Source organism: Gossypium raimondii, chromosome 8 (genome assembly GCF_025698545.1).
Source record: "Gossypium raimondii isolate GPD5lz chromosome 8, ASM2569854v1, whole genome shotgun sequence".
Taxonomy (NCBI): Eukaryota; Viridiplantae; Streptophyta; class Magnoliopsida; order Malvales; family Malvaceae; genus Gossypium; species Gossypium raimondii.
In genome coordinates this window covers 4,170,916-4,241,553 of record NC_068572.1, presented here as the reverse complement: position 1 = coordinate 4,241,553, position 70,638 = coordinate 4,170,916, and the positions used below count along the sequence as shown (strand labels likewise).

General features: G+C 31.7%; 8 protein-coding genes and 1 long non-coding RNA gene across 12 annotated transcripts; 5 read left to right on the top strand and 4 right to left on the bottom strand.

Moving 5' to 3' along the window:
* The first annotated feature begins 8,163 nt into the window (after positions 1-8,163).
* On the top strand, positions 8,164-8,867 carry LOC105790395 (uncharacterized). Its single transcript, XM_012617970.2, has one exon. It carries the CDS (start codon positions 8,229-8,231, stop codon positions 8,685-8,687), a length of 459 nt encoding a protein of 152 aa, XP_012473424.1. The 5' UTR covers positions 8,164-8,228; the 3' UTR covers positions 8,688-8,867.
* Positions 8,868-14,781: 5,914 nt separating this feature from the next.
* Positions 14,782-20,591, top strand: LOC105790392 (probable polyamine oxidase 4). The gene is made up of 10 exons (XM_052635108.1): positions 14,782-15,206; positions 15,313-15,417; positions 15,503-15,591; positions 15,983-16,095; positions 17,009-17,096; positions 17,194-17,279; positions 17,366-17,468; positions 18,348-18,445; positions 19,397-19,826; positions 20,073-20,591. The coding sequence occupies exons 1-10, from the start codon at positions 15,185-15,187 to the stop codon at positions 20,388-20,390; spliced, it is 1,452 nt and encodes a 483-aa protein (XP_052491068.1). The 5' UTR covers positions 14,782-15,184; the 3' UTR covers positions 20,391-20,591.
* Positions 20,592-20,953: 362 nt separating this feature from the next.
* Positions 20,954-22,891, bottom strand: LOC105790394 (uncharacterized). Of its 2 annotated transcripts, none has more exons than XM_012617968.2 (3): positions 22,388-22,873; positions 22,132-22,304; positions 20,954-21,173 (listed from the first exon to the last, which is right to left on the bottom strand). In XM_012617968.2, the coding sequence occupies exons 1-3, from the start codon at positions 22,565-22,567 to the stop codon at positions 21,098-21,100; spliced, it is 429 nt and encodes a 142-aa protein (XP_012473422.1). In that variant the 5' UTR covers positions 22,568-22,873; the 3' UTR covers positions 20,954-21,097. The 2 variants fall into 2 exon arrangements, with proteins under 2 accessions (XP_012473422.1, XP_052491069.1); XM_052635109.1 differs by lacking the exon at positions 20,954-21,173 and adding an exon at positions 21,208-21,401 and having other exon boundaries at positions 22,388-22,891.
* A 6,136-nt stretch (positions 22,892-29,027) lies between these two features.
* On the bottom strand, positions 29,028-30,902 carry LOC105790393 (uncharacterized oxidoreductase At4g09670). The gene is made up of 2 exons (XM_012617967.2): positions 30,330-30,902; positions 29,028-29,735 (listed from the first exon to the last, which is right to left on the bottom strand). Exons 1-2 carry the CDS (start codon positions 30,798-30,800, stop codon positions 29,097-29,099), a joined length of 1,110 nt encoding a protein of 369 aa, XP_012473421.1. The 5' UTR covers positions 30,801-30,902; the 3' UTR covers positions 29,028-29,096.
* Positions 30,903-32,698: 1,796 nt separating this feature from the next.
* On the bottom strand, positions 32,699-37,929 carry LOC105790390 (uncharacterized). Its single transcript, XM_012617965.2, has 9 exons — positions 37,716-37,929; positions 35,338-35,440; positions 35,091-35,191; positions 34,749-34,874; positions 34,543-34,663; positions 34,374-34,458; positions 33,509-33,622; positions 33,358-33,397; positions 32,699-33,086 (listed from the first exon to the last, which is right to left on the bottom strand). Exons 1-9 carry the CDS (start codon positions 37,890-37,892, stop codon positions 32,934-32,936), a joined length of 1,020 nt encoding a protein of 339 aa, XP_012473419.1. The 5' UTR covers positions 37,893-37,929; the 3' UTR covers positions 32,699-32,933.
* A 2,678-nt stretch (positions 37,930-40,607) lies between these two features.
* LOC105790389 (pto-interacting protein 1) lies at positions 40,608-44,760 on the bottom strand. Of its 2 annotated transcripts, XM_052635047.1 has the most exons (9): positions 44,545-44,760; positions 43,261-43,290; positions 43,054-43,182; positions 42,444-42,694; positions 42,225-42,351; positions 41,764-42,037; positions 41,443-41,575; positions 41,260-41,346; positions 40,608-41,049 (listed from the first exon to the last, which is right to left on the bottom strand). In XM_052635047.1, exons 3-9 carry the CDS (start codon positions 43,136-43,138, stop codon positions 40,918-40,920), a joined length of 1,089 nt encoding a protein of 362 aa, XP_052491007.1. In that variant the 5' UTR covers positions 43,139-43,182; positions 43,261-43,290; positions 44,545-44,760; the 3' UTR covers positions 40,608-40,917. The 2 variants fall into 2 exon arrangements, with proteins under 2 accessions (XP_052491007.1, XP_012473418.1); XM_012617964.2 differs by lacking the exon at positions 43,261-43,290.
* A 9,494-nt stretch (positions 44,761-54,254) lies between these two features.
* LOC105777721 (uncharacterized) lies at positions 54,255-56,889 on the top strand. The gene is made up of 4 exons (XR_008198434.1): positions 54,255-54,543; positions 54,669-54,752; positions 56,062-56,243; positions 56,357-56,889. It is a non-coding gene; the product is annotated as an uncharacterized LOC105777721 (long non-coding RNA).
* Positions 56,890-60,673: 3,784 nt separating this feature from the next.
* On the top strand, positions 60,674-66,507 carry LOC105790387 (squamosa promoter-binding-like protein 1). Its single transcript, XM_012617963.2, has 10 exons — positions 60,674-61,805; positions 61,957-62,138; positions 62,544-63,040; positions 63,287-63,361; positions 63,446-63,553; positions 63,651-63,768; positions 63,886-64,027; positions 64,187-64,337; positions 65,014-65,640; positions 65,805-66,507. Exons 1-10 carry the CDS (start codon positions 61,210-61,212, stop codon positions 66,255-66,257), a joined length of 2,949 nt encoding a protein of 982 aa, XP_012473417.1. The 5' UTR covers positions 60,674-61,209; the 3' UTR covers positions 66,258-66,507.
* Positions 66,508-68,088: 1,581 nt separating this feature from the next.
* On the top strand, positions 68,089-70,576 carry LOC105790386 (L-cysteine desulfhydrase). 2 transcript variants are annotated; one of them, XM_052635350.1, is made up of 2 exons: positions 68,089-69,615; positions 70,259-70,576. In XM_052635350.1, the coding sequence occupies exon 1, from the start codon at positions 68,256-68,258 to the stop codon at positions 69,609-69,611; it is 1,356 nt and encodes a 451-aa protein (XP_052491310.1). In that variant the 5' UTR covers positions 68,089-68,255; the 3' UTR covers positions 69,612-69,615; positions 70,259-70,576. The 2 variants fall into 2 exon arrangements, with proteins under 2 accessions (XP_052491310.1, XP_012473416.1); XM_012617962.2 differs by having other exon boundaries at positions 70,255-70,576.
* The last annotated feature ends 62 nt before the right edge of the window (positions 70,577-70,638 follow it).

Sequence of the window (70,638 nt, the reverse complement as noted above, 5' to 3'; positions counted from 1 at the left end):
AAGTTCAGCCACCGCTCTTGGAAAGGGAAATGACAATGTTATTCATAAATACATTGAAAGCTCCGTTCATCACACATATGTTAGGGAGTGCGACAAAAAGCTTTTTTGACATAATCATGAATGGTGAAATGATTGAAAGTGTCATAAGGAGCGAAAAGATTGATGCTGGAGGAAATAACAGAAGGCAAGCCTCAAAAGAAAAGGGAAATGAGGTGAACAGCGTGAATACGTACGGTAAATCTATTGCTAACCAACAGGGTTTATCAAGACAAGAATTAAGTGTGAAGCCAGGTACTGAAAAGCTCCAGTTCACGTCAATTCCAATGCCGTACACGAAGCTGTATCAAAGCTTATTCAATGCGCATGTTGTTGCTCCTTTACATGTGAAGCCTCCACAGCCCCCGTATCCCAAATGGTATGATGCAAGTGCACAATGTGATTATCATGCAGGAATTACAGGGCATTCTATAGAAAATTGCATTACCTTCAAAAAGCTAGTTGAAAAATTCATTAACATGGGTATTATCAAGATAGATGGTTCATCTAGTACCCAGTCATGATTGAATATGAAGAGGTGTCGAGAAGTGTTCACGATGAAATAACTGAAGAAGAGACCTTGTCAAATTTTTGCCCTTATAGACTTGGGAGTGTTTTAAATAATTAGACTACAGAAGAAGCCCCTGTAGTATTTAGAGATTACTCAGAGTAATGTTTAAAACACACTTATTGCCTTCAGCCTAGAGGCAATAAGAATTCCTTTATGAAATAGGCTCATGTCTGAACGTTGTTATTCTAATAAAATACATCTTTGCATTCATTTTTAAGCCAATATTCTTTCATTCTTTTCGAATAATTATACTTTCATTCTTTCGGATCTTCTTCCATATTATTCTATTCATTCATAATTGTACAAATGATTATTCATACATTCTTTTGTATATTCTTTGGTACCTATTATGGGTCCCCAGATATCAATGACATGAGTGATGCTCTTACGAATTCAGAAGTTCCTTTTAGTGGGATCTGTGTTTAGAGGGATCTCATGACTTTAAAGATGGCATAGATTATAGCCTATTTTCAGACTTGTTACAGATGGTCGAACAGGAATGAAATCTTACCTCATGAGGAGACAATGGAGATTGTGACCTTAAGGGAACGTGCATAACCGAAGAAATGAAGCCGGACCTTGTTGAGTTACTTCAAAGAGTTCAAAGATGTCTTCGTATGGTCATGTTTGGGTATGCATTGACATTGTAATCTGAACAACAATGCAATAAAAAAAGTTTTTACAGTATGTTCAAGATTAACATCATGAACGATGCATTCTTTGCCGGGGCAATACCTTCTTCTTTGGCTCATAATGGTTTAGCCCATCGAAGTCAAGTTGACATTTCTCCGTTGTTAGATTTCATATTAATTGAAGAGGAAGATCCAAAGTTTTCGTCATAGTTAAAATTATGCCCCAAAAGGCTCTATCAAAGAAATTTGATCACAAAGAAGATTTTACATTGGTTCTGATCGAAAGGGATAACGAAGACTTGTCTAATCCTATGAGTTCAGATTCAAAAAACAAAAACAAAAACAAAAACAAAAACAAAAACAAAAACAAAAACAAAAACAAAAACAAAAACAAAAACAAAAATAAAAACAAAAACAAAAACAAAAACAAAAACAAAAACAAAAACAAAAACAAAAACAAAAACAAAAACAAAAACAAAAACAAAAACAAAAACAAAAACAAAAACAAAAACAAAAACAAAAACAAAAAAGGAAAAAAAAGGAAAAATGGAGAGGCCAAAGTGAAAACCCGCAAAGGGCACTTTGAGACCAAAAGGGATTTGAGTTGAAAACCCGAAAAGGGCGGCTCAAATATTGATCAGAATGGGGCACGAGGTGATTAGAGCAACTTGGGGCATGTGGTGGTCTTGTTATACTTGAATTATCAAGAAAAGGTAGGCAACATCTTGGGGCAGTGGTAGCTTACTGTGGATCTCCTAAACACATGTCAAACTCAGATGGATCTTCAAAAAAAAAGTTTGTACAGAGAAGTTCAAGCTGCGATATCTGGGGCACCCAATATTCATATTATTTATACTAAATTTGTTATTCTCGGAACACTTCATTCGTTTCCAAGATACGTATTCCCAATTAATCTCTTTGTTATTCTTCTTTACTATATTTGATAATTTATTTCATGTTATGCTCAGAATTATCTCTATTTCATCCATCGTTTTGTTCTTTTTGCAAGCATGTTGCATTAGAATAATGATCAATGGACTAATAAAACTTTCACGAAGGAAGTTTTGCATATTACTCTATAAGTTTCTAAATAATACAAGAGCTTGAAACAGGACTATTATTTAGAACGCACCGGGTTTAAAGGTTGGAAATCTGAAAAGGAATAGTCTAAACTAGGACTTTCTCTTTAGATTTTGTTGTCAAAAAATTGGATGTCGTGTTGATGACAAAGCCTAGATCAACAAGCAATTAATGATCACCAGGCAATAGAAAGATGTTACCTCAGGGAAGAGAGCATTCAGTTGCGCGTGAGCCTTTGGTACGACACCTTGGGAATGGTGTAAGAGACTAGAAATATTTAGATCCTCTATCTTTGAATTGTGATAGGAGAGGATTGAAGGAAAGTCATATACTCTTGGGTTACAGTGGGAGAACGATGGTATGAATTTTTGCGCCCCAATGGATTAAACTTGGAGGTTCACAGTGGGGGGCAACCTGGCTAGATGTGTATTCAGAAAAGCCAGTCAAGCAAGAAGGCGTTGTAGCACGTTAGTTACAAAGCCTTAATAAACTTCGAGTAATGACAACCTAAGCGGGATCATTCTCGGAAAAATAAAATTTTACATTCATGTAAGCACCATTCATACATGTCTAGTTAGGAGCATTTGATGCATTTTTTATCATGACATTCTAATCATTAGACATAATTAGGTTTACTATACAGGTCATGCTCCCCAGAGAACAGATCAGTGAAAGAGCAAATCTTGTCTTCCTGCATCGACAGCGAAGCAGATCGAAAACAAAGCATTGTCTTCCTCGTTTGTAGTGGAGCAGGTTAAAGACAGCAGATCTTGCCTTCCTGCATTGACAGCGAAGCAGATCGAATATGGCGGATTTTACCTCCCTGTGGTTATAGTGGAGTACATTGAAGCCAGTAATTCTACTTCCCTGGGCAGCAGTGGAATAAATTAAAGATAGCAGATCTTGCCTTCTTGCATTGACAATGAAGCGATCGAAGATGGCGGATTTTACCTCCCGTGGTTATAGTGGAGTACATTGAAGCCGAAATTCTACTTCCCAGGCGTGATGGAATGATTGAAGATTTCAGATCTTATCTCCTAGCGAGAGTGGAGCGGATCGAAGATGATGATTTTACCTCCCCGTGGTTATAGTGGAGTACATTGAAGCGATAATTCTACTTCCCAGGCGTGATGGAATAGATTGAAGATTTCAGATCTTATCTCCTAAGCGATAGTAGAGCGGATCGAAGATGGCGGATTTTACCTCCCTGTGGTTATAATGGAGTACATTGAAGCCGAGAATTCTACTTCCACGGGCAACAATGGAATAGATTGAAGATTTCAGATATTATCTCCTAGCGAGTGGAGCAGATCGAAGATGGCGATTTTACCTCCCGTGGTTATAGTGGAGTACATTGAAGCCAATAATTCTACTTCCACGGCAACAATGGAATAGATTGAAGATTTCAGATCTTATCTCCTAAGCGATGAGTGGAGCAGATTGAAGATTACGGATTTTACCTCACTGTGGTTACAGTGGAGTACATTGAAGCTAGTAATTCTACTTCCCTAGGCAATAATGGAATAGATTGAAGATTTCAGATCTTATCTCCCTAAGCAGTAGTGAAGTAGATCGAAGATGGTGGATTTTACCTCCCTGTGGTTACAGTGGATTACATTAAAGCCAATAATTCTACTTCCCTGGGCAACAGTGGAATAGATTGAAGATTTCAGATCTTATCTCCTTAAGCAGTAGTGGAGCAGATTGAAAATTACGGATTTTACCTCCCTGTGGTTACAGTAGAGTACATTGAAGCTAGTAATTCTACTTCCCTAGGCAATAGTGGAATAGATTGAAGATTTTAGATCTTATCTCCCTAGCGCAAGAGTGGAGTAGATCAAGATGGTGGATTTTACCTCCCGTGGTTACAAAGTGGAGTACATTGAAGTCGATAATCCTATCTCCCTGGTCAGCAGTGGAATAGGTTGAAGATTGTAAGTCTTATCTCCCTGCAGTTGCAGTGGAATAGATTGAAGCACTAGCTACTATACTTCTAAAGATGCAGTAGGAAGGAATGAGGCTACTTAAAGAAGAAGAGTTTTATGTTCCAGCAAGACCGGGCAAAATTGGGCATTTTTAAAGTCTTTGCTCCGTTCCTGTTACACGACAACGAGCAAAGAGGGGTAGCTGTAATGCCCAATTTTAGCCCGGGCTCACATATGGAAACATAATTTTTGAGGATATGCAATCTTAGATATGATATGCAATCTTAGATATGATATATAATCTTAGATATGATATGCAATCTTAGAATATATGATTTTGTAATCTTAGAGATTTAATTTGTAGATACCCTTTAATCTCAGTCGTTGATGTAATTGATCTGTACCGTTAAATTTGGGGAGGCTCAACTATAAATAGAGGCGTCTCCCTTCATTGTAAAAAAAAAAAAGAGAGAGAGGAGGAGGAATAAAAAAAGAACGATTGGCAGTTTTTTAAAGGCGGCTTACTATTTTTTCTTTCGATTATTTTTTTTACTTATTTACGATTTTAAAAAAGGGAGAATGTGATACCACTGCGAATTTTATTTATTTTTTATTTAGTCCCTCCGCCTTTTAATGTTTTTGTAATTAAGTTTTCTTTATTTTTTTAATTTACCCATTTTATTTATTTTAAATTCAATTTAATCCTTTTGAACGACACTGTTTTAGAGGAGAAGGAAAATTTCCTTCCAAATTTCTCTATGTAACTCAGCGCTCAAATTAGTCCTTTACTTTTATTTATTTGCGATTTACCCTTATATTGTAATTGCAATTCAATTTAGTTTTTTATGTTCTTTTATTTATTTTATTAATTAATAGTGTAATTATTATTTTTATTCTAATTTTTTATCTATATATATTCTTTTATATGTACACATATATTTTTAAAAAACGAATATTTTCCTATTTTTTTAATGAATATTTTCATATATATATATATATATTTACGTTTTTAAGTGATTAACAAAAATTGTTAAGAACAAATTAGCCTTATTTAATTGTTACGTTGTTGGCCAGGGTGGCAACTTTGATTCGCATGATGATGCCTTCCCATTGGACATCTTTTGTGTTGACAAAGTTTGTTTCTAAGAGTGGAGTAAACATGATGATCTGGATAGGAAGATTGTTAACCCTAATCCATAACTTGAATGTTAAGAAATCTATCTCTTCGAGGGTGGCTCCTATCGACAAGTCTTTTAGTAGAAGATGATCTAGGGTTTTCTTTTATCAGCTTCATTGCCAAAGACAACAATAAACTGTTTCAGTCGAGCTCATTGAGAGGTCACACCTCGGAAAGTATTAGCTTTAACAGGGCCTAACTTCACTTGTTTTCTTGGCCATGACCTTACCCACCGAAGAATGCTTTTTTATTATTTCGCAGAGTCAGGTTGGAGTTCTACCAGCTCCATATTGAAGGCCAATTCTTCATGTTTGGTGTCGTGAATAGCTGATTTGATGTTTAAATACGTACTGGTAGTTAACAAGGAAACAAAGAAACAACCATGTGAAAACATTGTGCAATGGACACAAACGATGAATGTGAAAACATTGTGGGAAGTTTTGAGTCAACAAAGGCTTTAGAAAGGTGGTCATCACCGGAACATGACATGCAAGGTATCTAATTCAAATTTTTAAACTCGGACATAATTCAACCTGAAAAATGGATTTATTTTTTTGTCCAAATTAGATCTAGTTTAAGAAAAATAAACTTGAGGCCGACTTGACCCGACCATATTTGATCTTTTTAGGTTAGTTTTATTTAAAATATTTTTTAAGAAAAACTTAACACTAAATACACTAAAAACACTAAAATAAAAGTTTTCTAATGCATTAAAAGTATTTATATTAAAAAACACTACCATAAATATAATAAATGTTTTATTGTATTACATATAATATTTAAAATTTTATATTTTGGGTTTGGTTATTTAATTGGATAATTTTTTGTTAGGTTTTGGGTAATGATCGTTTAATTATGGTTAGGTTAGTGATTTAATATAAATATAAATATATATAATTATTATTTAACATATATAATTAATTTAATATTATTTTATAACATAATATTTGGGCCAGGTCGAGTCGAGCTTGAGCTATAAATCTTGTCCAAGGCCCGACCCATATAGAAAATAAGACTTAAATTTAACCCAAACCCATTTTTCAAGTCTTGTATTTTGTCCAAACCCTCTTATTTTTCGGACAGGCCTTTGGGTTTGGATAAGTTATCCAATTTATGAACATGTCTAGTTCTAGTTATGAAAAGGAACAGAGAAGCAAACGGAAAAATAACATAGATTGTGCAATTTAATAAAAGAAAACACCAAATAGAAGTTGTATAAACTATATATGTGCACAGGGGCGAAGCCAGGACAAATTTTTAGGAAGGGCCGAATGAATTTTTAATTTTTTATAGTATATATCTTTATAATTTTTAAAGGATTAAATCGAATTTTTATAATTTCAGGGGGGACGAAGTGCAATTTTACCTTTACTAATTTAATTTTTTTAAATTTTGTGCATATATTGCAATGTAAATTTAGTCCCTATTTGTTTTATCGAAAATTTGAAAATAATTTTGGAAAATGACTTACTTATTTGGAAAAACTAATATTTTCTAGTGTTTGGATAAATATGTGTAAAATATTTTCTCATTGCTTGATAGATTTCTGAAATATTTCATAAAATTTATTTTCAATGGAACAAACATACATTTAAGATTTATGATAAAGAGTTTAAATGAAGTAGTGAATTGATTATAAAGTGATGTTAAGGTGAAATTATAGTAAATAATGAATCTTCATGATGTTAAGGATTAAATTGTAAACTTTGTGAAATTTATAATTGAAACAAGAGAAGTGATATGCATGAAAATTTGTTATGTGAAATAAGATATTAAAATGAAATATTTGATTAAAGTGCTTGTATGGTGACAAATAAATTACATGGCAATAGGGACTAATTTGAGAAAATGTACCAAAATTTAAGTGTGAAACAATTTAATATGTGAATAAGGTAAATATGATAAAACTTTAATGAATATGTTATGAGATGATGAAATATGCATAAAGTATTGTAAAATGAAATTGTGGAAAAATATGAAATTTTTATGATGACAATGACTAATTTGTTAAACTTTAAAAATATGTGGATGAAATAATAGAAGTGCAATGCATAGAGGTTTGATATGTGAAACAATGTATAGAGGTTTGATATGCGATTAAAGCGTAACAAGAAAGAAAATTGATTTGATATAATTAATTAGTGAATATTAAATTTTTATGACAAAAAAGGGACTAAATTGAAAAGTTATGAAAGTTTATAAAAAAATATTTGATAAGTCAAGAATGTAGTAGAGAATGTAACATCTCGATGCTTTAACCCGGTGTTTGGATCAGTAAAGAGGGTGTTACAGTGAACAAAGATTTATCAGTTTGGAAAATATCTTACGGAAAAAAATTTGGTTAGATATGTTGCGGGAATAATGAAATAATTTTATATTGACTGAAAAACCTTTTACGTTGACAATCATATTTTACATGAAACAAACAACGGAAAAGGCTAAAAATATTTTCCGTAAAAGTTTTTACGTTAAAGCAAACGAAGGCTTAGTTATTGAATTTTCATAAGTTTTCATGTTGAGTGTCGAAAATAAAAGAAAATTTGTAAAAAAGGCACTGCTATTACAAAACTGTTTTCATTTTGGTCACCTGCTGTTAACTTGGGTTAGGTGACTATTAGTGTAATTTACATTTTAGGACCGTGTTCTGACGGACGCATGGAAGTTTCTAAGAGGGATAAATGTGTAATTGTTCCAAAACAAATAAATGCATGTAGTGGTATAAATATGTTTTAGGGGGTGCGGAATTAGACTCGATTCGTAATTTGCAATCAAATCGTAAAATCCGACGAAATTGCCGTGAAGGAAGAATGGGAAGGTGGAGTCAATTCGTGGTTGCGGTGACTATTCTGGCGGTGGGCCTCCTTTCGGCATCAGCCACCGCTAGACCCTGCAAGACATTCTTCGTCGCCTCCTATTCTTTCTCTTTTGAAAACCCTAACGACCCTTCCTCCTCCACCGGATTCGTCACCGTCTTCACCGAGATCGGTCAATTGAACGTCGTACCACCAAGACCCAAGCCCTCCGATGTCTTGAGCTCTCTCCGTGAGCGCAGTAAGGACATCCTTAGCGTGGTCGTCGCTCTTCTCTTCGGCGTCGGTAGCGGCGCTCTCACGGCGGCTACCCTCTACTTGGTCTGGACCCTCTTCTCGGCCCGGTCTGATTATCATCGTGCTTGTTTGGAGGATGATGAGAGCGACGGAGAACTTAGCCCTAAGAAGATTGGGTATGTAACCATTCCCACCGTTAACGTTAAGGAAGTCAATTGATCAAATTATGTGTTTTAAGTCTTTAATATGAAATAAGAATCATGTATAAATTGTTGTGCATTTGGGCAAACTCATGTCTATGTTAATGTATTTTATTTAAAGATCTTTGATAAAAATGTAATCTAATGATATTATTGTATTTGCTACTTCAGATGCTATATACTTCTTGCTTTGTTCTAATGTTTCTTTCATTTGCAATAGCTCCGTTTTATTTGTTTGTTTGCTTTTATTTTTTTAATACAATTCCCGGAATGCAAAACAAAACGAAACCAATGATGGATTAACTTTGGAATTGGTGATATGTGGTAGGTGATGCATCGTTTGAGTCGGAATTTTGCTGTCATTATGTGTTTGCTTTGCAATATTAACATCAGTACCGTTATTCTGTGTTTATTTTTTGATTGTTGATTTTGCAGTCTTCCCATGTGATAGTGATCGAAAAGCCCCCATTCATCTTTTAAGATTATCATGATTACTTTCTCATTGTCATTGTTTTTATTTGAGTGTACCACTTCATCTGTACCTTTTGTGCTATGATCATGGCAAAATATATACCTTTGCTTCTTTTTGTATGTTAATCTTATTATCCTTTCATTTGATTCCTGCCAATGATTTGTCGGATCACTCATCGACTACCATCTGTACTTATCGGCCTACCATTGTCTGGTATGTGAAACAAAAGAAGCTGCTACTATGTTAGGTAGATTTTGGTGGTGCCCTTCATTTACTCTCAAGTCTTGTCATGAATCTTTTTATCCTTTATGTCACCTTAACCATTTTCAGCAGGCACTAATTAACAATTTATTTACAAGATAAAAGCCAATAGCTTGGTTTACCGATATTACTTTGGCAAACCTTCAAGTTCTGCCGTATGTATATTGTAAAATATGTCACAGTAACATAGTTGTGTCCTTAACATTTGGTTGTATTTTGGAATTGATCGATCACCTCACCCTCTTCTTGGTTGTGTCCTTGGGAGGTTTACTTTTCTGATTGAAAACATGACTCGAACTGCTGGAGTTTAGACTGGTGGATAGTGCAGTCTTCATGTTGAAACAGTTTTTCATATTTGAGTTACCCTAAGGGATGGTTTAGCCGCTTAGGTAACTAAGCATAGTTAGCATTTAAGATAAAATAATTGAGCCAATATCTTATCTTTATGTTGGTCTAACTTTAAATGAAGCTGAAATACTCATGTCAGATACACACTCATGTGCGACACTCACACCCTCGTCTAAGTAGCATAGGTTTTAGGTGTTATAAACTCTATTCTGGTTGTGTCTTTGTTTCCAGGTCGTGGCTTTTCTTAACCTAATTATCTTTCATCAATGATGCATTTGCTCTTACTCTCTCATACATTCAGAAAATGAAAGATATACTGCCGTGACTTCATTCCGTAAGCTTTTGATAGTACAAGAATGAATCACAATGTTCTGCTATAAGTTTATTTTGGTTATTCTTTTGTATTTTTGTTTGGTTCATTTGCATTGATGACTTATGATTTTTATAATGATATGAGATTAGGGTATGTTCTGATACAGAGATTATTATATGTGAAATAAGGAAGTCTTGGGATTTGATGCTTTTATGAGTTGATGATAGAGTTGATACACATGCCAAACTGCATATAGATATAGGTGTGAAATCTTTCAACTGTAGGAAAAATTTTAATAATTGAGCATACAGATAGATTCATATTTGGTACTACTCTAAGTTTTAGATTATTAGTTCTTCATTGCCTTGGACAAACACAGAATGTGTACATAAACAACTAACTGTTCATCACCAAGTCCTACAATATCAGCCCTCAAGCTGGCTCAAACAACCCCCGGCGGCTGCTGGAAGATGAACTATCTGCCTATTGTTATTTCATTGGATTAACAATTAATGAAGAGTAAGCTAACAAATTTTTTTTCGATAATTTCCGTTATAATTTTAAACATAATTTAATTATATTACACGGAAATGAAGTAAAATGTAATATTTTATAAGGATATTGTGCCTATTGTTAAAAATATAAAATTCAAGTACACAAACACTAATATTTTGATTAGCATTTTCTGTATATCTTTAAGATTCAAATCAAGTAGAATGTAATTTTAGATTTTGGTATTTTAAAGATTCAAATTAAATAGAATGTGAAAATATGGTTTTAAGATTGTGATTGGTACTTATGAGAAAGTGTTAATTAATATCTCGTATTTATCAAATAAATTATAAATTTTATTAATTTAAACTTTTGGTAATGTTTATTATTAACAAAATTGGTTTATTGTTAATAAATACGTAATTTATTTATTTTATTTTATTTTAAATAAGATTAAATTAATATATTTATTTCAAAATTAATATGTTTAAATTTAAAGTTCAAAATTATAAGATAAATCAACATCATTCATATATCCACGGTTGAGGAAAAGTAATTTTCAAAAAACTTATAATTCTTTCAATATACCAAAATGTTGGAATTAGTTTTTCACTAATTAAAATTTTCAAAATGTCTATTTTTATTATATCCAATATTTTATCGACAATATATCTATTTATATCGTGTTTATGTTTTTTTTTGTGTAAGATATTTTTATTAATTAATAATTTTGTTATATAAATTTTTATTTATAAAATTGGAAAAATAGATGTACCTACCCAAATTGAATGGCTATAACTTACACTATGCTAAAGCCACTATGTTCCTAATAATAAATATTCTTTTTAGAAAAATAAAAAAATTGAGAGGCGAATGAGGGGTATGATTGTGTGGGGTTTCACAAAGCGAAGCAACACAAGAAAAAAAAAGTCATAAATGAGTGAGTTGGAGACATTGGAAATACAGCGCGGCGCCTTCTCATACTTTCTTGTCTTCAACCTTTCGCCTGCATCATCCACCGAATAAAATCCATTATTTTATTCTTATGTCCTCATCTCCATTTTTGTAGTATCTTTACCCTATATGGACTCATCTGCAACAAATGTTTTTCATCCCATCAAAATGCTGCAATATATAGATAAATATGTAATTTTCTTAATTATCAATTCTATTTCATATTATTTCACATTAAATTAATATTACTTTTTGAAAAATATGCTGAACTAGTAGGCAGGTAGTCACAGAGCAAGGGGTTGGCAGGGGCACAGTTCCTTTAAAATAAATTTTTTTTATTTAAACTTTTTATAATTTATAAAATTTTAAATTAATAATGATAAAATTATAATTTGGTCCCTTAAAAAATAAAAATTTGATTTAATCTTTTAAAATTATAAAGATATAAATTATTAAAATAGTGAAATTGTATGTTTACTATTATAGAATATACAATTTAATTCAGGTCATTCTCATAAAAAAAAAATTCTGGCTTCGCCAGTGAGACATGGTGACATAAAAACAAGGTCTAAGGTCATTAAACCATTACAAAGTTTATGATTAGTAAATCAACTTCAAAAAGTTATAAAATAGTTATTGATCTGTTTGAAGTCTTTATTTAAGTCATTGGATTTCTTTTTTCAAATTCGAATAGCGAGCTCTAAGCAACAATCGGTAAGGTGGATCAGTAAATCAGTACCCGTTAACAAGTAGAAAAATATACTTTAGATTTAAGTAAATCTGATTTAACATCAAAGATCAGAGAAGAAAACAATATGATTTTGGCTTACAAATTTATAATGTTTAAAATCATTTAATGCAAAAAAACCCGCATTGTAATAGAGAAGAGGAAAAATAGTTTTTGATTGCATATGTGATACAAATAGAAAATATTATACAATAATAATTTTAACAGTTCAATTATTTAAACAAAAATATCAATTCACTAATAATTTAATAACATTAAAAATAATTTACCCCTGTATTTAATATTATTTTACATTAAAATAAAAGTACAAAGGAAACACCAAAACAGTAAAAAAAAAAACAGCCTGACCTGACTACTGCAAAGTGCAAACATGTTTGAGCCATTTTGTTTCATGCTATCACATGTCCTACGCTTTGGTAGGCCTGACCTGTAATGTCTTTTCATTTTCCACTCGATTTTTCATTTAAATAATAAAGATATTTATGGGGGAAATATAATTATATTTTTATAGGGTAAACCACACTGCTAGTTGTTAAATTTTTGTTTTGTTATTTAATTAAAAAGAGTTATAATTTAATTATTGAATTGTTGGAAAGTTTTTATTTAAGTTATTAAGCTATTAAGTTTTTTTTTAAACATTGCTAGAGAGCTTAAATAACGATTCGACAATCGGTACGGGGTATTTGTATCCATTGACGAATAGAAAAATATGTCTTAGATCGAAGTCTATCTAACAGTCAATGTCGGAGATTGGAGAAAAAAATTGTTATATGAAAAAAAAACTAAATTGTAAAAGAGGAGAAAGAAAAACTTTCAATTAGTTCAAGCAGTGGGAACAAAAAAAGTCATATAGCATTTATTTTAATAGCTCAGTAAAGGTGATCATGGGCGGGTTCGGGCTGGACCTCAACATAGGGCCTAAATTTTGCCTAAGCCTGACTCGGATAAAAATGCTCAAACTCGAGCTCGACCTGCTTGCATTAAATTTTTTATATAAAAACAAATTAAAAAATATAACACATCAAATGCACTAAAAACATTAAAATAAATGTTTCCCAACAAATAAAAAATAAATTAAAAAAGTACTTACTAACACCAAGATAAGTACAACTTAGCAAGCAAAATACCTCTAAAATAGTAATAAAATTAATAATAAAAATAAGAGTTATATAATATCTAAACAATAACGACAAAATAATAACAAAATGACAACAAAATAGTGGTAAAATAGCACCAAAATAGTGGAAACAACAACATTTTTTTTTTGCAAATACAGATTGGGCCTAGGCTCGAGTTAAAAAAAGCTTACTCAAGGCCTGACTTGTTTTGAAAACAGTTTTCATTTTTTTACTCAATCCCACTTTTCGGGCCGAGTGACCTAGCCCATGATTAGGTCTACAGCTTAGTGACTTAAATAATTTTTTTGAATAGTTTAATGACTAAATTATAATTTTTTTAATTAAATGATCAAAATAAAAATTTACTTGTAATTTAATGACTAATAGTGTAGTTTATAAAAAAATATAATAAAGATCATGTCTTTTTATGAATAATGACAGTTGATATGAACTTTTGGATCTGTCCGGCTATCTTTACCTAATTCCGCGTACTAGACTCAAAGTAAGACAAAATTACGTGGATTACTTCAGTATTCTCACTTTATTTATCTTCCTTTTTTTTTACGATATGAAAAATAATAAATATTCTGAAAAATTAAATTTAATGGTTAAATAATTTTATTATTAACAGGTCAAAATTTACGAAAAATAGCAAATATAATATTTTAGTAAATAAATAAATAAATAAATAAATGAATAAAGATTATTCCTAATTTATATGATACATATTTTATTTTATATCTGCGTTCACTTTTCTAAACTCTCCATAAAAAGATAAAAAGGTTCACAATTCTAACATTACCCCTGCAAAAAAATCTCATCCCTTAGTTTTTTTTTTATATTTTCTTACAAAGTTTGCGTGAGGTTCTTAAACTCATCAAGACTTTTCCATTAGTTGAGTCTTAACTCGATTAATGTGAGTATTGAGGATGCGAGTTCGAGTACGTTTGAGCGCATTATCTTCTTATTTATAGATGGAAGGAAAAATAGATATGATGATTTCTTTTTTTAATATAAAAAATATGAGATTTCACTAAGTCGATTCCTAGAAAATCTCGAATCAGATCATTGTCCTTACTTCAACAAATGAAGCACAGACCTCTTCAACGAAAGAATTTTTATTGTTTTGGTCCCAACTCAATACTAAACAAGTTCGAACTAGTTAAATATTTGTGTCAGCATATTATTTTTTTCCCGAAATAGATTATGAAAAAGAGTGTTGCTAAATTTAGACCGTTTAGAATTACTATGATTAAAGAAAAAGTTTTCTTTTATACCATTACCCTAAAAAAATCTCATCCCTTTTGATTTTTATTTTATTGTTACAAAATTGCCGTGAGGTCCTCAAATTTGTTTTTATTGCAAAAATACCCTTCAGTTGCCAATCATTTAAGGGGTGCACTACTATGTTTACGCTTTTCATTGTGGGAGGAAGAGATTGATTTGCGTTTGTCTTTGAAGGAAGAGACACTAAAAGCGAAAAGAGAGAAAAGGAGAAAATCAGCCGCCGCCATTGCCATTGCCATTGCCATTGCCTTCGCCGACTCCGACGCCCATTTTCCATCAGCATCGGCAGCTGTGATTTACTGTCTATATATAATATAACCATAATCTATGCCAGTCCCAGCCTTTGGGTATTCTTTTATTTCCTTATGAACGCCTTGGACAAGCCGTGTTGCTCCTCTTCCTCCTCCTCTTCCAATCTCAGCCGCTTCATTGCCGGCCTCTTAATCTCCCTTCTCTTCCATTCATTCCAGCTGATTTCTAATTTCCTCACTCCTATACACCCGTAATTCTTCGTTTCTAATCCATGGATCTGCTCCGCTTCCAAGGTTATTAACCGATTTCTAATATTCATTCTCTTTATTTCATTTTATTTATGAGTTTAATGTTGAACTCTTATGTGTATATATGTGTATGTATGTGTATATATATCAGGCATTGAGAGGCAGGAGGAGGCAGCAGTTCCCTGTGTCATTGTGATAGGAGGTGGTGTTTCCGGCCTTGCTGCCGCTCGGACTCTGACTGATGCTTCTTTCAAGGAAATGATTCTACACCATTATTGGTATTGTTATTGTTATTGTTATCATTTGCTGTTCAATTGACAGACTTTTTGTTTATCTTCAGGTAATCCTGTTGGAATCACGAGAAAGACTTGGTGGTCGCATCCATACTGATTTCTCTTTTGGTTGCCCCGTGGATATGGGAGCTTCATGGAAAGTCATCTTTTTTCTCCTCCTCTTTCTTTAATAGGCTTTAGATCTTAATATTTCTCTTACTTTGCTTCTTTATAAGTCTGTTGAATGAAATCAGGAAATGTTAGATTTCATTTTCTGTCTAGATGTAAGACATTTTTTTTTGGTTTAAAATGTTTGTCAAATACTTGAGATGATCTAAATTGGCTACTAGTGTGAATTATGGAAGGATAAATGGATATAATCTGCTATTTAAGTTGAAAGAGTGTTCTCTTAGACTTGTTAGCTAGCATTAAAATCATATTTCTCTCTGCCAGTCATATTTTTAATTGCAAAGTCTAAGTGTCTCAGGAGGCTAATATGAAATAATGAATCTATGTCTTGTCTATTAATTATCATTCTAATATTTCAGGCTACACGGGGTATGCAATGAGAATCCCTTAGCTCCATTAATATCCTCTCTGGGCCTTAAATTGTACCGTACTAGTGGTGACAATTCTGTGTTGTATGACCATGATTTGGAAAGGTAATCTTTCTAACTTTCTGCTTATACGTTTCTAGCATGCTCTCAAGATCACATGCATGGTTCTTCTGACAAATGACAATACCAATACTGTGCTATTCTTTTCTTTTTCCTCATGGGCCTCACGGCTTTCATCAATCTATATTGCATCATTATACTGGTCTTGGACCCTTTATACATTGTTTCATCCTGCCATATGTCCCAAACTCAGATGAACAATGTTCTTAGTAGACTGAAAGCAGGATATGGCTTGTGAGATTTGTACCATTACTTCATGGAATGAACAAATCTTTGCCATTGTTAAAGCATGTTCTGTAGTGAATATAGACAATGAATTTGAACATACTCTTCGACGTATATTGACATTAAATGATCACAATTCTTAAAAAAAAATCAGTTAATCTCATATTTATTTGAAAAGTAAACGAACAGACAACATGGATATTTCTTTGTAATCTGTTCTCTGTCATCAATGGGGCAGTCTATGATTAGAACGAATCTTTAAACCTGAAGGTGCCAGAAGTGAATCTTGAGAAGGGGAAGGGAAGGGTCTATGATGGTGTAAGAGAAGGCTATCTTCTGTTGTGTAGGTCAAAGTCCAACCGGCTTTAACTTGTAGAAAGAAATTGTAATAGTCCTGCACGGTTTCCTATTCTTTCATTACTGTCTCTATTTTTTTTTCTTTATATGGTTGGTTGTTCTAATCTCTTATTTAATGTGGTTTATATAATTTTTGTATCATGTATTAGTACGTACGTGTCAATTAGCTAGTAATAACCAAAAGTGATACTTCGGCAACATGTATTAGTTCTTTCACAGGTTACCTCTCTACATGCATGTAAACCAACTTGCAGCTATAGCTTCCTTCATTGTAGTTTGAACTACTTTTGTAAGTATCTGACTTTACTTTTATCAGTTATACACTTTTTGATATGGATGGCCGTAAAGTTCCACAAGAGATTGTTGTTGAAGTTGGAGATGTATTCAAGAGAATACTCAAAGAGGTATTGTTCTAAATAAATGATCTAGTTTGTCTTTGCTATAACCGAGCATTGTAATGTCATGTGAAACTCATTTTTCCCCCTATATTTATGCCTCTAGACTGAGAAAGTACGGGACGAACACAAGAAGGACATGTCAGTCCTTAAAGCAATATCAATTGTGCTAGATAGGAATCCTGAGTTAAGGTATTTGTGTTTCGCATCACTATCTCATTACCTTGTTGATAAACATGGGTTTATTTAGTGTCATTGACATGTCCTATTTTTTATAGACAAGAGGGACTTGCCTATGAAGTGATGCAGTGGTACATATGTAGAATGGAAGCTTGGTTTGCTGCAGATACAGATATGATATCCTTGAAATGCTGGGATCAGGCAAGTATTACTTGTTTAACAGCTAAACTCTATTAATTTGCTGTCCTTGTTGGAGACCTGATATCTTTGTTTATGGACGTGGTAACTGTTAGTTATAAACATGATAACAATCTTACACTATGCCTTTCATTTTAAATTTTGAGTTGTCCGTCAGATAGTTTGTGGTGTCATAGATTTGTGAAGAAGGTAAAGACATAGTAATTTAAACCTGTAATCATGTGCAAAATGATTTACAGGTCTATACTAGGTAACACTTCCATACCAATCAATAAAACTTGTTGCAATCATATTAGCTGACCCTTTTTGTGAAGGAGAATGAAAACTGAGGAGTAACAGTTACATCAGTTTTTATTATACTTGCACAATGACTTGAATTTGTGGTTTATCATGTGAGTTTAACTAAAAGAAAAAGGGGAAAATACCCATCATTACTTCTAGAGAACACCTAGCTGGCTGGCCCCATTACCTTTTTGGTCTTTTTCATCTATCACCTGAACAATCGAAAGTCCTTTTCTCTTATTTTCTTCATTTGTATTTTTTTCTAGAAATTTCCATCTGGGTGTCTTCTCAATGGAGCCCCTTCTATTCTAAAATTTGACCAGATCAACTCCACTTCAACTTTAAACTCTACATACATCTTTCACTATTGCAAATCAGAATCTCGAAGCTTTTCAACACTGGTTTGCATGAAGTGACGCTGATTAATTTAGTCATGTTCTAATTGTGTAGAAAACGAAAAAGTTCCTGAAAATTTCACATAAAAACACAACATTTTAACATTAAATTTTAATCCTATAATAGAGTTCAAAACATTTCATCTGATCTATTAAGAAAATTAATGGTTGCTCACTAAAATGGTGGCTGATTTGTGATGTTCAGGAACAAGTCCTTTTGGGTGGTCATGGACTTATGGTGCAGGGTTATGACCCCATAATAAAAGAACTTGCTAAAGATATTGATGTTCGCTTGAATCATAGGTAATATTTGGTGCACCAAAATGGTTCTCTGATTTGCTAATTACATATCTTTGTTAAATGCTTTAATGCATGTAAAATAATATTCTGCTCCTGTACTGAAGAGATTTAGTCTAGACAAAGCATATAACTATGCTTGTGTCTCTTTTACTAGTATAGTACTAGATCCAGCATTGACCCTCAATTGGTAACAGGGTTTAGTACGTATTTTGGTGCCCAAAGCTATGTCAGCCGTTTTGACTTGGTACTCAAATTTAAAAATGTGCAGTATGGTACTTGAACTTTGCTTCTGTTTACTAAAGCTTGCATCCACCACCGGTGGTAGAGAAGGCATGGCATATCCCCAACCCACTCAATTACTTGATAATGATGTGGCCCTGGTGTGGGGAAGATGTGACAGTGCTATGCTTAGTCCTTGCCAGAGTTGTAGAATATGCAATCTGAACCTCGTAGATAAGCAAAATTTGAGTACCTTATTGCACTTTTTAAATTTAGGTGCAAAATCACATTTGGTTATAGTTAAGGTACCAAATTTGCCTGTTAAGTCTTGCTAACAGTAGAAATTTACTTTTCTTTGCTCCATTGATGCTTGTGCTTTATTTCTTCACTAATTTTCTTCTTCCTTTCTGTTTCATTAATCTGATATTAGAAAGATACAATCTGATGTTTAAATGAGGCCTACACTGTTCTAGCATTTCAACTTTTTGAGATTTTGATCATATATTTACTCAAATTCCATTTTATTTACTTGGGATGTTGAACACTGAAATTGAGTAGCTGTGATCTCCATGTGTACGGTCAGCATGTTACTTTTATTGTCGGGAACTTTAAATATATTCTTGTAGCATATAAAATGACATTTTGTTTCTTTAAATGAAAATTAAGAATGGAAATTGTTTATGGTGCTTGTCAGGCAACAAAGATTTTGATTCTTTTATGGATATTGATGAGTAGGGTTTCTAAAATATCCAGAGGATGTGATAAGGTGGTGGTCAAAGTTGAGAACGGATTGAGCTTCATTGCTGATGCTGCTATAGTAACTGTACCCCTCGGGGTTCTTAAAGCCAATTTGATTCAGTTTGAACCAAAGTTGCCAGAGTGGAAGGTTGCTGCAATTTCAGATATTGGTGTTGGTAACGAAAACAAGATTGCCTTACTATTCGACCGAGTCTTTTGGCCAAATGTTGAGCTGTTAGGCATTGTTGCACGCACTTCTTATTCTTGTGGTTATTTTCTCAATCTTCACAAGGCAACAGGCCATCCTATTCTTGTCTATATGGCTGCTGGAAGATTTGCTGACGATCTCGAGAAGTTTTCTGATGAATATGCTGTGAAATTTGTGATGTCACAGTTGAAGAAAATGTTTCCTGATGCAACTGAGCCGGTAAATTTATGGCTTCCAGCTATTTATTTTATATAACTTGATTTATCCTACCTAGGCTAAACTCGGGTGGTTTAAGGAATTATGTTTGCTAATCTGCCTGAATTTTCTTTCTAAATGTTGATAGAAAATCAAAAATAGATCTACTAGATTGTACAAGTTTCCATCATGTTCTATTTTCCATAACATAATTGATCGTCTCCTATGGAAGGTGTGAGCTAATATTTGAGAATGGTAAATGCGAAACAGGTACAATATCTGGTGTCACATTGGGGAACAGATCCAAACTCCCTTGGCTGTTATTCATATGATCCAGTCGGGATGGCAGGAGATGTGTATGATAAGCTTAGAGAACCTTTGGATAATCTTTTCTTTGGAGGGGAAGCAGTTACCGAGGAGCACCAAGGGTCGGTGCACGGAGCTTACTCTTCTGGAGTCCTGGCTGCCAGAAACTGTGAGAACCATCTCTTAGAGAGATTAGGTGACTTTAGAAAGCTCCAGCTGATCTCCTTTAGTGGTGATGCATTATTAGAACCCATATTTCCTCTCCAGATATCTAGGATGTGAACTTTATTTTACCCATTACAAAGACTTGAGTGAGTTGTCTTGATTTTCTAATTAGATTTAAAAAATAAAATCCAACATGTTAAAATATTATCATATACTGTATCACTAAATGTGACTACTGCTTTCAATTTCCATCCCCAAAAGGTGGAAGAAACTAAATTTCAGATGTTTGATAGATATGCAAGACATGCTATTCATATTTGGGTGTGAGTCTTCCATACCAAAAGAATGTTATTTATGAGGAGTTGAAAAGAAAGCATGAGCAGAGTAATGGTTAGAATAATGAAGATGATGGAATAATATTATTCTTTTCTTTCATATGAATTGCAAGTTAAGACAGAAGAATGATAATAACTGAGTGGAACTCGGAGCCAGAGGTACCCTCTCCAACAATACAAGACATCCCATCCCTTCTCTGAAACCTCAATTGATGATGTTAAAAAGTCAATACTTCAACTGAAAGCAACTTTTAATAGGAAAGTCGAGAACAACAAATATAAATTCACATTATAATCTGTTTTAATTTAATAGTTATGGTTAAAAGATAAAAATGAAATCACCCATGAAAATGAAATTTTGTTTATTTCGAGTGGATTCAAAAGATGTCATTATAATAGATAAGACCTCTCATACGATACATATAAAGGAAATGTATACATAATTATGGATGAGATCACAACGATACCCTAATTAGAAGGGAAAGAAAATCATTGTCGGAGCAGGTTTATTGCTAATGAGATAGTGCAAATCTTGAGCCCCAGCAATGCCAAGAACCCATATTTCCTGCAATTACACCAAATTGAATATCAAAATATTAGTATTCTCCCTCCATCACCTAAGAGTTTATTTCGTTAAACAACCTTATTATAGGTTTTGAACTTTTGATCATATCTGCTCTTTTTGACACAATAACTAGAACTATCCATAACCCCTCAACCCATAAATAGGAGGATAATGCACTTCAACGCATTCGAATCCACTTCTTCTAGTCCATTATCCAATTTGAGAACCCTACAATGATGCCATATATCTTTCCTTTAATATCAATCTTAATCCCTCCAAATTTGAGAATTAGGTCACATAATAAGTTTAAGGTTAAATCACTAAGTATGCTTGAACTTGACAACTTTTTTCGGTCTAAATTTTATTTTCAATTTAAGCTTTGAACTTGACAATTAACCTTAAAAGTCTTAGTTTTTAAAATCCAAATTAAGCCTTGACAATTATCTAGCCCTTAAAAGCCCTAGAATTAGGCTTTAAAATGAGAAAATTACTAAATTCAAATCTCAAATAATACATAACATTCTTAAATTGCATCAAATCAATATTTTTTAAAAATTTTAAAATATGATATGAACAATATTAAAAGATATGTCATCAAATCTGAATGGTATCTTAAATTTTGTGACCAAAATGAATTAATTATCAATTTTAATGGTACCCAAGTTTAGTGAACACAATATTTAATTCCCAAGTTGGAACTAAAAAAAAAAAAAAAACCCTAATTGACAAGTTCATAAACTAAAATTCATATTAACTGACCCTATATCTTCAAACTTCAAGTTTAGAAACTATCACTTTCGCATCGGGTTTGAACTTGTATTTAACCTTTGACTAAAACGATCAAAAGATTCAGTTGTTAGGAAACCAATACTCAATTAAAACATTTTAAAATTTATAAAATTCAAACTGCAATTAACCCTCACGAATAATAAAAAAAAGCAAAGAAGAAGAAATATACCCAATAGTGAGACGTTTCTGGGGATCTCCGGTGGAATAGCCGGTGAAGTAGAAATAACGGGTGACGGTGTAAAAAAGTCCAAGCGCAGCGGAGATGCAAGGATGAGCCATCCCTCCCAAAATCATCAGTACAAAGAACATAGGCATCATCTCCAGCGAGTTTTGATGCCCTCTCTGCAATCAAAAAATTAATTCAATTCGCTTCCTTTTGAACAATTTTTTTAGAAGAAGCAAAAAATAAGAAAGAAAAATGAAACCTGAACACAGTTGAAGAGCTTTGCATCTTTGTTCTCGGATTCAAGAGCGTAAAGGGTGGGGTAATAAACCTTATACTTCTTGCGAGCCATCCCTACTTGGATACCCATCCATATGCTGAGAAAGCAGTAAGCCACCACCACTAACGCTACGTACCCGTATTCTTTAGCTAAAAACTCCATGGATCTCTCTGATTAGGCTTCCCCTAAGTAATTTCTAAAACTTTTAAAATGCCTCTGCCTATCCTTTTAACAACGAACCAAACCCTATCGCTTTTTAATTCCAGATTCTTCCAGTGGGATCTGGATCTGGATCTGCTCACACTGACTTCAGTAATTCTTCTGAGAAATTCTATGGAAAGTGAGGTGAGCTTTCCATAACATCCCTTGTAATGGGGAATGGAATACCGGATAATCCGGTCAAATTATTTTACAGAAAATTTCATTTCATCTTTTCTCATACATAAATTAATCACTAATAAATTTAAAATAAAATAAATTTATAAGATAAATTAATATTTCGCAATTTCTCGTCTCATAATTTTTTATATAAGAAAAAGAAAGTACAAAAACAAAAACATGACGGGTGCAAAAGATATAAGAGACTACCAAAATTGGTTGGTCTGATTAAATTTATCTTATTTATTTAATTTATCAAAATTTTAAAATTATCATTATATATAATTTTTTTCTCTACCAAATTTTAGCAAGAAAAAAATAATTTAATTTACCAATTTTTCTATCTAAAAATCCTAATAAAATTTCTCAATATTCAAAAATAATATTTTTCACTCCAAAATTATAATTCCGTTCCAAACCTTCATTCCAAACCATATAAAATATAATGAAATAATACTACAAATTATGAGAGTGTACCAAAATTACGAGGAACACCAAAAAATATGAGAAAATATAAAAAAATTAAGGAAGTACATAAACTTATAAGGAATATAAAAAATATGAAGAAGTAGAAAAAACATGAGAAGTACAAAAAAAATTGCTTGGCCTCATTAAATTTATTTAATTTGTCAATAATTTAAAATTATCATTATATATAAATTTTTCTATACCAAATATTAACAAGAAAAATAGCAAATTAAAATTTACCAGGAAATACCAAAATTTTAGGAAATACTAAAATTACGAGGGAATACAATTTTTTTTATCTAAAAGTACCAAAAATATGAGGGAGTAATAAAATTTCGAGTAAGTACAAAAATTATGAGAGAATACCAAAAATTATGAGGAAGTAACAAAATTACGAGGACTATAAAAATTGGTTGATCTTAAATTTCTTTCATTTATTTAATTATTTAAAATTTTAAAACTATCATTATATTTAAATTTTTCGTACCAAATTTTATCATGAAAAAATAATTTAAAAGTTATCATTTTTCCATCTATAAAATCTCAATGAAATTTCTTAATATTTAAAAATAATATATTTTTACTCCAAAATTATATTTCTCATTCCAAATCCTCATTTCGAAATTATTCCAAAAATTATGTGACCATACCAAAATTTTTGAGGGTGTATCATGTAATAAGCCAGTTTCCAATGATGTTGGAAAATGCAGTTTTGGGTTCTCGTTTCTGTAAATTGAGCCCGTAAATATTAAATAAGGACATTTACGGAGTTAGTATATTGATGAATTGAAAATTGGTTAAGTGATTTAGCCGAGATTGTGAGTAATTAAGGCTTAGGGACTAAATCGTAAAAATTTAATCATTATAAAATTTTAATTAGAATAAGGCTTGGGGACTTAAATAACAATTATTCAAAGGACCAAAATAAAAAAGGACTGATTTGAGATAGATGTTAGTGGGATGTGATGTTAATTATCATTAGATTAAGTTAATTAAAGTTTAAGCCTAATTAATTATAATTAAGTTAATTAAATAAGTTTAATTAAAATAAACTTAACTATATAAGTAAATTAAGTGGGAAAAATATGACAAAAGTTTTTATATTCTTCCCAAAGACCACCGAAACCATTTTAGAAGAAAAGAGAAAGCTTTCAAGTTTTATTCAACATTCGACCCTTAATTGCAAGTAAGTTTTTAGTTTTTTTATTTTATTTTATGGAAATTGAATCATGGGAGTTGGACTTAGCTAGCCCATGTACTAATTTGTAAAATTGTTAAAATTTTTGAAAGTTTTCATTGTTGAGAATCGAATGAATTGGTGCGGAATTGTTAGAAATGAAGCTTTGTTTAAGAAAAAGACTTAATTGTAAAGCTTAGTTGTTAGTTTCATACATTAGGGACCAATTTGAATAAAATAAAAAAATTATGAAATGTTGATAGGAATAGAAATTAGAAAGTCTCTAATAAATTTTGGTGAAATTGGATTTTAATTCGAAGCCTTAAGTTGAAAGTTACATTTGTCTCGATTTTAGGGGCTAAATTGAATAAATTGAAAAGTATATGTAAATTGATAATTGGTTATGAATTGACTGGAAATTGATTGTATGATATGTTTGGTGACTATTCGTATCTAACGTGGATGCAGAACCATCGAGAGGAAAAGCAAAAGCGAGAGTTGTTGACGAGTGACGTGGGACCCCCAGTTTGTATTTATCTAATCCGAGATCAATATAATTATTATATATTCCTGTTAAATTGCATGATTGAATAATGAGGTGAGTATATAATGCTTGTATGAGTTAAATTATGGTGATTGATATGGTATATCGAGATAGAGGATTAAATTGAATAAAATAGAAAGTAGTATGATTTAATTGATATGTGGTACTTGGTATAAAATTGAGTTGAAATGTGTTATATGTTGTATTGGAATGGTGATTTGATTATGAGTTGAGAATGATGGAATGTAAATTGAACTATGTGATGAAATTGGAAATTGGTTACCTTATTAACTGTACGGGTTTATACTTCGATTTAGCCGATGATGCACTTTTGTATGCCAATATATTTACTTCAGTTTATCTGATGATGCACTGCTGTTCCAGTATATTTGTTTCGATTCATTTGATGATGCACTTACGTGTTCCAAAATATTTGCTTTGATTTATCCGACAATGCACCTATGTGCCAGTATAATCGCTTCGGTTCATCCGATAATGCACCTTATGTGCCAGTATAATTCCTTCGACTTGTCCAATGATGCACTATAGGTGCCAGTATACTTCGTTCAGTTGATCCGATGATGCACTACGGTGTCAGATTAAGATGCAGATTGACTAATCCATGTATTCGTCTTGAAATTCGAGTCAAGTTAATAGGATTATATAAACATGATTTGGTTGTCTGATAGATTGAAATGAAATGTGAATTGATTTGGTATAAATGCATACATATGAAATGTGATATGAAATAGCCTGTGAAAGACTATGCAAATAGGCTAAAAACAAGCCCTGGGGGATGATGGAGCAATAACGAGTCAATAGGCTTGGAAATGGTTGAGTACTAAATATGAATGGAACTTATGTGTTTATATGTAGTAATGGAAATGAATAAGTATAAGTAACTATACATGATAATATAAATTGGTTAAGTTATTGTGAAATGAATGAGAAATAGTATGTTTTAAGTACATATTAATGTATTGACATGTAAAGATGATCATATGCAAGTTACTATGATAATAGAAGTATTTGGTATGCAACTATGTAAGATTTGATTGTAAAATTTCAGTAGGTTTAATTGTATGCAATAATTTTAAACTTGTCTTGCATTGGCTTAAATTATGGAAATACCACCAAGTGTATTTTCTCAGTGTACGATTTGTTTTCTTCGTGCGCAAGTATAGTAGATTTCCAAGTGTTCGAGCAATAAATCCAACATCCAGCAAGCGGTCTCCAACTCAATAAAGTTTCCATTTTGTTTTAAGTATGACGTGTACCTAGGTTGAGTCAAATTTTGGCATAGCATGATACTTATGAACTTTTGGACTTAGAATTGGTATTTTGAAAGTGACTATTGTTTGATTTGAGCAACTTAGATTGTCACAATATTAGCTAGTGTATAAAATGTGATATGGTTGCTATTGTAAATGGTAATGTATGTATATATGCATGTATTCTTTTGACAAGTAGTTTAATGGTTAGTTTAGAGAAGTAACTTAGGTAATTGGATGAAAATGATGAAATGAATGGAATGTATATGTGCTAGAAAGGTTTTATGATTTGAAAATGAATCCATTAGTGATATGATTTTGGCTGAAAAATGTGTTATGATTTGTGAATTGATTAGTTTGTAATATGTAGAAACAATATGTTACATCGCGACAAGATCAAGTCACCATGCCACGACAGGACGTCGAGTATGGGTCGTTGCAACGAGGAGCTAAGTCAGTATGTTGCTTCGTGACGAGGAACTCCCGACGTCGCAATGTCAACCTAGAATTTTGTTAATATTACAGTTTAGTCCCAAATCGATCTTAGGTTAGTAATAGAGCTTTCGTAACCTTGTGTGAGACCTGAGAATGAATATAAATTGTATCTAATGCTTATATTACTTGTAGTTAACTGTGTAATGGTAATATTTGAATGTAATTTGATCGTAGTTGCTCCGGCAATGAATGTGACATTTTGTAGATCAGACCTGGTGATCGAGCCAGGTATGGAGTGTTACATACCAAAAATTATGAGGAAATACCAAAAAAGTGAGGAAATACAAAAAATTCTAAGGAAGTACCAAAAAAATATATATTAATATAGACAATATATTAGATCAATATGATAGAGATATCATATCGATTTAAAATTTTACTTACATGACAAGTACAAACGACTTGATAATTTCAACTGTTAGATTGTTAAAATATTAATTGTATTAGAAGTCATAGAAGGTGTAAAATCACTAAGTTTTTTCACTGGTGTAAGTAATCCGAAATCAATATTAAAAGTCCACCATTCTTTCTTCTATTTTATGCATGTACGAAGACTTATAAAAAAAATTCCTATAGAAATGCTGATACACAACATGTAATTATAAATCAAAACACGAGCATTTTAATTTCTTTAACCTTATTTTTATATTTTTTCTTATTTTAACTTTATATATTTTAATTCTATTATGCACCATTTGTTTTAACGTGATTTATTTTCTATTTTTTGACATTAAGATAATGGAAAGGAATCAACCAAGGGTTTGAAGAATTAATTTGATGAGAGAGTGATCGAACAACTGTAGTGCAAGGCTAACATGTATAAGACAATGTACGACTAGCAGCTTAAAATTAATGAAAAAAAGTGTTGAAAAACTTGAAATAACAAAAACATTATGAAGATTTATCGAGAAGATTTCATTGATTCAACCAATCGATGGGTTGAAGAATATACAAACTTATATACAATATTTAGGCTATGTTATATTTTTTTAATTAAAAATTGTTTTTTCTTAAAATGCTATATTTTGCAAAATAAATATATTTATGGAATTAAAATTACTTGTAATTACATGGTGATACAATTACTATTTTAATAATTGTGTGGATTTTAAAGGACAAAGCAAATCTAGAGAGAGGTCAAACTAATATATATATATATATATATAAAATTTTGGAATTTCTAAAATGATTTTTGAAATTTTCAAGTGTTAAAATAAAGTAAATTGTTTGGGTGAAAATTATAAATTTGTACTCTCCTCTTATTTACTTTTTGATAATAATATTTGTTAATGAGTAAAATTATATCATCGAGTTAACTCGATAGAGGAAGAGGGAAGACTATATACAGGGAGGAGGAGAAGAGAGTGTAATTCGGTGGTGTTGCGTTTGCCCTTTGTCATGAAGGTTTTGGAGAATTATTTAAGGGAGACACTCATAAGTTATATTATTATTATTTAATGTAAATCTTTATTAGATTAACTCTATGCCTTACCCTGATAGAGTTGGAAAACAAGAGAAAAGATTATTGAGAGAGAGATTGTAATTTGGTAGTGTTGTGTTCATTCTTTGTCGGGAGGAGTTTTTGAGAGATATCTAAGGAGAATATTTGTATGTCACGTGTTTTCTTATGATTGGTGGGCTGTTATTCAATCCCATAATATTTTGGGTAAATTACATTTAAGGTCATTAAACTATTAGTAGGTTTATGTTTTGGTCACTCAACTTCAAAAAATTACAAAATGGTCATCAAATTATTTGAAAGTTTTTATTTAAGCCACTCAACTATTAGAAAGTTGTTATTTAAATCACTGGACTGTTAAGCTTTTTCTTTAAAATCCAACTAGCAAGCTCCAAGTAACGATTCAACGATCATCATGGTGGATCAATAACCATCGACGAGTAGAAGAACATACCTTAGATCCAAGTTGATATGATGGACAGTGTTGGAGATCAAAGAAAAAAGTTGTTTGGATTTTAGTTCGCAAATTTGTGACATTCAAAGCTAATTCATAAAACAAAACAAAATCTGAACTTTAGAAGAAAAAGGGAATGAGAGGTTTTATTTGGTGCGAACAGAGAAAGCTATACAATTGTAATTTTAATAGTCCAATAATTTAAATGAAAATTTCTGAATAATTCAGTGACCATTTTATAATCTTTTGAAATTAAATAATCAAAATATAAACTTATTAATAATTTAGTGATCTTGGACGTAGTTTAACAATTATATTTTATATTTTTTTATTGAGTCTTAGATGAGTTTATAGTTTTTTAAAAAGAAAGGGGAAATATCTGAATAGGTAAGCTTTGGTATTATACATGTTCAATAACACTAAACATACTCACAAGATCATCACTTCAAAAATAAACAGGCTTACAACCAAGATCAACAGATTTCTTCACTGCATCCACTAGCATCTGAGTCTTTCTACTAATCTCAGGCCATTTAGGATCCGGCAACACCCCAGGTGTTGTTCTAATCCCCGCAACAATCCTCGTAAATTCCTTTACCATCAAACCCTCCTGTGGTAGCTCATCACAATTCACAACTACTCTCTCAGGCTTCACATTCCACCCGATATGAAGATCCACAAACTTTGCACCCAACGTGAACTCGAACGATGCGGAGCTCTCTCGTTGCGGGATGATGAAGTCGTTGAGATTCAAGGAACCTTTGGAACCAGTTATGGTCAAGTCCATGGTTGTATCGGCGAGGAAAGAGCAGTGAATGATTGCGTTGGTCGTGGCTCCTGATGATGATGGTTCTTTATACTGAATGGAAGCTGAGCAGGAGACGATGACTCCATCGGAGTTTGTAGTGACGTCCGGTAGGGCGGTGACTACGGTTGGGAGCTGGTAGTTTTTGGCCCATAATACAGCTCCGAGGCAGTACCAGCCAAGGTCACCCAATGCTCCGAGACTATCCAGGTTTCCTTTTACTCTTATGTCATTCTCAAAGAATTCTGGGGATGCTGAAGTTGTTGATGTGCTGTATATCTGAAAACCAAAGAGCAACAAATTCCACTAGTAGATTGATATAATAAATAGGTAAAATTGTGCTATTAGTCCCCGTATTGTGCGCAATTCTTGGATTTAATCTCTATAATTTAATAAATTTAGCTCGTATACTTTTTGAATTGGTCAATTTTAGTCTCTATATTGGCACAAATGGTATCATTTAAATTTGATCTCTTATGCTTTTAGAAATTTGAAATTTCATTCTTAACTGAAACAATAGTAGACCTTTTCTGTGAGCAATATGTGAAAATAAAAAACTGACACGACATTACACATCTCATATATTTGCCGCGTCAAAATTTGGTAATAACAAAACTTAACGAATTCAACAATTACCATTTGATCAATATTGTCATTTTAAAATTCAAAAAATAAATGGACTGAAAATGACAAAATGGTTTTGTCAGTAAAGCAAGTTTATGCAGAAAAATATAAACAACTCAGTTCAGTGTACATTAATATATAGTGACAATTACACTCTTTTCGTCGCTATTACTATATGGCATCCTGTAAAATTTTTGAAGCTGGAATCAAATTCTAAATGAATCTCATAAATTTAACAAAAAAACTTACATAATTGATGTCTCCTAAAAGCTTGGAATCAAAGAGCATCTCCTTCATTTTAACAGTCCTAGGATGGTGTAACCACATCGACCCATCCATAAACTGCAGGCCATTAGATTGACATGCTTCAAGTATTGTATCAAGCTCACCCACATCAAGAGCCGTCGGTTTCTCGATCAGCACATGCTTGCCTTTTTGGGCAGCCATGACAGCCCAATGGACGTGCAAGCTAGTCGGCAATGGCATGTACACCGCATCCACCGACGGGTCATCCAGCAGTTGGTCGTAGCTCCCGTAAATCTTGACCCTTGGGTCCAATCCGTTGTCACTTGCGAATTGCTTTGCTTTGTCTATGGAGCGGCTGGCGATGGCGTGGAGGATGGAATTAGAGGCTAAGTTAATGGCTCTGGCCACTTTTCTTGCTATGTTTGCACATCCCACGATGCCGAAACGAACTTGAGCTACTTCGGTTTCAGCCATTTTTGTTTTTTAAGCTTTGTTTAATTGAGTGTGAAAAACTTGCTTGAATATGCTGTGTTTGAGAATGTTCTAAGGGATGAGGATCGCTTCTATTCCCTTACGTGGCTTCATTTTGGGCCTTATAAGCCTACTTAAGTGGTCATCTCATGATAACTTGCCGGTGAAATAATTTTTTATAGGGATTAAAATTTAATTATAAATTTTTAAAAGTAAAAATATAATTTTGTTATTAATTTATAATTTCATATTTAAAGATTCAACTATTGAATTTAGATTTGATCCAATTTTACAAGGATATACTTTTTAGGGTAAATTATAAAAATAGTACCTCAAATTATATTTTAGTCATTTATGTTTGAAATGTTACGTTTTAGTCACTCTGCCATTAAGTTCAGTTATCTCCCTAATGGAAATCCTACGTGACAGTCCAAATGAGTTTTAAATGCCGATTTGGATGTCCAACTAGGACAAGAATAGGTTTTTAATAAAATAAATTTAATTAATTAAAAATTTTAAATTAATTACACTTTGAACTGAAAAAGAAAAACCGTTTGTCTCTTTTTTTTTAATTTTATTTTCCATTTTGACTGAAAAAAATATTCTTATCCCAGTTGGACATCCAAGTTCGCATTTAAAACCCATTTGGACTGCCACGTAGGATTGTCGTTAGGGAGGTAATGGAGCTTAACTGCAAAGTGACTATTTCGTAACAAAATGATAACAGAAGTGACTAAAACGTAATATTTCAAACATAAGTGACTAAAATGTAATCTGGGGCAAATAAAAGTGACTATTTTTTTAGTTTACCCTACTTTTTATTTTGAAATCGAATTTTGAGGATTTTTTTTAATTAAACATTTCGACTAAAAATTACGATACTATCATTTTGAAAAGTTTTATCAAAATATCCCTATTTTGATTTTATAATCTATTTTAATTAGAAATTTTAGCTTTTACAAAATTTTATGACATTTTATCTTTTTTCATATGTAATAAGTAGGGGTGTAAATGAACAGAACGTTTGATAAACTGTTTACAAACCGTTCATATAACATTCGTTTATGTTTATTTATTAAGCTAAATAAACAAGTATGAACAAAATTTTTATGTTCGTTTAATAAACGAACGAACACGAACAGAGAGGTGTGTTATGTTCGTTTATGTTTACGAACAAGCTCGTTTATTGACTCGTTTATTTATTAATGATATTTTCTTATAAAAATTCCTTTAGTATATATTAATAAAATTATCTTAAAACTCGTTTATTGTTCCGTTAGTATATATTAATAAAATTATCTTGGTTTGTATATTTTTATTTATAATATAATTATTAATATTTATATTTGACTATTTTATATCTAAACAATATATGAATGTGTATGTATTTATTGTTTGTTTGTTTATTATTTATTAACATTATTTGTGAACATTAAACAAACGAACATTAACACACATAACTTTAATTAAACGAACATGAACAAAAATTTAAAATTCTCAACAAACACAAACTGAACATGAACAAGCTTAAAAATAAACAAACAAATATGAACAAAAATTTGTACGTTCAAGTTCAAGTTCGATTCATTTAGGCCCTAGAATTAAGATACCTTTAATTTTTATAATATGTATCTTATTTAATCAAAATGAAATAATATCAATTTTGCTGGGTCTACCTTGTTAGGGTCTAAATAGGGGTTAGGATCCTCCTAATATGCATGGGATAATAATAGACAAAAAAAAGTAATGAAAAGGAGCCAACCCCAATCTCTAAATTAGTATTGCAAGTCAGTTAAAACTAATTCAATTAATGAAAAAAGCAAATTAAATAATATTCAATAGAAAAGAAAAAAAATGAATTTCATTGTATTTATTAAATTTAAGGCCATGAAATCAAAAAGGGCAAAAAAAAACACAATTTTAATGATTGACACAAAAAAGTCTAATAAGGTTAAGAACAAGAGAAGGCTGTAATTAGCTGAATAAATGTTAAACCCCATCCTCTACAGTCAAGATGGCCACATCATCATTTATCCCAAATCAGTTTTTAATCTAAAAAAAAAAGAGATGCAAACTAAACCTTGTGTAGAACAATTCATCCTCCTCTTCATCTACATATTGGCCATTTTTGACTTCCTATCTGAGCCACCATCGCTGTATTGCAGAAACCGGACCGTTCAAAAATGGAGCGTACTGCTGGACAAGAGGATTAACCATCCTCCCGATCTTCGCCCAAACACTTTGGTGGTAACCAGTTGTAACCGGAGCACGGTACATAAGCTTTAATAGCTGTTTGTCAGAGAGGGGAAAAAGGGGTTTAGCCTAATTCATTCATTCTTGAAATATGATTTCAAGAATAATGCATAAAGATCATATAATACAAAAAGCTATAACATGCAAAAGGGGACGATAGGATCAATACGTTTCCTAGTCTAAAGACATCCATTCCAACACTGTTTTCAGCATGCATAAAATGGGTTCTCTACCAACCTATCATACCATCCAGACAATTGTTAACCAATAGAAAAAAGAGGTGACAGAAGAAAGAAGCATTACAGACCTGCCAGTACATGAAAGTTTGTATGATATTGCGTTGCCACCTGAAAAATTTAATACAAAATTCAGCAAACTATGAAAGCTGGAGGAGGAGTATCTATTGGCTTAGAAATGAAAAATAAACCAAAAATGGTAAAAAGATATAGGAAGCTGACGAGAACAAAGAAATGATTAGAAGGAAGCCAACTCCGATCTCAGCATGTGAAGAGAGTATGCTAAGAGTAGTGGTGTTCGATTCTACCCACAAACAAGGATTTTCCAAATACTTCCTGCTTAAACAAAAGGAGAAAGTATAAATAAAGGAATCGACAATTAGACCTTCAAGTACGGACATGCACATCCACAAATGACATGGATTTCGTTTCACCCATTTTTGGGTTGAGATTAAAGAATGTTGTAAATCAAATTGAACTACTCTGCATCTGAGGAATTGGTTAAGATGAAAAAAAAAGGGGATAAATACTTCGGATTAACATTCATGAAAGGTAAGCTTTCCGTTTCATTAGTACCATTACCTTCTGCGAAAGTTGTGTAAAATCTTCCTTACAGTGCCAAAACGCTACTGTCCTATCATCTTAAATGGTATGTAATACTAAGAACGTTGTTTTACTCGAATTGAAGTGTAGCATTATTTTGTGTTACCAAGTAATAAGGATAACAAGCCACTGAAGCAAAGGCCTAGGGGATGGAAAGACAAGGCGAGACCCAAGGAGGTTATGGATTCAAATCTCTCCACCCCCATCTATGAAAGAGCATGTTTATAACATTAAAATGGGAAAAAAATAACAATAATGATCATAACATACTCTTAAAAAGAACGAAAACAACAGGAGGAAAAAATAGCATGTGATTTCTGTCCATCTGAGAGTCAAGCATTTTCATTTGAAGAATATCATCAATGAATTAACTGAATTTTACTATAATGTTAATAGTCTGATAATTAATTAAAATAATAAAGGATAAAATAAATCAGCACTCTGTCATAGCAGATGGTTTATACATATATGAGTAAAGATCTACCTGTACAAGGTAGAACGATTGAAGTTATGCCTTAAGAACTTTGCAACATGTTCAAGTGCTCGGCATAAAATGGGAATCAAAGCAACTGCAGAAAAGAATAATATTGATTCATCACACTAAATGATAAAGAGAATTCCTTAAAACTATTTAGGAACAGAGGAAAGCTTACATTTAAGGCAGAGATGAGAAGTGACAAATGTAAGGCTGTAGATAAAGTAGATAAAATCTTTGGTTGTAATTATTGATTGAAAATACACTTGAATAGCCTGCAAATTACAGGCCCTTGGTATCTGCATAAACAAAAAGACTCGATTCAAGAGAAGAACCTCAGTAAATCAAATTAAAAGGATGATAAGTTAGTGGAAATAAGTGTACCCCATATAGTGCATACAAAGAGTATAGAGCGGAACAAGCAGTGCCCATGAACGACAGTCGATATGCTCTAATAGAAAGAGTTCTAGTAACAAGTGGAAAGATGGCAAGCACAGCCACAATAAAAACCTGCAAGAGAAAATGTAACCAAAATATATTGGCAGGAAAGGAAAGGTAGCAGCCGGCTTAGAATTTCATAATGATTTATTACTCGTTAAAATCAACTCGTGGTCTCTCACAGACAGATTGCAAGAATAAATCAGGAAATACAATGCACATTTTACTCATCACTTCCTAATATGCAAATACGTCGGAGAAAGAAAGGAGTGAGGGTAGGTAGTATACCCAAGCATTGACAGAAAATTGTATTGTTTGCCGATCCCAGCGCATAGAAGTTGTATTTGAAGTGGCAGCTGCTGATGCCCTTGAACTTCTAGTGGTTGAGCCTAAATTACAAATTTAGGATTGATTTCAATGAAGGAAACAGCTCATTAATAAGGACGAGCAAATACAAAAAATTCTACAATTTTATGTTATTTAGTGCAAATATTAGCTTCTTTGTCTGACCTCATTGGCAAAAACGAGTTTTTACCTGCATTGCGTGCTCGAGTGCTTTCATTCGCTGATGATGATGAGGTTGATGATGAAGCAGATGGTGTTGATGATGACATAGCCTCTACCACAAGGTCAGGATCCTGTTCATAAAACATATCCCATAAATCATCAGATATGAGTTGTCATGTAACAATACTAGAATATTACTGAAAGGTGAGTGTACTAGAATGTTATAGAAATACACATAGATATAAAAGCTTAATCATTGCAAGAAATTGCATGTAAACAACATTAACGGACAAGACAAGTTCCATCAAGGGGTATAGGACAAAGCTTCCCTCTGATTCTATTTTTCAAGCATGTAGACCATTTTATAAATTACTAAGATTACATCCAATTGTTGCTTCTATCCTTTGATTTTTGTTTTGAAAAGCCAATTGCAGAAAACTAGTTTTAATGTAAAACCCAAATGTCTATACAATGTAAAGAATTACAAAATGAGTTGCATGGACTTGAATGGTAAGAGTGGAAGGAATTTGGGCAAGGATCAATGAGGGATCCTAGGTTTGGGACATTGTGACTTTAACTTTCATATGCAAATAGGATAATAGAAACATAAGTCAACAGTTATATTGAATCGTTATGTTAGGTTTGATGATACCTTTTAGTTATTTTCTTATTTAAAACATGACTTTGCTACTTTCTATTAGCTTTTGCTTTATAACAGAGTTTTAGGTATTGTTTATTCGTTGCTTTCTTGCTCTTTTGCTTTTGAAACATTTTCTAATAAAGTCCATTTAGATGCAAAATGTATAATATATTGAAGAATAGCAATTGTAATTGCAACCTTGAATTTGAAGAACAAAGTGCATAGTTTTCATGTTATCTATAAAAATTATGTTAGAATTGATGTAGTATTACACTCTAAGTTTTCATTCTTAATAAATAATGAACCTGTTGTCCACCATTTACTATTGTTTTTTTAACAACTTTATAGAAAATAAAAGCAAATCGCATAGAGGAAGTAGCAAAAGAAAGAAAGAAATTAACCCAGAAGTACTTCAAGACATATTAGAGCTTTTGAGCAGAAGAAGAAGCAAGCAAATTCATCCAATATTGCATTAAGTCAAATTGATTTAATAAAAGCCATAAAAGGGATGAAAACAATATTGCAAACCACACCAAACCCAGTCCATATATCCCAATTCCAGTACCATGAAGCCAATGGCATTGATACCACAATGGTAACAGTGGAAATGGAATGGACTACCATAGTTAGAAAATAAAACATGTACTATTGAAGGAACTAAAGTAAAACAATATAAAAGAAAATGGAATCACCTTAGTGGAATAAATATTAGGGAATACTCTTACTACTCTTTAACATCTTTTATTTGTTGATGACTATGTTAACTAATTCAAGATTTGCAGAAATCAAGCATGGTCCCCAGCTCCAAAACTCAATATCAAATTCAAAAGGTGATCAAAAAAGGTCATAAGGTGAACTAGTCCAAATCCTAGTACTTCCACATATCATGATGTTGAGGCAATAAAAACTAAGCAATGGCTGGTAAAAGTACCATGGAAGCCCCTGTACTAGGAATTAGATTGCATTTTGCCCCCTCTACTAAAAAATGGGCAACTTAGTCCCTGTACTTTAGATCAAAAAGTAAATTAGTCCTTTTTGTTAAAATTTTGATCCATTTGTACTGTTAAAAACTGTTGTGGCTAACGAAATAACCATACAGTGACATGTGTCGTGTCATGTGTATCTCATGCTGATGTACAGGGACCAAATTTTAACCGTAGAAATTGATGAAATTAATAGAAGGACCAGTTTGCTCTTTGATCTAACCTATAGGGCCTAATTTGCCCAATTTTTAAGTAGGGAGAGCAAAATGCAATCTGACTACTAGTACAAGGGCCTCCATAGTACTTTTACCGCAATAGCTTTTTTCCTGAGGGGTCAAGTGATAGCTAACATTTAAAGGCTGAAGTAGCAAAAACTATCTCAAGAAGAAATGAATGTGTTAAATCGAAGCAGTGGCTAGTGACGTATGTCATCCCTACCTATAGATGCTTTGTTTTCAAGTTACCAAAGAAATCATATATAAATTCACAAGTTCCAAAATTGAAAAACAACAAAATAAGATTTGAGCTGAAAAAGAAAAGCCCATATACCAAAAGTTCCAACCATCAAATTCTAACCTACCAACACACAACACAATAAACAAGGGTTACAAAAAAAAATTTCAACGTGAAATTGCAAATTCTCTCTTAATCAGCTGACAAACACAAAACAGAAAGAAACCCAGATTCCAAATTCGTAGAGAAACAAACCGGAAATCTTAAATAAACCCAAAGCACAAATTGATAGGACTATTATAAAAAGAAAAAGAAAGACAAGAAACATACGATATAGCGCTGGTAGAACTTGCGCTTGAAATGATCAACCACATCGGAGCGAGATGCCATGTGAGGAGGAATCAAGACATTGGACCAATAGTCTGCCCACCTTGGGTCGTTCTCGTAATCGTAGGCAGCCGCCGCCATCTTCTTCAGCTTCTGCGAATCTTCTCTCTCTTCTCCCATCCTTTTTTGTGTTACTTTTGTTCCCAATTGACATTGTTGTGGGTTAATTGTTTAAATTGTCAATTCTGCTTATTTTTTTGTTTTCTTTTAATTTCATAAACTAGAGGGTTTATTAATAATAAAAAATGTCTTTAAATTAAAGCAGTAAGGTAAATTAATTTTTTTAATAATTCTTATCATTTATAAAAAAATTTAAATTAACTATTTTATGTTACGTTCGAGTAAATTGAAACGCATTATTCTCCCATTTATAATAGGTTGGGAGTGGAGAAATTATATCATTAACTATTAATATGTTAATTTTAATTTTTATCTTATTTATAATATATGGGATATAGCTGAATTTAAGTTTAATCTTGAGGCTGACCTTAAAATTTTATCTTATTTGTTTTATAGTTATTTTTTCATGACATGCAATTTTTAATTATTTGAAATTTTATATTTTATTTTTCATAGTTTGCAGAATCATTTTCAAAATAATTTAATATTTTTAATGTTTAATTTTAATTAGACTCAGTGAAATGTGATAAACAAGCATATTCTAGTGGGTAAAAGTATTAAGAAAACCCTTGTATTTAAGGATGAATTGTATTTCGATTTACATTCGAAAAAATAAGTAAATTAACTCTTATATATTTCACAACGCAAATTAGTCCTTCGGTTAAATTTTTATTTGTTAAATGATGACGTGGAACATTAATTTAAATGGTTAATTACTAATTTAGTCCGTAAACTATAGCTAAAATATCATTTTAATTCTTTTAAAAGAAACTCTTAACAATAATTCTAAAATATTAAAATAATCTTAAAAATAAGTATAAATTATGAAAATTGTTTAAAATATATTAAAAATATTAAAATTTATGTTAAAACAAAATCAAATCTAGATTTATTAAAGCCAAAACTTACATTAAAATATGCTCTTTTTCGGTGAATCATGATTTTTATTTTTTGAAAAATTGAGCTCTCTTTCAATAATGGAAAACTTTTTCATTTTCAATAAAATTATCGATTTCATGAGAACTATCTAATGCAATGAGACATTAATCTTGTTGAAAACGCTCTCCGGTGCAACTTTAAAAACACCCATTTCAATAAAATCATAGTTTTATTACTTTTAAAATACAATCAAACTAAAGAAGCAACACATTTACCGTAAACAATTTTTTTTGATTTTGCATCTCTGTTTGGCAACAAAGAAGAAGATGAAGACAATGAGCTCCTTTCACTGCTTCTCTACCTCTAGAGATGTGTTGATGGCTTTGGGGTTTTATTTTAAATTAAAAATTCTAACGGGATCCTTATTCAGAACCTAGAAATTTATGTTAAAATTTTAAGAGCCAAAAATTGTTAAACCTAGCAATTTAAAGATCAAAGCTTCTTAGGGTATTAAACAATAAGATCTTCAAATGGGAAATTTTGTAATAACCAAGGGGATGTGAAAAAGAGTAATCGAAATTTTATAACGGTGCTACACACCATTAGGAGATATGAAAGTGAGTACTCTAAAAAAGAAAATTTTTGTTTTTGCTTCAATCAAGTTTTTATTTATGTATTAATGGCTTGAACAAGCATATAATTTTTTATTTATTTTCTGGGTTTTGTAAAATAGGAAGAAAGTCTTGTAAAAAGACTTGGTTTTTGGTTTCGACTTGAAATTTTAATAAATTTTTAAAAAATTAGATATTTTACATATATATTTTGAATTTTTAGAAATTTTTATTTTAAAAATATTTTAACATAATCTTTAATATTTTAATAATTTATATTTATTTTAATTTTTTAGAACTATTGTTAAGAAATTTAAAAAATCAAAATGATATTTTAGCTATAATTCAGGGGCCAAATTAGTAATTAACCATTTAAATTAACGTTCTACGTCATCATTTAACAAATAAAATTTAGCGATGAAGCTAATTTGCACGTTTCGAAATATATAAGGGCTCATTTACCCATTTTTACAAGAGGGGTCGAAATGCAATTCACCCCTAAGTATAGGGACTTCCTTCATGCTTTCACATATTCTAGTAATAAATAAAACAATTATTTACTATTTTGCGAGAAAATAAATTGACTAGGATGGTGATGGAAATTTTAATTTAAATAATATAATTACAATTTTCATAAAAATATTGTCATAACTAAATATACTTAAGCCTGGTTTGATAAAGTGTTAAAAAATTCAATAATTGAAAATAATATTTTCAACAGCTTAATTTTTAAACACATTTGATAGTCCACCATAAAAAATAATACATAGATTTTTTTCTACAAAAAATGTAGAAAATTATAAGTAAACAGAGACTTACTTATTACTTATTACTTATTACTTAATGTAGAAAATAATACATATTGACTTATCAAAACAAATGCCAAACATAGGTTGCTTTGTATATAAGATTACAACAACTGTAAATAAAATACTGATTATTCGAATTCAACTTTAAATTATACTTGAACCCATTTTAACTTTTTTACTTGTTAATTAGGATAACAAAAACATCAACTTGGCAGGGCAAAAGCATTATATTGTGAGCATAAAAGTTTGAATTCGGTCCCAAACAACACTTCCCTCAACTTTTTATAGCTTGAACTCAGCTCAGTTCGGGTACAATCTAGCTTGTCCATAATATATTCTTTCATTCATGGTGATTTCTTGTAATCCGAGCAATCAAAGATGCATAACCATTTAAAAGAAAAAGGAAAAGCTAACAGTTTCATGAAAGGAAGATAAGGTTATGATTAAATTTAGACAAAAAAAGATACAAGAAGACCATCAACATATATATGCAAGAACCTAAAAAATAATAATAACAATAATAATTAAAAGAACACCTCACGTTATGAACAAATCGAATACGAGTATATAATAGATGCATACGGCACTCTGAATAAACAAATTATCATCACCTTCTAAAATTTATCCCCTCATTATAAATTCTGGATGCTTGATTGCGTGAACACTTCTGCGCACACAGACAGAACAGAGATAGAAAGAGTGGGAGAACGAAGGACATACGCATATTTATGTGCTTGGTGTTTCACCAGCAGGTCCAGGCCGGGCATTCAACAGTGGCTGAAGAGCTTTGACAACGATGCTCATATTTGGCCTAAAATCAGCTTCATATTGCACGCATAATGCAGCAACTGCAGCCATCTGCAATCAGAACAACAAACTGCTTTAGGCATACATACATGACAGATCACATTGGCATTCAGTGAGCATACCAAAGGAAACATCTGGCCAGGATAGGTTTAAGGTTAAAACAAGGTTTGATGCAGCCTCTTTAAAATATTAGCATAACACGGAAATTGTGGGTGTGAATAGAAAACAGATATTATTGGGAGCAACCAAGCATATTATTACCTTGGCGACGGCCTTGGGAGGATAATCTCCTCGTAGTCTTTGATCAACACACTGCCTAACCTTGTCTTCACTAAGTCTTGGTGTAGCCTAACAGAATTCAAAGCTCTCATTAATCAGCCATGCCTGAAAAGTTTAACAATGAAACAGAGGCTGGATATACGGAAACAAGTTGCAGAAGAGTACCCATGTCACTAGGCTTTGCTGTCCACGGGGTAAAGTATGATCAACAGGTTTTCTTCCAGTCAAAAGCTCCAGCAGCACAACACCAAAGCTGTATACATCACTCTTGGCATTTAATTGCCCTGTCATCGCGTATCTGCCAAAAAACAGTCAATTTTCAAGGCATTCTATCTTAAATCAAGCTATAAATAAGAAGAAATTTTAGATATTTTATGCTTGTTCCCTGAAACATCTCAGTAATCATATGAAAATCTACTTCATTTTAGGTACCAAAGTTCAATACACTATTTAAGTTCGACAAAATAAATATAACAGATAACTTACTCAGGAGCATGATAACCAAAGGTTCCAAGTACACGAGTGGAATGAAGACGGGCTGCCATATCAGGAGCCTGATTAGATAAATCAAAATCTGCAATCTTTGCCACATCATCATCAAATATGAGCACATTGCTAGACTTTATGTCACGATGAATGATGTGAGGATCAGCCTTCTCATGCAAGTACTCAAGCCCTTTTGCAGCTCCTACAGCAATTTTCACTCTTTGTGCCCATGTCAGAACAGGGCCTGGCTGAGCTCCCTTAACACCTTTTCTCCCTGCATCAAAGGAATAATAATCTTGCAATATTAACAGCACAACATAAAAATCACAAACCAGATATTTTGTTGTCAATAAAGGAAGAAACTTTTTATAACAACATCATGAAGAGATCTTTCCTTCAAGCATTGTTACATTCCTATATATGGTTAGCAGGAGCAATGAACAAAGCATCATCATGCATACCGTGGAGAATATCATGCAGTGAACCATTAGAAGCAAACTCATAGGCAAGTATACGAGAATTCCCATCAACACAATAACCAAGCAACTGAACAAAGTTTTCATGCTTCAACCTTGATACCATGGAAACCTGAAAATCCAAACATCAGTGGATATAAATATGGAACTCTAAAATTATATCAGGATGTGATAAATGCAATGAATTATAGCTGTCGACTGAACCTGGGCTAAAAATTCATCATCTGGTTGCTTGCTGGCATCTAACTTTTTTATCGCTGCAGCCTCTCCACTTTTAAGAACTCCATAATAAACTCGACCATATGAACCTTCTCCAACCAAAGCATCGTTACCATAGTTATCTGTGATTTCCTTCAATTCATCTGCCAGAATAGCAGGGACTTCAATAGGCTGAACCTTCACGGTTTGAGCACTCTTCGATGCAGTTTCAGATGTATGGTAACCCCCAAAATTTCCTGTGGAAAAATTCAGCCTAGATTAGACCAACAGATTCAGTGTAAAGTGAGCACAAAGCATACCCAGACATAACATTCAAAAGATAGAGTCAAACATGCATCAATATCAAGTATGAGTAGTAAAAAAAATTAGGTTGAAGAAAATAGCACATACATGTGTAGATATCATTCTAACAAAAATCAAGCAAAATAATTTTTTTATAGGAAAATAAAATTAAAGCTAATAAACAAACTACAATTTAACAACAACTGACTATGAGCATAAGCACCAAAGAAGTTCATGCCATCCTACATATTATGCTTCATTAAACTAGTTCACGGTACACAGAGGCTGATGCAAAATTCAACCAAAGGATTACCTGCTGAGTTTTTAACCATGTATTGGCCTCCATTGTCTGTGGCATTGTGGATATTATCTTCTTCACAACAGCCAAAACAACTCATGGCTCTATCCTTTGACAATTATCTCTAATTTGTAAAATACCAATCTAGAAATCCAAGGAAGCATGTAAGTAAGTATAAATGTTAAAAGAAAAAAAAAAGGGGGGGGGACAGCTTAACCACACCATGCTTTACATGTCTTGCAGGTATAGAAGCTGCAAATCAATACAACAAAATTACAAATAAATCTAGAAATCCATGTAGGTGTGTCTTGTCTCATTTTTCTCATCTGAATCGTGTAAACACAAATTATTAAATGTGTTAAATCATAAACACAAATATGATACATGAATTAACTGTGTCATGTTAGTTGTGTTTGAAAATGTAATATTGTGTTTATTTCATTGTTTTCATGTCTATTAGACATTCTATGGCCATGTCACATTTTCGTACTGTATCCAAAATTGTCAGGTCAAAGTACATATAGGAAGAGCACAGGACAAAAAAAGTAGAAGCAAAATGCATTTGGTTTTTCCACTATGTGTGAGTTTGAGGCTCGTATGTAAATGAAAACCTTTGGATTGTCTCAAACCAAATGTCCATCTGATGCATATCTTAAGTCTTCTATACCACAGAACATATTTGCTTCATCTGATTTTTGTCTTAAATCTAAATATATTTCCCCAAAGCAGTCTCCCATATCATTTGAAGACTCCCATTCAAGATATTGAACATGGCATGTGAAAGAACCAAAAAAAAAGAACCCTCTAGGAATGCAAATGATGATAAATTCTGTAAACTCACGGATTGTAGCATTTCATTATTACGCATGATATCCCCAAAGAAACAAGAGATAGGGTAAATTAGACCTTTCATTTCATCATATAAATGCAGCCTGGCATAAGCAAAAATTCAATGATACCACGGGAAATTCTTACTCAGAAGTCAGAACCAACTTGAAATTGCACATGCATGTAAACATATTGGATATAAAGTTTAGTAACGTTAAATTAGCCGCTGTAAACTGCTAGTAAAACCACAAAAAAGAAGAAAAAGAAATTGCACAAACCTAGAATTTGACCAACTTTTCCACCTAAAAGTTTTCCAGCACAATAATTCAGTTCCAAAGTAGCTCAAAATCCAGATACGATCACAAATTCTTTTCAATAATCTCTTCTCAGCACAACGTTGAAAAACACTTCTCGAAGTTAAACCATCTACCACTTAATCAAGCAGATCAACCACTAACCAAACAAACTGTAACTTACAAGGTAAAATCTAACAGCCAAAACTCAAAATCCCGTTTTCTTTTATCATAATTTCCCAAAAAACACTCAGCAAATCCGTAAATTAATTAGCGTTACCGATCCGCTTAAATGTTAATCTAAAGCTACAATTAGTATCAAAGACGAAGAGAAAAATCAAAGAAAATACAAAAAATAAAAGTATAGAATAAAAGAAAATATAACCTGAAAATAGCCGCCGATAAAGTGAAGAAGCACTTGGACTTCGATCAGTCCAATAAGAGAGTGAGCGAAACAGTTGGGCCGGAGATCTGAGACGGTGGAGCCGGCGAAAGATGCGAAGATTAAGAGAACTTAAAGGGCGCGTAGCGTATGATGAAAGTGAAAACTCGGAGCCTTGACTTTGCTGGCAGTTTCCCTTAATTTATTTGTTGTTGTTATTATTATTATAATTTTCACTTTATTTATTTATATACTTTTTTTCTTTCTACACTGATAGCTAGCTAGCCAGACTTGACAGTTGACTCCACCGACCGTCCGGTTGAATTTTTTTTTCTTGAACCGAGCTGGGATTGGAAGGATTCAAATCCACCCAGCTTGATTACGTGGTTGATTTTAATTGTGAAAGGAAAAGTAAGATGTTTTATTCAATGTTTAAACTAGTCTTAAAGTTCAACCCTGAGTTGGTATGATATTTATAGTGTTAACTGCCCTTTAGGTTTAAGTCGTATGTTAGGTTCTGTTTGATTGAAGGAATTGATTTTCTGGAAAATTATTTCCAACGTTTGATTGGCGGAAAACATTTTCCATTTGGAAAATGAACTCCAAAATAAGGGAAAATGGGTTACATTTTAGGAAAAATGTCTTACCCTTTCAATTTCCGTAAAACATTTTCCGTGCTCTCCTCTCTATCGCCTCCTTCATTCCTTCCTTCATTTCCGTAAAAATTGCTTCATTTATCGATTTTCCAAGAACTTGTTTTTTAATTATTCAATACTTGTTTTTTAACACAATTACATATAATTTATTTGATATTAATTTTTTTCAATTTATAACGATTAATATTGTAGCTTAATAATTGAGTATTATTATAATTTATAAATAAATCATTGCAATATATGTAAAAATAATTTAAAATATAAAATTTATTAATATATATCAATATATGTAAAACAATTTTTTGAAAAATATTTCGAAATCGCCAAACAAATGAAAATATTTTACATGATTCAATCAAACACCGAAAAATATTTTCCAAGAAATCATTTTACGAAAAAGTGAAACATTTTCCGAAATCATTTTACGGAAAATATTTTACCGGCAATCAAACAGACCCTTAACTTGATAATTAGGATGTTTACCATTTCGTATAATTTGAGTTTGAATTGCATTAATCGTATTTTTATTATGATTTTTCCTTTTCATATAATTTACTAAAAATTAATTAGTTTTGTCCTAAGTTTAATTTAATCCTGAATTAAGGATGGATTACATTTGGAAAACAATTTACAACTGTCCAAAAAAATTCAAGTTGAAGAGAATATGTCCAAAACTCAAAAGAAATTAATAAAATAATAATAACTTATTTGGACCTCCAACTTTACAAAAAATTATTTTAGTCTTTTATTTGATTTTTATTTTTAATCCTTAAATTTATTCTATTTGTCAAATCACCTAAATGATGGATAAGTTAATTTTTTATTAAATTTTTAATTTCAAAAATTAATTAATTGATTATATGACATACACATAAATTACTACGTGGATGCCACATCATCAAAGTTAACAAAATGATAACTTTTCCATCCATTTTGAGATGATTTAACCAACAAAACAAATTCAATGGTTAAAAGAGACAAAAAATTAAATAGAGAGTTAAAATGGCTTTTTTATAAAGTTGGAGAACCAAATAAATTATTATGCCTTAATAAAATTTAAAAGTTATTAAAAAGTTGCACCCAAGATTATTAAATTATTAGTAAATTTACTTTTTGATCATTTAACTTCAAAAGTTATAAAATAATTATTGAACTATTCAAAAGTTTTCTTGGTGATATAAAAGTTGTAAATATTAGAAGACTAAATTTGTTACTATGGCAATGAAAAGGTCACATCAGCACTCCATTAATAATTTAACGATGAGTGACAAAATATTAAATTTCAATAACATTAGAGACTTAAATAATAATAAAAATTAAATGTAGATGGCCAAAACAGAAACATGTTAATAGTTGGGTGACTATTTATATAATAATAATAATAATAAGAGAGAAAAAAAAACGACTTATTTAATAGAAGAAAATGAAAATTCTAGTATTTGAAGGGATCGTTCCATATATTTTTTTAAAGAATTTCATTATAGGTTATGATCATATCTGTTTTTTTTTAATCCAATGCCTAGAACTACCTATAGTCCCCAAACTTATAAATTGGAGGATAATGAGCTTAAGCGCACTCGAACTTACGTCCTTACGTATTAACAATAATACACATATCAATCGAACTAAATTTCAGCAGCCCGACTCATCATTTTCTTTTAAATTAATTTTTCCTTTTAAAAAGTAAAAGTAGAGAGCATGAACTATGCTGCTGAATAAATTATTATCGCTGAAATGTGAACAATGTTGCACCAAAAGAAAGGTGTGAACAATGGATTTTGATATTATAATTGATTTATTGATCTTCCATGAATTTAAAAAAAAAAGTTTCAATTCACACATCTCATAAAATTATTTAGAGTACTTATTCCTTAAATTTAATGTAAAATATTTGTTACTTTTTATTTTCAATTTTTTAATAAAATTCAACCCATTAATCAAATAAGTGAATATTAATTTGATAATTTTAACTTATAAAACTCAAAATAAGTTTCTAGAATGCTTTCAAGCTTCAAAATTGTTTTAACTACTCTCAAGACCCTTCCAAATTTATTTAAAGTGTCATCCAAGCTTTCAAAGGTTAATTATAGATACCATGTATTAAGGTATTAATACTTATTCTCATGATTGGTGTATCGATATATCGTAATTTTGTAATAAAAATATTTTTTAAAGGGTAAAGTATTATCTATATATGTTCCCAAATTTGATGTATTAGTACATTTTAAGTAGTAGCCAAAAATAATTTCAAGAAGGGTAAAAAATTGATACCATGCATCAAGGTATTGATATCTGTCACTAAGACTGATATATCGATCATTGCAAGTCAGTGGTCAAAAATACAATCTAGAAGGGTAAAGTATCGATACCATACCTTGAGGTATCAATACCTAGGCTCTAGGTATTTGTATATTGGAAGTCAATAATCAAATTTTCAAAATAGGGAAGCAAGGTATCAATACATGTTCTTAAGGTATCAGTACTTGCCTTGAAGATATTGGTACCCAATCATTTCTAACGACTATTTTTGTGTAAAGTATAAATACCACTCTTTAGGATATCGATACCTATATGCTTATAGATTATCATTAATTCACGGAATTAATGCTCTCAACGACTAGAAAATCCCCCCCAGCAACATCAAGCGGCTACAGCCTACAAATCAACAAGAGGATCTACATAAGGTCCAATAACACTCCAATGAAGAAAATAAACAAACTTACAAAGATAAAAAAACAAATATTCAATCTTCCATTTTATACTCATCTTTCTTTCGCAAGCACTTGCTAAATTCATTTGTTATTCATCGTATAAGTGTTTAATTGTATTTGTGAGTACTTAAACTTCGTATACTTACCTTTGAGAGGTTTTTTTTGTTTCATTTTCTCATTTCTGTATTTGAGAGTTTACTTAAGGTATTGGTAGAAAATGTTAAGGGGTAACGGGATTATCTCATCATAATAAAAGATAATCTTGTAAAGATTATACATTGTCCTTAAAAGGTACCTATTAGTGAATGAGGGAGAATCATTATTTGAGGAAATCTGAAGCACTCAGAATTTGTTATGCAAAGTTTTTTTAAATTTTAAAGACCAATTCGTCCTCTCTTAATGTATTTTGAGGATAATGATATATTTACCTCGTGATTTTAAGAATGACTTCTTACCCTTTAAGGTTTAAAGAACACATTATAAATCTATTTGAGATCTATTTACTAAACAAATTTTAGATAAAAGACAATTATACCATTGGTTTTATTTATCTTTGTATTTTTTATTTAGTTTATTTGTTTATTCAATTTTAATTACAACATAAATATAAATTTAATTACATATTGAACTACTATAAAATTAAATTTATTTATTTATTTTCATAAAAATATATTTAATTTAAATTAAAATTAAGGATTTTAAGTTTTGTATTTAATTTAGTTATCAACCAAGATAAATTTATTAAATTATTTTATGTAAATTTAATTACTGGCCATTATTTAAAAGATTCTATTGGAAAAAATGATTAAAATATACAAAAATAAAAAGGAAGAAAAATAATTAATCTCAAGCTAGTATAAATAATAAAATTTAAATTTAAATATTTAACTTTTATAAAAAATAAAAGAGAAAATAAAACAAAACAAAATTATCATCAAAAATAATTTTTTAAATAATTAACTTAGAGTAAATGAGGCATCAGCTTATGGCAATGTTAAGATTCTGTGAACTTTAAAATATTCGATTTCTGTGTGCGGATTTTTCGTCTATATTTATTCTAGTTTATTTACCACCATAACTAGCTCCTGTATAAATTTATTTTGGTTTAAATCTAGATATATTTTGGTTAACAATCTAATCATGCTTTATAATAATTAATTATTGTTATAGTTATTTAGATATATTCTTTATAATTACAATTGTCAATTCACTTAAAATAACTTCTCCTAAAAAAACTTACATATATTAATGAAAAATACATTATGTTTAACGTATTATTATATTAGAATTGTAACATGACTGTTTCTCGGTGATACTAGAAACGGTAGTTTTGGAACTTCATTTCCGATGTGTGAGTTCATAAATATTATTATTTAATATTTACAAGTCTAATTAAGTAATTTATTGAATTTAAGTATAGTAATTATCTCTAATTGATAGTTAATTATGGTACAAGGATTAATTCGTAAAAGTGGTAAAATTTTAATTGCTATGAACTTTTAATTAGCTGATGGACCAATTATGCCCTTAGACGAAATTATATTGAATAGTGGAAAGTGATGTAGAAATGCACTAACTTAAAGTAAACAAGGTTAACTAATTAAGGTTTAAGTAAATAAATTAAGAATAATTAATAATTAATCTAAGTATATAAGACAAAATTTGAAAGAAAATTTAGCATTCTTTCATCTTTTCATCTCCCATGCCGTAAGAAGAGGAAAGAATAGAGTTGAAGCCATAACTTTAATCAATCAATTGGCAAGCAATTTGAGGTCTGTTTCTTATAATTTTTATTTTTTTAGATCCCGAGAGTTTAATTTAGTTGATTTGTGTACTATTTTGCAAAACTGTTAAAGTTCTCAAAAGTTTCCATTGTTGATTTCTCGAAACTTTTGATACTAAATTGTTAGATTTTAAGCTTAGAAGTGAAAAAGGACTAAAGTGTAAATATTTCAAAATTAACATGAAAATTCTATAATTATGGATAGTAGAGAATCTCATAAGGATGTAATTGAGATCAGTTTCGAAATCGAAACTCAAATTTGAAAGTTATAGTAATTTCGGTTTTAATAATTAAATTGAATAAAATGCAAAACTTTGGGGGACATTGGAAAAGTGATTGAACTGTCATATGCATTTAATATAATGTTACAAAGTAATTGAAATTGATGTATTGGAATGAATTATCGTATAGAGCGAGGCTTAAACCAATCGAAGGGTAATCGCGAAGAAAGAAAAATTGAGATTAGTCCCTGACATCTTGTATGTTGCTATTTTTGCCTGGTAAATTCATATGTAACTTATTATGTTAATTTTTTATGTTGTATTGTAACATTTTGCAGTTAATTGAATTAATATGATAATAATAACTATTGGCATCAAATGGACTAAATGGTAAAGTAAGAGTTATAGAACAAATACGAATAGTTATGAGATCTTAAATAGATATTAAATTAAGGTTAAAATATACTATAAGTTCTTGTACTCTTCGTAAATTTGAAATTTAGTCCTCTGTGCTTTTATTTCTAAGAATTTAGTCATTTACTTTTCGATTTCAAAATTCAGGTCCAATTATTAATCTTGTTAAAATTATTTTATTAAATTTAGGTGCATTATAACATCCAGATTCCAAATCCAAAAATAAAAAATTAAAATTCCTAAAATTAAAATGCATAATGTAAATTCCAAATTTTCAATATATATATATATATATACTGAGCTTACAATCATATATTTTAACCCTCTAAATTTTCAAAATCAGCTCCATGACTAATCATCAAATTATTTTAATAATTTACATAGAAATTGTTGATGACTTTATTGAATTTAAAAATTAATGAGTAAATTTTAATATTTTACATAAATTTAAATTATGCTGTTGTTCTTTTGAAATAGTTTTAATTATTTTCTATTGCCATAATAATAATAATAAATGTAATTTTTATAGAATAAAAACATGTATTTTTCTTAATTTATGCTGAAATGTTTAAATTTATTCATTTGTATTTCAATTTAATAAAATTTCACATTAGTAATTTCCATATAATATAATAACAAATATTGCAACATGAATAATAATATTAGCGGAGTGTGAAAATTGAATCAAAATCAAAATCATATATATTATGTATAACACTGCATATTATATAAAAATTATGTATAATTTTAAGATTTATTTTATAAATAAATTATTTAAATAATTATATAAAAAATTATCTGTAAAAAATTGTGAGTAAATATTCAAATAAGAGAATAAACATAAAAAATATAATAAAAAGACGACTTCCATGTGAAATGTTCTTTGATAAAATTTGAGATTTAATCACTGTATTTTAAAAGATAATAATTCAATCCTCATACTTTTTTTATTTAAAAATTCATTTTAAGTATACATAATATATATTGTAATACAAATAATTATATTTATCCAATATAAAAATAAATAGATGTATTTATTTTTTAAATGTGTATGGTTGAAGCACAATCAAAGTTTTATGCGTATAATTATACAAAATCAAAATTTATATATCAAATTGCATATCGAATCAAAATTCATATATAGTTTTAAAATTTATCCTTTTTAACCTGAAGGTAAGATTTGAGGGCAGGCAAAGTTGTTTGGTCTAAATTTGAAATGTTTGAAAAATATTATCTACATGAAGACATAAATTTCTTCCATTTTGGATAATTTCCGATTATATATGCTATTTTTGATACAATGCCTAGAATTACCCATAGTCCCTCCCCAACCCAAAATAATGCGCTATAGCGCACTCTTCCTGTATTGACAATAATACCTATACTGATCGAGTTAAGACACAATTGGCTCAAATTGTTTTTTTAGTATGAATTTGAATATTTTGGAATAAATGTTTTAAAAGTTGAAATTATTAATAAAATTTACAATTCAATTATATTAAGTATTCATACAATCAGAAGTTTTCTAGAATGTAAAATAAGGGTAAAAGTATCTGGTAAGTCCTCCATTATAAAGATTGGATTAAATTAGTCTTTTATTATTGAATAAATCAATTTAATCCTTATATTATTAAAAGGAATTTAATGAGGCTAAATTATAATAGAGTTAATATTTACTATTCAAAAAATGACATGATTTTTTTTCATTTACAGTTCAACTCCAAACAAAAGATTTCATATGTAGAACCATAAAAAAGCTTTCAAAATATTAATTTTGTTAAACAATAAATGTCATTTTGAAAAAAATGTTAACTCAAATGAATTTTGGCATTATTTGATTTATTTTAATAGTACATGGATGAAATTGATTCATTAATAGTAGACAACTAATTTGATCTGGTCTCTAAGATAGAAGGACCTGCAAAATACTTTCACTTGAAAATAAGTGTTAATTAATTATCAATAGATGGTCCAAGCTCTTAATAGACATTAAAATTTTGATATCTTTCCGTTAATTTTAACATGTCTCTTTTGGAAGAATGATTTTATTTAAAATGTTTGTTGTTCATAACAATCGTTGCTTGAAAAAATAGTTATGTTCGAATAACTATATTCAAAATACTGCTTCAATCTAAAATATCATCAACCAAAGTAACTATCATTTGAGAACAGCTTTTGTTAAAAACAATAACAATTTGAAACAACTATTGCTTAGAATGATTGTTCTTCGAGAACAATTATGTCCAAAACAATTGCTATTCAAAATATTTTTTTTATTTAGAACAATTGTTCTTTAAGAATACCCATTTTTCAAAATAAAACTTTCAACAAAAGTATTGCCGTAAAAACAACTCATCGTAAAATAAGGTCATTTTGGAAGACACATTCTTCAAAAAATATGTTGTAGAAGATGTTTCAGATGTTACTCTTAACCCAAACAGAAGAATTGAAAATAATCCCGAAATATGGTAGGATTTTTTTTTGTTATTTTCACTTATGAGATGTTTGGAAAATGTTGGCTTGGTGGATCATATATGAAGGGAGAATATTTTTTTGTAATATTGAGTAGTTCTCTCTTTTTCTTTCAGCAACATTATGAATTTTTATTCACTATTCGCTGTTGTCAACGGCTTAAACTCATTGTCATGAAAGAATATTAATGCCTTTTCAACATAAAATTCTCTCTCATTAATAACTAGCTTTGTAACGCTTATTCTCGAACTCTATAAATAAAAATCCTTCATAACTTTATGAAGGAACTTTCGGAAAATTTTGACTTGAGGGCAAACATTCTCTCAATCTCTCTCTACAGTTCTCTTATTTTAGTTCTTTCCATTTAATTCTCCACATTTTCTGTCGATTTAGTTTTAGCTCGATTGGTATGAGCATTGTTGCCAACGTAGGAGGACGTAGGTTCGAGTGCACCGAAGTGTATTATTCTCCTATTCATGAGTCGGGGAGGGGCTATGGGTAATTCTAGGCATTATGTCAAAAAGATAACATATGTTATCAGAATCTATAATAAGATTGTTCAAAAACAATTTCCACTTTTTCAACCATCACCATTGGTGAATCTGACTGGCCCCCAAAAATGAAAAAGAATCAATTTGGTCCTCTTATAAATTGAAAATCGATAAATTAATATATAGTGGAATTGCACTCTGATCTCCTTAAGAATAAAAAAAATATTTAATCCCTTCAAAACTGATAAAATTATAAATTAATACAAAATTAAACCTATATTTAATCTATAAAAATTATAATTAAATTTCAGTCCCTGTTAAAAAAATTTCTAGATTCACCCTTCACCATCTCACCCCATTATATTAAATATTTCAAAGTGTGCGTGCCTCGACACATGTCATTTCTATTATCTACAAAAAAGAGGTTTTTTTAATCTTATCAAAGAAGTTAGGTGAAGAAGGCAACCCATTTTTGTATGGTCCAACCCAACAATACACCCGAATGCTAAAAACAAGGTTTGTTCCATCAAAAGAGAACCAAAGATCATATACCACAAATTTTGACCATTCCTTGCAAAAGGAATTATCAATTCCACAACCAACGATCATAACATAATCTTTCCACAGAATTAGAATAATTTTGTGTAAAAAATCTTTAATTTTTAATAAAAATTACTGGTGAAAAATGTTGCACTGTAATTCTTCCAAGTCAGGAACAATATTTCATTTCTCAGGTTATCACTGTAAGGTGATAGAAATTGAAATGCGTATAATATCATTTTATTAAAATGATACATATACTCTCGATGATAATAAAAAGTAGTGTTACACCATGTTTGGTTGGGTGTAATGGATTAGCCATTACACCCCTATTCCGTGGGCCCACTTAATCCCTTGTTTGGTTCAATGTATTACCCTAATACGGGCCTATTACATTACGGAGGTATTCCTTATTTTCTCTGCTTCAACGCTGATTTCTAATACCTTCCAAAAGTAAGGATTAGCTAATCAGAGTCTGTTTTACCCTCCCCAGCCGTCTTCTCATTTCTTTCTCATTTCTCATTTCTTTCTCACGTCTGAAACATCTTCTTCTTTTTTTCATTTTTCTTTCCATTTCCTTCCAACCTTCTCCCTCCTTTTCATGCTTCTATCCTGACCAACCCTTTAACAAACCCTAACAACCCTCAACAAGGCCTTCAATTACGAATCGTATGAGGTAACAGAGTAACAGAGAGTAGCAGCAATGGTTCCCAAGTACGCTTCTCCCTTCTTCTATTCCTTTGATTTCAATTAAATTTCTTTATATATACCATGAATTTAATGATCTGTTCTTGAAATATTGTTTCTTTATTTTTGTTTTTTGTTTTCTTCAAATGCAGTGAGTAGGGAAGTCTCTTGAAATTGTCTGCCAATTATCTCCAAATGCAGTGACTTCAAATGCAGTGAATCCCAATTCAATCAAGGTAAACATTGTCTGCCCTAACATTCTTTCAACATGTTTTCCTTTTATGTTTTTTATGACGAAAGATTCAACATTTGTAGAAATTGAATCTCTTCTCCCTAACCTTGTCTGCCCTAACCTTCGAATCTGTATTTGCTGATATGAGGTTTAATATTTGTATTTGTAAATCTCTTCTCCCTTCTAATTACATTTTCTTATGAAAAAAACCACATTTAAAAAGGAGTAGAATAAAGGGATAAAAGAAGAGAGAACATCCTCTGACTAAATGCTGGGCAACGAGTGCGGTAGAGGTCTACACAGTTCCACCTAAAATGGGAGTGGTTTATTAAGAGCTAATGCTATGCTATATTTCAATCTATGCGCTTACACAACACACATGCATACATACAGCTGCTGTATTGTATTCAAATGAAAAACTAGACTACTTGGATCATCAATTTATATAATGAATGCCTCAACTTGTATGTATTTAGCAAAGAAAGATGAGAACCAGGAACTGAGGGTATCCTTTATAAATTCGTCAAATTACATCCACCTTGGGGAATTTATCAATTATTTTCTGCAAGTCCAAGGATAATCCAAAATATGCTAATGCCAATCTGTAGGTTTCAAATTGATGATATGAGGTTTAATATTTGTATTTGTAAATCTCTTCTCCTTCTAATTACATTTTCTTATGAAAAAACCACCTTGATGCCCATTCGTTGATGTTACTTAAAAAAAAGAGTTGTTGCAGGGGAGACCAAAGTCCATTTTCTTATTACATTTGTACATATGCTAATGCTCATTTTCTACATCCTTGTCTCGTTGAAGCAGTCCCCTAATACTGGGGTTTGATTGAAAATTAGCATATGTGGAAATCAAGTATCAAGTATCAAGTTTCGAATTTCAAGTCGAATTTAAACTCAAACTTATCAACATTGGAGCTTGGCTCAACTCAATTACACCCCTAATTTCTACTGCAGTAGTTAGTCGACTATAGATATGATATTTTAATCTAAATTATCTTTTTTATATTAGTCCACAAGCAAGTCCTGTCCCTCTCTTGAGCATTGTTTCTTGAATTTATCATTCATTTTGAATTTCCTATATAAATATCCACTACAAGGTAACTTTTAGAATGCCATATTTGTCTACCTCTTGTACTCTCTTGCACTTGAGTGTGGTTAGATACATATATACCCTAAACCCAATTAAACTAGCTTTCCTTTATAAGCTAATTTTTTATGAAATGATCTTTTTCAAAGTTCAACTTCGTTGAGCAAGCTAAGATGGCAAATAATTGGATTTATCCAACCTTTTTGATGCAGGTGAATGTAGGAGAATGTCATTACCAGCAATGTTAGTAGGGGAAACAGTGGGTGAAATGCTTCAAGCAAATCAATTTGCAAGACAGATCCTAGCTGTTGTTGATAACAAAACCAAGAATACTTCTGCGGATCCTAAAACTCCATTGACTGAACACAGGAAGCAAAGATGTCAATTTTTAAAGGTAATTGCATGAACCAATTGAGTTAAAACTCAAATTTTTCCGTTGTTTTTTTTCTGGTGTTGCCATGATATGTTCCCTGTTCTGCTAAAATATACTGTTCCTGGTGCTTCTAGTCTCTGATGGAAAAGGATGATTCGAAATGCGGGCAGAATGCGGTGGTGGAGAGGAAAACCATATTAGTCCCGAAAAGTGAGACCATAGTTCATGCAATTGTTAGGAATGTTAAAACATTTGACTACCAATTAAGCAATGGTGATATGAAGCCAATAAAAAAAGGTTTGAAAACAACTCGGAAGCAGCGATCCAAAGGAAGCAAGTGAAAAACGAGACTGTAGAGACTTGAGAGACAAAAGTGTTTGTATATGAGGTAAAATTGGATTAGATGGAGTGTGTTATATATATGTATATGGGACTGAGTGAATTTTGATAGGTATTAGCACTCGGATCTCTAAAAGCCAGCATGGTTAGTGTAACATCATCACCCAGTTTTATAGGGACAAGATTTTGGATATTATCTCAAACGTTTTAAGGCCTATTAACATATGGCATAAATTTTAAGCACAATCCCTATATTATTGTATAACCATAGATACAACCCTCAATCTTTACCATTTTGGTTAATTTAGTCTGTAACATTTCGTTTTTATTTCTTCTTCAATTCTATTTAGATTCTACCAGAAAGCAATTTCACATTTTTTCTTTTTTTAATATTACTAGGTTAATATTTTACTATACCTCTGTAGAACACTTGTCAATCTTTTGACTCTATTTGTGGAGTCTAAAAGTGTATCATTTAATTGTTTAAAGCACCATTTTCCAAATCTAATAAAATTCATCAAATTTATTTATTATATTTTCTTCATAATAAAATTGAAGAAAAAATGTGAGATTCCTCCTCGAATTGAAGAGAAAAGGACGAAAATTAAACCTATAATTTGCCCAGATGAAACAAAGAGTTTGACAATTAATTGGTGAAATCGAGTTTAGTAAGAGGAATGGTTTAAATGCCAAAAAATTGATTATATTTAATAATAATTATGTTATATTATATTTTATACTATTATATATTATAATTTTAGTAAATTCATATAAGAATATTTAATATTAAGAATTTTATTAAATCATATATTTTAATTAAAATATATTTAATAATAATTATGTTAAATTATATTTTATAGTATCATATATTATGATTTGAGTAAATTCATATAAGAATATTGATTATTAAGAATTTTATTAAATTATATATTTTAATTAAAATATATTTAATAATAATTATGTTTAAATATGATTAAATTTTATTATTGATAATAATAATCTTATTAAAATTTAAATAACAATAACAATAATCATTTACCAAAACAAATTTATGCTAAGGGTATTCTAGTCATTTTAGTTTTTTCCATTATGCTATTACACCTCTATTCCATTCAACCAAACACAAGATTACTATTACGCCTCTATTCCATTACATTCAACTAAACAGTGGATTAGCTATTACACCTCTAATCCAATACACCTCTAATCCCAATACACCTCTAATCCAATACAGCGAACCAAACGCACCCTTAAAATGTTTTATTGCATGTCTACTTTCAAAATGCAAACAAGTTCAATCATCTATGGTACATATTGTTAACTTGCGTAATATATTGTTAACTTGAGTAAGATATAAGCTTTGTAAAACGAGACATCTTTTACTCAATTAATTATAATTATTTAAAAATTTAAGAAAGAAATTAATTTATTTAAAGTGAAAAGATAAGATTAAAATTTAAAAAATAAATAAAATATTCTAACATTTATTAGTAACAAAATTAATTAATTTTAAGTTCATTCAATTTACGTTAATATTTTTGTAAATTAATTTTAAAAAGTTATAAATTGATTATTTAATTATTTTAAAGTTTTTATTTAAGCTATTAGACTGTTAATTTTTTTAAGTTCGGCTTGCGAGCTTCAAGTGACGATTCGACAATCGATATAGTGGATCAATACCCATCAACCAGTAGAAGAACATACCTTAGATCTAAGTCGATTTGATGACCAATGTTAAAGATCAGAGAAGAAACTTGTTTTGATTTGGTTCATAGATTTGCGACGTTCAAATCTATTTCATGAAAAAAAAAACTAGACTATAAAAGAAAAGAAGAAGGAAAACTTTCGATTGGTGCATGCGGTGCAGATAGAGAAGGCTATACAACAACAATTTTAATAGTTCGACAACAACTTACATGGAAACTTTTGAATAATTTAGTGACTATTTAGCAATATTTTGAAGTTGATTAATCAAAACGTAAATTTACTAATAGTTTAGTGATATTGAATGTAGTTTACCCATTAATTTTTTTATTAAAGTACCCCAAAGGCCCCAAGATTTATTAAACATTATTTAATAAATGGTTAAATCACTATGTGGGGTCTGAACTTGGCAACTTCTCCCACATTGGGGTTTAATTTTTTTTGGTCTAAATTAGGTCCTAAACTTGGCAATTATTCTCACATTGAGACCTAGACTTGGTAACATTTTCCACATTGGGGTTTAAACATTTTTTGGTCTAAATTAGGCCCTAAACTTGGTAATTGTTCCTACCTTGAGACCTAGACTTTTTTTTTTGTAACATTTTCCACATTGGGACTTGAACTTTAGGGTTTTTAGAGGTGCTCATGGGCCGGGCCGGGCCCATAAAAAATTTCGGCCTGGGTCCTAGGCCCGAGCCTGGCCCGGCCCGAAATATGGGCCTAAGATTTTGCCCATGCCCGGCCCGGGAAAAAATCATAAGCCCGGCCCGGCCCATTTTTATTTTAAAAATTTTTAAAAATTTAAAAAGTATTTTAAAAATATTTTAAAATTAAAAAAATTAAAAAAAGTATTTTAAAAATATTTTAAAATTAAAAAAATTTAAAAAAAGTATTTTAAAAATATTTTAAAATTTAAAAAAATTAAAAAATTATGTAAAAAATATTTTAAAATTTTAAAAAATAAATATATTTATTATATCGGGCCGGGCCGGTCCCGGGCCGAAAAAGTGGTGCCCGAGGCCCAGCCCGTTTTCTAAACGGGCCTCGTTTTTTTGCCCAAACCCATATTTCGGGCCTATATTTTTACCTAAACCCTCCCATATTTCGGGCGGGCCGTTGGGCCGGGCCGGGCCGCCCGGCCCATGAGCACCTCTAAGGGTTTTTAATGACTAACTTGGACAAAAAAAAAATCAAGTCTCGATATAGGAGCATTTGCCAAGTTCAGGACCTAGTTTAGACAAAAAGAAGTTTGGATGTTAATATGAAAAAAATCCCAAATTTTCCATATAAAAGAATTGCTAAATTCAAACCCAAAATCTGATGAAAGTTGGTTTTCCTTTTTTGGGTATACAGAGATGGTCCTAAGTTTTTGGTCCAAACATTACAAGGTTTCTTTCATCAAAGAAGTATGATGAACAAGGACCATAGCTGGCACTTGATGGTTGATGCAAGCTGCCATTCAACTATTATTCCCGTGATCAACTTTAAATTATCATTTTCTTAATTCCATAACGTATTTAACTAAAAGTTCTTAATGTGAATGTTTAGAAATTTTGATAAATCTAATTAAAGTTTCAAATATTTTAAAATTTTAACGAAAATTATCAAAATTTTAAAATTTTGAAAGATTTAATGAGAAATTCCAATTTTTTTTAAAATATCTTAACTTTTATCTTTTAAAATTTTAAAAAAATATTTTTTCAAAATATTTAATGATACATCAACATTTTCAACTTAAATTTTAGTATTTTTATCTTGAAAAAATTATATCCAATGAAAATATTAAAATTTAAGATGAAATTATCTTGATGCAATATTAAACTATTACGTAAAGCTCTCAAGCTCTAGTTACCATCAACGTTTGGTTAATATTTTCATAAAATTAATCTTTATTAATATAATTTATTGGAAAACTATTTATTTATAAAAAACAAACACTAATTTTGATTGAAATAATAAAATTAAAACTTTAATATTGATGCGTCTTTGTTTTCAAGTATTTTGTGTAATTATTCTTTTAAATTTATTTAATATTAAAATAAATATAAAAATATATTCATATATTTTATTACTCTATAAAAACATATTTTAATTATTTCCTAATTAAATTAATGTTTAGTTAACTCACTCAATTAAAAATAGAAATAGAAATATAAATATATTATGAATATAATTTTTAAATTTTAAAAATATTTATTCACAATTAATTCGATATTTTAAAAAAATAAAGAAAAATAAAATTAAAAATGTCATCCCGTTTAACGAGGTGCAAATGGAATCATTTGAATTTTGATTTAATATTTATACGAGAATTAAGAAAATATGACACGTGGTATGTCCACCATTTTGGTTTAATGTCTACTGTTACCTTCCTTTCTTTTTCTTCTCGTCATAAAAAAAAGAAAAAAAAAAATACAAACAAACAAAGCAACAACGTTACTATCATAAATAATCATTACTGAGATGTTTCGCTACTTTGTCTCTAATCTCCATTCTCTTTCCGGCCAACTCTTTTCCCTAATCTTCCCGCCTGTCTACACTCCGAGCTAGTAACCGGTAGGTCTATTTTTTTTTTTACCTCAGATTCTTTGTGCTCCTTTAAAATTGGAGTTGATTGTCAGCTTTTATTTGGATACGTTGTTGTGAGATGCGAAAAAAAAACCCCTCAAGTGCTTGGAATTTGGGGTTTTAGCGAAAAGTAGGCTTTTTGTTTTGATTATGTATGTGGGTTACTCTTAATTGGGATAATGGATGTGTTGGTGTACTGTTTATTGAACTTTTGGGAAAGAGCTGAAGCTGATTAGTTGTAATTAGTAGTATAGGGTTTTGGAGCTCTGATCTGTAGCTGGAAGATGGTTAAAGTTGTGGATTTTTGTTAAATTGAGATTTGGTTTGAGGTTGAATTACTGGGTTTTGAGTCTTCTGGTTACTTGGGGTTTTGTAAATGGAGGCTCGATATGGAAGTGAAGCTCAGTTGCATGGTGTGAGTCCGGAGGATCTGCAGGCTGTGGGGAAAAGGACATTGGAGTGGAATTTGAATGATTGGAAATGGGATGGTGACCTTTTTGTTGCTAGCCGGATGAATCCGGTGTCTGCTGATGGTATGGGGAGGCAGTTTTTCCCGCTGGGGTCTGGGATTCCTGGCAATTCATCCAATAGTTCATCATCATGCTCTGACGAAGTGGATCTGGAAACTGAAAGGAAAAGGGAATTGGAGAAGAGGAGAAGGGTCACTGTGGTCAAAGATGACAGTCTGAATGAAGAAGCAGGTAGCCTTACTTTGAAGCTTGGGGGCCAAGATGGTCATGGTAATCCACTTAGCCAAAGAGATACGATAAATTGGGAGGGAACTAGTGGGAAGAAGACCAAGTTGAGTGGAGGTTCTGGAAATCGTGCAGTTTGTCAGGTTGATGACTGCAGGGCTGATCTGAGTGATGCCAAGGATTATCATAGGCGGCATAAGGTTTGTGAGATGCATTCCAAGGCTAGTAAGACACTGGTCGGAAATGTCATGCAGCGATTTTGTCAGCAGTGTAGTCGGTAAGCATTTAAGGTTTGAACCACTTTGCAGAACTGAAAGAGATAAGCTAACTAAATTTGTAGAAATTCTTATAGAAGTAACGTCTTGGTGATCTTTTGTACTTCAAGCTGAAAATCTATATTGCTGGATATGTTGTTTGGTTTTTGGTAGGTTTCATGTCCTTCAAGAGTTTGATGACGGTAAGAGAAGCTGTCGCAGACGTCTGGCTGGCCACAATAAAAGGAGGAGGAAAAGAAATCCTGAAGCTGTCGTCAATGGCAATTCACTGAATGATGAGCAAACTAGTGGTTATCTGTTGTTAAGTCTTCTGAAGATACTTTCTAATTTGCACTGTAAGTATCTAGTTGACTTTCCACTACAACTGAATGCTATTGGGTTTGTGTCTGTTGAGTATATAATCTTCTATATTTTTTCTCTGAAAAATGGGTCTAAATTGCTATACATTTTCATACTTACAGGATCATTTTCCCTTCTGGGGACCTAAGGGGCAATTATGAATGTTTGAACAACCAATGCAAAAGGAATCTCAATTCATTTTTCATACTTAGTCAATTATTTTTCTCGGGATAGTTCACCATGCACTTTCTTGGAAATCTATATTTTAGGTGAATTTAAAAGTTAGACATGAGAGAGCTGCTAAGATTCTTTGGTTGTAGCATAATTCTAGCTATTGTATTTCACATGGAATATTTTGTATTTGCTTATGGGTGAATGACATTGATATTCTTAAATGACAGCTAACACATCTGGCCAGACCACGGACCAGGATGTTCTGTCTCATCTTCTAAGGAGCCTTGCAAACCATACCAGTGAACAAGGGGGAAGAAACATATCTGGGCTTCTGCCGGTACCTCAAGATATAGAAGCTGTTTCAGCTTTGTTTTCTAATGGCCAAGGCCCTCCTCAGCTTTTCAAGCAGCATATCACTGGACCTGCATTGGAGATGCCACAGAAAGGAGTATGTTCTCATGATACTAGGGGTGCTGAGGTCCAAGGCAGTGCTACTGGAGTGGTCAAGATGAATGATTTTGATCTGAATGACATATATATTGACTCAGACAATAGCACAGATGACATAGAGAGGTCACCTGCACCTGTGAATATAGGGACTAGCTCTCTTGATTGCCCTTCATGGGTTCAACAGACCTCTCATCATTCAAGTCCACCCCAGACCAGTAGGAATTCAGATTCAGCATCTGGCCAATCACCTTCTAGTTCCAGTGGTGGTGCTCAGGTATCTCTATATTGCATAATATGCATGATTGCATACCATTTTTGTATTAAAATTCCTTGAATATTACTTTGGGGTCAGGGCAGTTGCTAGATGGCTTTACTTGTGGAGGAGGTTTAAATTGTCATGACAAGCAATTACCAAGGGATATTTTGATGATCCATCTCATCTGTTGATTAATATATGTAGTGCCATAAAATTCTATGAAAGTTTCACCTCTGATGATTTACTTTCACTTTGACATTGCAGAGCCGTACAGATAGGATTGTGTTTAAATTATTTGGGAAAGAACCAAATGATTTTCCTTTGGTCTTGCGAGCACAGGTACTCAAAAGTTTTTAAATGCAACTTTAGTATGGGGTTCGCTTCTTCCGAAAGTATAATTATGTAAAACGTTTAAACTTCCAGATTCTTGATTGGCTATCTCATAGTCCCACCGACATTGAGAGCTATATTAGGCCTGGTTGCATAGTTCTCACAGTTTATCTTCGTCAAGCTGAGGCTGCTTGGGATGATGTAAGCTTGTTTGCATGAAACTATAGATTCTTTTATCTCCTATGCATTTAAATGCTATTAATTTCTTCACAATTTTAATCGTCTATTATTTTGTCAGCTGTGCTCTAATCTGAGTTTCAGTTTGAGTCGACTTCTGGATTGTTCGGATGACACTTTCTGGAGGACTGGATGGATTTGTATAAGGGTGCAAGATCAGATAGCATTCATTTATAATGGTCTCTTTATCTTGTCTTTATCAGTATTCATTTAATTGATATGACCAAATAATTGGCAAGCAAGAGTACTTATGCATGGAGGTGTGAATACTTGACCAATTTATTTTTGTACTGCAGGTCAGGTTCTGGTAGATACGTATTTACCTCTTGGTAGCATCCGTTATGGTAAAATTGTGAATGTCAAACCAATTGCAGTATCTGCAACTGAGAGAGCTCAATTTTCAGTTAAAGGTATCAATCTGTCTCGGCCAGCCACAAGGTATTCATTACATTTTTCTTGCAGCCAATATTTCTTGAGTCATTTTATCCCTCAATTGCTTGAATTGATCCTTGGGAGTGTATACAAGAGAGTACATGCTTTGTATTGAATTTTTATGGTTGCTCTAGAGCCTTTGATATTCTTGGATTCCTATCCCAGGTTGCTCTGTTCAGTAGAAGGGAAGTATCTGGTGCAAAATGATTCTCATGAGTTGATAGATGACAACAATGATTTCAAGGAGCAAGATGAGTTACAGTGCATTAACTTCTCTTGCTCTATCCCTACTGTGACTGGGAGAGGATTCATTGAGGTGGTCTTTCTTCTACTACTTTAATCAATCCTATTGCTCCCATCCTTGCTGCTGTTATCTTTGAAATGATTATATGTGAATTCTAGTAAGATTCCTTTTAGTTGGGTGTGAGGTTACAATGTAGCTTGTAGATAACAGGTGTAGTGCAAATACATCCTGGTTAGTGCTACTGCTAACTCTACTACTTTTGGGTGGACTATCGTAATTATTCGCAAGAAATTTCATCTTATTTAAGGTGAAACATGGGAGTGTGTGAGGGGGTAAAGGGAGGAAATAGAGAAGTCCTAGGATGATGAGATTTGAGACATAGTTTGAACTTTTAAGTTCTTGGATGTATTTATGTTGGATCATAGAACATGCTTGGCTGCTTGTTGACTGCTTGGACAACTTTTATTAATTTGTGTCTGGCTTTGGTATTATTCTAGATTTGGTGAGAATGTAGAGAGAGGTATAGATTCATGACACTTTCTGGTTTTCCAGTTGCACTATATTCTTCAGTCACTATGCTCCATTCATGTAGTGCAAAATAAGTAGAGTCTACTGCTATATCTGTCTTTGCTATTTTCTCTTCTTTCTTTTTCTACCCTACATGCTTGTTGTAAAAGGTGTATATATATAATTTATTCTAGTATGTCTTTCCTTTTGCGGAAATTGACATTTCCTTGATCTTCTCTAGATTGAAGACCCTTGCTTTAGCAGCAGTTTCTTCCCTTTCATAGTTGCTGAGGATGATGTTTGTTCAGAGATCCGAATGCTTGAGAGTTTACTGGAGATTACTGACACTGATGCCGATGTTGGCAGAATGGAAGCCAAAAATGTAGCCATGGACTTCATTCATGAAGTTGGTTGGCTTCTTCATAGAAGTCAATTGAAGTCTAGATTGGGCCAGTTGGATCCTAGCTCAGAATCCTTTTCTCTAAGGCGGTTCAAGTGGCTTATGGAGTTCTCTATGGACCATGAATGGTGTGCTGTAGTGAAGAAACTTCTAAATATTCTTCTTGATGGAACAGTGGGCTCTGGGGAGCACCACTCTATCTACCTTGCATTAACAGAGATGAGTCTTCTTCACAGAGCTGTTAGGAAAAATTGTAGACCTCTAGTGGAGCTCCTTTTAAGATTTATTCCAGAGAACGCTTCAGATAAATTAGGATTTGAGAATGGGACAGTCGCTGCTGGTGTTGATAAAACCTCCTTGTTTAGACCTGATGTACTAGGCCCTGGAGGTTTGACTCCTCTTCACATTGCAGCTGGCAAAGATGGTTCCGAGGATGTGTTGGATGCATTAACTGATGATCCTGGAAAGGTATCTTCTTAATTTATATCTGAGCATTCCTGGAAATGAAATGCAGGAATTCTTGTTTTGATTTGCTAACATGAATTTCGGTGATCTTCTGTATCTCCTTCAGTCTGGATTCTGTCAGCCATGGTCTATTGACTTCTTAAGTATTGTGCTTATTTTCTGTTTAGGTTGGCATTGATGCTTGGAATAGTGCTCAGGACAGCACTGGCTCTACACCTGAAGATTATGCTCGCTTACGTGGCCACTACTCGTACATCCACTTGGTACAAAGGAAAATTAACAAGAGATCACTTTCTGGGCATGTGGTGGTTGACATTCCCGCCACTCCCTCTGTCTCCAGCCCAAACCAGAAGCAAAACAATGAGACAACCACCAGCTTTGAGATAAGTCAGCTCGAATTGAGACCCGTGAAGCGACATTGCAAGCTTTGTGACCAGAAGCTTCCTTATATCTATGGGATGGCGACCAACATGTCATTGAGTTACAGGCCTGCAATGCTGTCGATGGTAGCAATTGCTGCAGTCTGCGTCTGCGTTGCTTTATTATTTAAGAGCTGTCCGGAAGTTGTGTACGTGTTCCGTCCCTTCAGATGGGAACTGTTGGACTATGGTGCAAGCTGAAGTCCGGTTAGTCTCCCTAAATATGTAACATTTACTAGGCGGTTTGTATTTGTAATCGGTTTATAATAAACTGTAGAGTTCCAGGGTTTGGACTGAGTTGCAGAGGCTGTAATATTGTTGACATATACATATATGAACACATACATATATCTATATTTGTTGTTCAGTTATCAATCAATGTAATGTTATTAGGGTATTAACATAATAACACACGCATGTATAGACCTCTTTTTGGGGTCTGACTTTGATATTTGATAGCCTTGCAGCCCTGGTTTTATCTTATTAGTACAATGAAAATACGTGTTTCTGGAAATGTTTAGAATGGGCTATTTAAATTGAGCTTTTCATGGATTCCAAGCAAGAAATTCAGTAATATTACAAGAGATTCAATAATATTGTATGAGATTTAATGTAAGAATTTCTATAATTTGCATTGTAAAGAATTTTTTGTAATTTACTGAAAACTTTACAATATTATAAGAAATTCAGTAAATTTGTAACATCTTCCGTAAGAAATTTATGAGATTTAGGGTTTCTTTGGATGGTCAATGCGTTTACTTACAATTAGTGTAAAAAACGGTGACAATTTTATAAAATTTCAGTAATTTATATTGTAAGTAATGGAGTAATTTGCTAAAAGTATTACAATTTTGTTACAAATTTAGTAGTTTTGTAAAAATAAAATTCGAAAATTGTAAGAAATTAAATAATTTATTGAAATCATTACAAATTTAATTTAATAAATCCATAAGTGATTCCATAGTTTACAAAGTTGTAAGAAATTAGTCCAGCATTACAAATATAATTTAGTAATTTCAGAAGATATTTAATAATTTATAAAGTTGTAAAAATCACTTAAACGTTCTAAATGTGTAAGATTTTAGTAATTTTGCAAGAGGTTTAGTAAATTTATAAGAAATTCAGTAAGATTTAGTAATCTTTTAAGTAATTTTGTAAGAAATTCAAAAATAGTAATAGATTTATAATTTATTAGACGATTTAGTACTTGGGTAAGAGTTTCAGTCATTTAAATTGTAAAAATTAGGGCGAAAACTAGAAATCTTTTAGAGGACCGAGATTAAATTATATTTTAAGGAGAATTAAAATGTAATTTTTCCACGTATTGGTTGGTATTTTATGATTTTCAAAATGAATAAATCGAAATTTTAACATTTTGGGAAGTCAAACTATAATTTTATGAATTTTGGGGGTTTAAAGCAAAAATTTCCCATTTAATTTTTCTGAAATATTGTAAGTTATTCATTAATATTGTAAGAGATTTAATAATGTTTTAAAAATCAGTAATTTTGTATGAAATTTAATAATTATTTAAAAGATTCAGTAATTTATTTAAGAGCATTAGTATTTTTTAGAAATTAAATATTTTTATAAGAAATTTAAAATTGGTAAAGATTCAGCAATTTTGTTAAAATATTTTAATATTACATAAAACTTTAATAATTTTATGGGTAAACTACACTCAGGGTCACTAAGCTATTAATAAGTTTATATTTTGGTCACTCAACTTCAAAAGTTATAAAATGATCACTAAACTATTAAAAATTTTCATTTAAGTCACTTGGATTGTTAAAATAATTTGTTATATGGCTTCTTTGTTCGCATTTCTTGCACGGGTAAAAAGCTCTAATTCTCTTCTATATTTTAGATTTTCTTTTACGAATTTACGAATTAAAATCTAAACAGTTTTCTTTTAATTTTTAATATTGACCATCAAATCCACTTGATCTTAAAATATATTCTTCGTATTAATCCAGATCAGAAATTTTTAAAAATTTTTAAAAAAATCTTTCTGATAATTTAAATGAAACCTTTCGTGTAAACTTTTATTGCCTTAGCTCACAGCGGGCAGAACTCCAGGCTTTGGAATTTTCCCATACAAATGCAACAATTGCTAGGCTACTGAAAATCATGCCGATTGTGATTCTCTGGACGTAGCGCTAATTTCACACTCACTTTCTTCACCATTTCGCTCCCCCCATGGAGCACGAAGACCCTCGAAACGGTGAGTCGCCTCACCGCAGCTCCAAAAAACCCAAGTTTTCTTCCAATTACATACCGGAATCCGAAATCCGAGACGAGTTCTGTCACCACCAACCACGTGTCGCTCGTATCAATAACGGGAGTTTCGGTAGCTGCCCCGGTTCGGTTCTTGCTGCCCAACGCCGGTGGCAGCTCCAGTTCCTCCGACAACCTGATGCCTTTTACTTTAATACCCTCCGTAATGGAATAACGGCGTCGCGGATGATCATAAAGGACCTCATCAACGCGGACCACGTCGACGAGGTCTCCCTTGTTGATAACGCGACAACCGCCGCCGCCATCGTCCTCCAACAGATTGGTCATAGTTTCGCCGAAGGGAAGTTCAAGAAAAGCGACACTGTTTTGATGTTGCACTGTGCGTTTCAAGCCGTTAAGAAATCAATCCAGGCCTACGTAACACGTGCTGGTGGCTCCGTCGTCGAGGTACGGCTACCGTTCCCGGTAAATTCAGAGGAAGAAATCATTTCCGAGTTCAAAAAGTCAATCACAGAAGGAAAATCAAACGGTAGGAAGATAAGGTTAGCGATTATTGATCATATTACGTCAATGCCATCTGTTGTTATTCCGGTAAAAGAATTAGTTAGGGTTTGTAGAGAGGAAGGAATAGATCAGGTTTTTGTAGACGCGGCACACGCGATAGGGAGCTTGAAAGTAGATGTTAAAGAAATTGGAGCTGATTTTTATGTTAGCAATTTACATAAATGGTTTTTTTGCCCGCCTTCTGTAGCGTTTTTACATTGTAAGAAAGCGAATGCATCATCTGATGTGCATCACCCTGTTGTTTCACATGAATATGGGAACGGATTGCCAATAGAGAGTTCATGGATAGGGACTAGGGATTACAGTTCTCAGCTTGTGATTCCTGCGGTTTTAGAGTTTGTGAACCGGTTTGAAGGTGGGATTGAGGGGATAATGGAGAGGAACCATGAACAGGTGGTGAAGATGGGGAAGATGTTGGCAGAGTCTTGGGGGACAAATTTAGGGTCGCCCCCGGAGATGTGTACGGCGATGATTATGGTCGGTTTGCCTTCAAGGTTGTGTCTTAATAGTGAAGAGGATGCTTCGAGGTTGAGGTCGTATTTACGGGATTGTCATGAGGTTGAAGTTCCAATTTTTTATCAAGTTCCAAAGGATGGGGAGGATGGAGTTAGGGATAATGATGGGTGTATTACAGGATATGTGAGAATCTCTCATCAGGTTTATAATACATTAGACGATTATGAGAAATTGCGGGATGCTATTAATCAAATAGTTAAGGATGGGAAAACTTGCAAAATGCTTTGTATAGAATAACGAGGTAAGGTTTCTGACTTTGTTGCTTGTATGTTGTTGTTTTTTTTTTTGTTTGTTTGCTTAAGCTGATTGTCATTACCACTTACGGATAATTTGAACATATATAATGTTGAAACTTAAGACCCAACTGCTATTGATTTATTGTGTTCCTTTAGAAAGATAGTCCTATGCTCTAACTCTATTATTAGGGAAAGAAACAATATTATTATTCTTCAATGCCATGATGCGGATCTTTTGTTTCTGAAATTATTGTGATTCTAGTTTATAATTTCATCATGGGGGAGCTTATAGAATCAATTAGAATCGTTTCTCTGTAAGATATTTTGTTCATATTGTCATACTAACGAAAGAATGGAGTTAGATTAATAGTAGTAACTGATAATACATATAGTGATGCCATTTGTGAAAGCTTAGTTATTGTACTGCCGGTACCAACACTTGGTAGTTCGGGGAACCAATATTGATGGGAGATGAAAAGGAGAGGAATAAAGGGGAACTGAGACAGTTGATAGGAACAATTCCTGATCTATAGATTATGCTTCAGATACAATAGCACCTTAAAAACTAGTTTTTGATCAATTATGTTTATTCTAATCGAGAAGATCATTTCATACCTTAATTTTCTTGTATTTTCACTTGGCAGATAGTCATCAAAGATTGGAGCAGCCTTCAATGGAATAGCATCTGTGTTTTGACAGCTCTCAGATGCATGTGGCTTCTCGTAGTTTTTAGAGAACCAAAAAATGGGGAAAGAGCGGTTACATGTGCTTTTCGGAACTGCAAAAACCATCAGTAAGAACCATTGACCGATGTAGTCCAACATGTCAGCATTTTTTTTAACATTTAACCTGCTTTCATAAGTGTTTGAATTTGTATGTGGTTGTAGTAACCAGTGTATTCTTAGCTGAAGTAAATTTCTTAAGGCGAGCTTGTCTAGAATTTATCAAGGCTTGATCAGTTTTTCACCTGTTATCCCCCAAAACATTGCCAAAATCCTATAGGATGTTCTCAATTAAGAACAGAGCAA

Coding starts and splice junctions, on each gene's coding strand:
- LOC105790395 (XM_012617970.2), top strand. CDS start 8,229: ATGGGAAGGTGGAGTCAATTCGTGGTTGCGGTGACTATTCTGGCGGTG.
- LOC105790392 (XM_052635108.1), top strand. CDS start 15,185: ATGGATCTGCTCCGCTTCCAAG. Junction 15,592..15,982: donor TGGATATGGGAGCTTCATGG/AAAGTCATCTTT, acceptor TAATATTTCAGG/CTACACGGGGTATGCAATGA. Junction 17,280..17,365: donor GATAGGAATCCTGAGTTAAG/GTATTTGTGTTT, acceptor TATTTTTTATAG/ACAAGAGGGACTTGCCTATG.
- LOC105790394 (XM_052635109.1), bottom strand. CDS start 22,567: ATGGAGTTTTTAGCTAAAGAATACGGGTACGTAGCGTTAGTGGTGGTG. Junction 22,305..22,387: donor AGCTCTTCAACTGTGTTCAG/GTTTCATTTTTC, acceptor TTTTGATTGCAG/AGAGGGCATCAAAACTCGCT. Junction 21,402..22,131: donor CAGAAACGTCTCACTATTGG/GTATATTTCTTC, acceptor GCATCATTGTAG/GGTTCTCAAATTGGATAATG.
- LOC105790393 (XM_012617967.2), bottom strand. CDS start 30,800: ATGGCTGAAACCGAAGTAGCTCAAGTTCGTTTCGGCATCGTGGGATGT. Junction 29,736..30,329: donor TTTTAGGAGACATCAATTAT/GTAAGTTTTTTT, acceptor TTTGGTTTTCAG/ATATACAGCACATCAACAAC.
- LOC105790390 (XM_012617965.2), bottom strand. CDS start 37,892: ATGGGAGAAGAGAGAGAAGATTCGCAGAAGCTGAAGAAGATGGCGGCG. Junction 35,192..35,337: donor CACTCGAGCACGCAATGCAG/GTAAAAACTCGT, acceptor TTTGTAATTTAG/GCTCAACCACTAGAAGTTCA. Junction 34,459..34,542: donor TTCTCATCTCTGCCTTAAAT/GTAAGCTTTCCT, acceptor TCTTTTCTGCAG/TTGCTTTGATTCCCATTTTA.
- LOC105790389 (XM_052635047.1), bottom strand. CDS start 43,138: ATGAGTTGTTTTGGCTGTTGTGAAGAAGATAATATCCACAATGCCACA. Junction 41,576..41,763: donor TTTGGTTATCATGCTCCTGA/GTAAGTTATCTG, acceptor GTTTTTTGGCAG/ATACGCGATGACAGGGCAAT. Junction 41,347..41,442: donor AGCAAAGCCTAGTGACATGG/GTACTCTTCTGC, acceptor GAATTCTGTTAG/GCTACACCAAGACTTAGTGA.
- LOC105790387 (XM_012617963.2), top strand. CDS start 61,210: ATGGAGGCTCGATATGGAAGTGAAGCTCAGTTGCATGGTGTGAGTCCG. Junction 62,139..62,543: donor GATACTTTCTAATTTGCACT/GTAAGTATCTAG, acceptor CTTAAATGACAG/CTAACACATCTGGCCAGACC. Junction 65,641..65,804: donor TAACTGATGATCCTGGAAAG/GTATCTTCTTAA, acceptor TTTTCTGTTTAG/GTTGGCATTGATGCTTGGAA.
- LOC105790386 (XM_052635350.1), top strand. CDS start 68,256: ATGGAGCACGAAGACCCTCGAAACGGTGAGTCGCCTCACCGCAGCTCC.